At 35.9% G+C, this 72,089-nt stretch overlaps 4 protein-coding genes across 5 annotated transcripts in view; 2 read left to right on the top strand and 2 right to left on the bottom strand.

Moving 5' to 3' along the window:
* The window catches only part of LOC133790664 (histone-lysine N-methyltransferase SUVR4), an 8,244-nt gene extending 6,007 nt beyond the window's left edge, over window positions 1-2,237 (bottom strand). The window contains exons 1-3 of one of the 2 annotated variants that reach the window (XM_062228375.1): window positions 1,806-2,237; window positions 1,287-1,542; window positions 151-781 (exon numbers count right to left, since the gene is read on the bottom strand). In XM_062228375.1, coding sequence (XP_062084359.1) covers window positions 151-781; window positions 1,287-1,463 — 808 coding nt within the window. In that variant the 5' untranslated portion in view covers window positions 1,464-1,542; window positions 1,806-2,237. The remainder of the gene's footprint in view (window positions 1-150; window positions 782-1,286; window positions 1,543-1,805) is intronic. The other variant, XM_062228373.1, reaches the window with a different exon arrangement.
* A 54,775-nt stretch (window positions 2,238-57,012) lies between these two features.
* LOC133790662 (polygalacturonase At1g48100-like) lies at window positions 57,013-59,332 on the top strand. Its single transcript, XM_062228371.1, has 6 exons — window positions 57,013-57,590; window positions 57,704-57,871; window positions 58,041-58,085; window positions 58,181-58,388; window positions 58,487-58,568; window positions 58,670-59,332. Exons 1-6 carry the CDS (start codon window positions 57,186-57,188, stop codon window positions 59,169-59,171), a joined length of 1,410 nt encoding a protein of 469 aa, XP_062084355.1. The 5' UTR covers window positions 57,013-57,185; the 3' UTR covers window positions 59,172-59,332.
* Window positions 59,333-59,469: 137 nt separating this feature from the next.
* LOC133790663 (plasmodesmata-located protein 3-like) lies at window positions 59,470-60,885 on the bottom strand. Its single transcript, XM_062228372.1, has 2 exons — window positions 60,046-60,885; window positions 59,470-59,946 (listed from the first exon to the last, which is right to left on the bottom strand). Exons 1-2 carry the CDS (start codon window positions 60,812-60,814, stop codon window positions 59,795-59,797), a joined length of 921 nt encoding a protein of 306 aa, XP_062084356.1. The 5' UTR covers window positions 60,815-60,885; the 3' UTR covers window positions 59,470-59,794.
* Window positions 60,886-62,671: 1,786 nt separating this feature from the next.
* LOC133791372 (uncharacterized) lies at window positions 62,672-63,775 on the top strand. The gene has a single exon (XM_062229301.1). The coding sequence runs from the start codon at window positions 62,672-62,674 to the stop codon at window positions 63,773-63,775; it is 1,104 nt and encodes a 367-aa protein (XP_062085285.1).
* The last annotated feature ends 8,314 nt before the right edge of the window (window positions 63,776-72,089 follow it).

Genomic DNA, 72,089 nt, shown 5'->3' with positions numbered 1-72,089 from the left:
AAAAGGATTGGAGTTCCAACTTCAAAATAATTGAAGCTAAGTGGAGTATCCCAATCGTATACAAGGCTATTGTGTTTCTCGTATTGGAACAATATGAGACTATTTCTAACATACTTGATAACTGAAACATTGTAAAAATAATAGGTGTACCTGGGTGGATCACCGAAATAGGTCTAGCAGAAATTGGCGAGTCATCTAACTGTTTCTCAGTGCTTGGCTTTGGCAGCAAATTCTTTTGAAAATTATTGTTTTCTCTTGAGACATGAGAGCTCGGTTCACCCAATAGCCTATCAAATGATTTTACTGCAGGTGGTGTACTCAAAGAAATATACTTTTTAACTCTAACTCCAGAAGAATCATTAAATGAATTCGAGTTTTCTACTTTGTTTCTGGGATGTGGAGGGACTAGTTGATATTTGGATTCACTTGCACGTGGTTTAGAAGGCTCAATAGAATTCAAGTTTTCTACTTTGTTTCTGGGTTGTGGAGGGACTAATCGATATTTGGATTCACTTGCACATGGTTTAGAAGGTTCAATAGAATTCGAGTTTTCTACTTTGTTTCTCGGTTGTGGAGGGATTATACAACATTTGGATTTACTTGCACATGGTTTAGAAGGTTTAATAAGTTGCAATCTAGAAGATGTTGAAGGTGTTTTACTCTCTTTTGAGATTGACTTTTTACTTGAGTGGTCCAATTTAGGAAAACGACGTTCTTCTTTTCCAGCCAAAAACAATCTTTTAGCTGGTTTACCAGATTCCATACTCATATCCTCTCCTTCCTGTAAGAACAGTAAAACATCCATCAAAATAATTTAACCAAAAAAGTTAAAGAAGTAAAGAGCAAAAATAGTCATAGTGCATACAAAGTCTATATTAACATTAACTAGCAGCACCATTTGAGCCTTTCTATTGAGGAACCTGAAGAAGCTTCCAGCGAAGTTATCTATATAATCTAGGGAGATTGTTAGAAGGGTTGTTGTATGTAACTAACTGTACAGAGCTCTTTTAAACTCAATGAAGTACACTAAGTCATTAATCTGAGATTAATTCATTTCAAGTCTTGCCCGCTCTGTTTTCATGTTCATTCGATCTAATAAAAAAAATTAACTTGCCCGAGTATGAAGGTAAATGAGTTGGAGTAAAACTTTGGCAGCAAACAAATATTGCAACTACAAAATCATCAATGCTTTCACTGAATTTTACAAACAAGTTCCTTATAGAGCATAACTCATCATACACAAATGAGGTAACATCAACAAAATATGAAAAGTAGAGAGTACTAACCTTATTCTCATCCTTCTGCTCAAAAAATGCATCGACAAGAACTTGGTAATTTTCGTCTTCAAGAAGTTCCAAATTATCCTTATAAACTTTCAACAGATTTTGATATAATGGTATCACCTCTTGATCAGGAAGTCCTAAACCTCTTGTCACAGCCAAGGCCTTCTCCAAGTCAGCCATTTCTAGTGGCCAGTGGATACCTATTAGCTTGGAACTTGAGCAGTTCGTGATTCTTAAGATTCCATGACCCTGCAACTGCCTGCATTTACAGGGGCTTGTAAGATCAGTATGGAAATCTCCAGTTTTTTTTTATTCAATTAAATTCAAAATCCAAACATGATGCAAAATAGCCCAACAAAACTCCTTGAAACTCATGTCTTAGAACCCAAAGAATAAACTTAAACAGAAGCCAAGCTCATGTTTGCCATTGGATTTTCCGATTTGAAAACATTACAAAAGAAAACAAGCTCATAAATAAGTGTTTAGTAGCCATTTTTTGGACCCAAAATCTGAAAAACTTACTCAAATACAACTTAAAATTTGAAAACGCAAATTTCACGTTCTCTAACCGTTATTATCTTCTTTACTCCCTCCATAATTCTTTCCTCCAATTCAAAAGACCTTGCCAGCCATCAATTCATTGCTCTCACCAAAGCCGGAGTAGCTCTATTCGTGGATGGCGACTACAGAGGGGTAAGAGACGACTCTCAACACTAGCTCCCACATAGACGACTGGCTTCGGGAGTTCCGAGAGCCGGAGTTTCCGTACTTGGGCCGCCTATAGGTTGCTCACGGCCGGAGAGAGATCGAGTAAACGGGAGGAGTGAGTGAGGTGTTTTTGTGAATTTTATAATTTTCGAGGGTTAAAAACAGGTTTTTAATATTCTAATTTGGCCCCAATATCTTAAAAATCATTCCATCCTAGCCCTGGAGATAAAATAGTATTTTTCTATTCAAATTCTCCGTTTTCAAGTAATTGATTTTTCAATTCCAGTCAAATAGGAGAGAAAATATAACTTCAAAAACAAACCAGTATAACTTTTTTTATTTTAAATATATATTTTCAATCACACTTTTCAGATTCTCAGCCTAAATACATTCTATTCAAATCAATTATTTTTATTACAGATCTTTAAAAACGATTATTTGCTTTAATGGAGTCACATCTGTATAATATTTTCAAACAAAAAAAAATAATCAAAAAATTTCTTAACCTAAATTTCTTCATCGGTTTTCCAAAGAAAAAGAAAAAATCAAACCTAGAACCGTACTAAGGAAGCAACCTTAATGGAAAAGGAAAACACTATTAAAGTCTAATAATGTTTTCATGCAATAAAGAAGAACCAAATAATATTAATATAAAATAAATACTCAGAGCTCGATTAAAGCATAAGAGTAATATTTTAAAATTCATAGCACGAAGGAAAAAAAATGGTCAACCAATCATTGTCACATAACACTAAAATTTTAACTCAGTAGAATGCAAAACCCTGTTTGGCTAGCGAGAAATAACAAATGCATGCCAAGAAACGATCAATATAACGCAAGAAAAACCAAATACAATACAATTTTAACTCAGTAGAATGTAAAACCCCTGTTTGGCTGCCGAGAAAAAACAAATGCATGCCAATAAATGATCAAGAAAAACCAAATACAATACAATGAAAAAAAAAAAGAAGGAAAAACCTAGAAACATCGCAGCATACCAAAAGAAATAATTAATCATCGGGACTAAATTTGTTTGGTTACATAGAAAACGTGGGAAAATAGGATTATTTTCCCTGCATTACATTTTTTCCTCAGTAACCAAAAACCATACGGAAAAAGGACAAAAAAAGGTACAGAGATAGAAAGGAAAAGAGCACACACTTTACTAAAAGTTTGAGCGATGGAGGAGAAGGGGAATGAGGAGGCGGAGGACGACGGTGATTTTCCGTACCAGCGGTTGCAGAGGAGTTTACGCTCGCTGCTCAGTCTCACCAAAATAGTTTGAAAAGGTGCCTCTGTTTTATTTTCATCTCAATTGGGTAGTGAAAAGGTCCCATGGTGTGTGCACCACTCTCGCACACATCTTTGGAATCCACATTCTAATTTAATATTGTCTCCAAATATATGTGTCTCAATTAATATCGTGACACTATATATATTACAAAAAATTTTGTTTTGAATTATTTTTTTTAGTTAATTTTAACTAAATATTACAAGAATTTAATTGAATATACTTGTTAAAAGTTATTAAGAATAGATATTTATTAATTATATTAATAAAAATTTAAATATTATAATAATATTTAATACTTATATTAATATAAATTTAAATGTTATAAAATAACATTACTATAATAATATATAATATTAATTTTTATTAAAAATTTTATCATTTATATTTATAAATAATTTTTTTTATTAATTAATATAACTTAACTCAATATATATTCATATTAAATTATAACAAACATTATAAATACATTATATGGCGTGTGTGTAAAAATAGTATGATTGTGTAACTACATAAGAAATTAGAATAATATCATGAATATTTTATATATTAAATAGTGTAGTTTATAATCTAAAATGTTATCATATATTTATTTTATTTTTTAAAATCATAAACAATGTTTAGGTTTAATTTTTCTTTTAATAAGTTTATGTCATTATTTTATATGTATAATATTGTTTATTTATTTAAAATTTATATGACAATCATAAAATCTTAATAAATATATTTAATAAATTTTTAAAATAAAATTAAGTAAATGTGTATTGCACATTGCTTGCACCTAGTAATTTAAGAAAATAGTGCATTTAACGGTTTTTCTTGGTTTTAATAATTTTTTTTAACTTTAAGAGAATATCCTAAATATTTAAGAGAAAATATATAACTTTTAAAACCAATTAAAAATATATATTTATTAATTATATTAATATAGATTTAAATATTATAATTATTATAATAATATTTAATATAATATTGTGTATGTAATAATCATATTAATATAAATTTAAATTTTATAAAATATAATTATTATAATAATATTTAATACAAAATATTTAATAATCATATTAATATAAATTTAAATATTATAAAATATGATTATAATAAAAATATATGATACATAATCTTAATTTTTATTAAAAAATTATCATTTATATTTAAAAAGAAAACATTTTTTTTTAATTTGATCCAACTTTTATATATATCCATATTGAATAACAATAATTTGTTAAAATATATTATTATATTAATTAGAATTACCAAAAACTATTAATTCTAATTGATTCTGATTAAAGTCATTGAGATTAATTGACATATATTCTAAATATTGTTAGCATTTTAGGTAGTTACTCAATATTGAGTTACCCAATATTTTATATCCTATTGAATATCAAATATTCTGACATTAATTCTGGCAGACACCTTGATGGAATGTCTCACATATATAAATATATGGTTATGGTTCCTAAGCTCATTGCTCATTTTAATACTCCATCGAACGAGTTGGTGAGAGTTTGGAAATACATTACCCTTTCTAATTCTTTTTTGTTTTTCTTTTGCAGATCTAAAGACTTTAGATCGAGATTATCAAATTAATGACTGGAGGTATAATTAATCGATCTTCTTTATTTTTGTAACAATCTATCTAGATAATTTTTAATCTAACATTTGGTATCAAGAGTCATGTTTGTCTTTGCCTTGATATTGTTGCATGCATATATATATATATGTGATTTATATATGTTTTAAATATACACATATTCATTCGTGCATATGATTTGTATATTTGTATTTTTATTGCATTTTGTTGTTAGAAATGCTTCATTTATTAAATTTCTAACAGTTTTTTGCAATAAAACTAAATAATAGGTTTCGTCATATATGTGCAAATTTTGTTGTAATTTCAAATTTATTTTTCCATAAAGAATAGCATTAGAAATCATTTAGTTCATGTTTATAATGATTTTGTGAAAGACAAAATGAGTTTGAAACTTAAGAAAACAAAGCTTTTAAATATTTGCATAATTATTCATGGTCAAAACTTAAGGAAAATTAATGTTTGATTTCTAGTTGTTTCTTTAGCAATATGAGGTTTTAAATCTTCAAGTTCATGATTTTTCAATTAGTTTGTGCATTAAAATCGAGTTTCCCCAAGGCAGAAATTAAAAAAAAAACAAATTAAGAAAAATCCAAAAAATTAAAGGTTGTGTTTGGTAAAATTTTTGTTTTTGAACTTTTAAACATAAAAATAGAAATATAATTTTATTTTTGTTTCTTTATTTTTAAAAAATAAAAATATGTTTGGTAACTATTTTTGTTTTTTATTTTTAAAAACAAAAAATAATAAACGCGTTTAATAACTTTTATTTTTATATTTTGTTTAACAATATGAGGTGTTGATTTGGAGAAGAGAAGAAAAAAAAAGTCGAAAACAGTTTAAAAAAATTTTGAAAGTGAAAAAATTCTATTTTCAAAATTTAATAAATTTTAATTAAAATTTTAAAAAATAATAAATAAAAATAGAGTTACCAAACACATTTTATGTTTAATTGTCAAATTTTTAATTAATTAAATAAAAACCATTTTTTTAAGGGTTACCAAACAACACCAAAGTTTTTAAAATATTTTTGGAATTAATATTTTTCTTGATTTCTACATTAATTTAGGCAATAAATTTAATTTTTTTAATTTTTCTTATTTTAATTAAGCATATAATTTAAGTAATTTATATGTTATTTGGAAATTAATTAAAATATGAAAAAAAAATTATTTGGTATATTTATTGCATGATTTATTTTTATTTATTGAGCATGCAATAATGATAATTGCACTAATTTGAATATGTAATCACATTTAATGTTTTACAATTAAGTTTTAGTACAATTATTTATTAATTTACCAAGTATTGACTAATTGATTTATTGCCTCATTAAGCATTAATTTTTAAATTAATTCTGACATTTAATTATTTATGGAATTATTGCATTTATTTTTATCATACATGTAAATGTATTGGATTGTACTAATTTGGTATGTTTATTTATGTTTCAATTCATGCAATATTTATTATTAGTACAATTAATTTTGAGATGTTATAAGTATGATTTTAGGATTTAAATGCATGATATATATTCTATATTTGTATTTTTATGCTTAAATACTTTTGACATAATGTTATTCATGTTATGTAATTTATTACATTTTATGAGTATAATTAAGTGCATAAAAAAATTAATATAATTTAAATTCAATTATAATTAATTTTTGCTATATAAAATATACTCATAAAATTTCAGAATTTTTTAGCATAAATAAAATGTGTCTAAGTGATTCATATAATTTTATTTAAGTATAGAGTAGCCACAAATTTTTTAGTTAAATAGAATTATATATTATGACAATAAGGATCACATAAATATTTTAGACATTAATCAACTTAAGTGCTAAATAAATTAGATTCGTAAAATTTTAACATACAACTTAGTTAAAAATTAGCACTTTAAGAGTCATAAAATATTCTCTAATTAATTCGAATAATTACTTAGCTATAATAATTAAGTTATGAATAATACATAAACAATTTTGTAATTAACGAAAATCATGAAACTGAGACAATGCTCAATCTATAACGTTTTTTAATGATCTTCGTACGACCACACTAGGAGCACTCTTAGTGATTGTCTATTATGTTGCTGCATAGTTGTTCTTAGGATTTAAGTTGAGCCTAAAATATAATGTCCAGTGAACCATATAATTTTAAATAATAAGGGAGTAGCCACAACATCTCTAATTATATAAAAGTATATATTAAGCTGACTAGGATCACATAATAGACATAAATTGTGATTAATTATATAGATATAATAATTTTACCCCACATAGATTTTATTATGTTTATATAATTAATTAAGATATTATATTAATTAATTTTTCTTAATCTGCCCACAGGAGTTATGATAATTAATTTAATAGTTTTATCATATAGTTTATTTAGATAGAGATATCAAACCTTACGTTTTTCAAATGTTTGATTAAACTATCGTAATGTTGTAGAGTCCAAGAACTTTACTTAGCTAGTTAGATAGTAGTAGTAATAGTAATAGCTAGTAGTAGTTGTAGTATGTTTATGACTGTAGATTTTGGTTCAAGCCAGGACTTAGTTAGAAACTCCTAGCAATAGTTATGGATTTTATAAGTTTAACCTATAGTTTAAGAATATTAATTATAACATAAGGTTTGATTAATATTGCTGGTTATTAATATGATAATTATTATAACATAAGGTTTAGTGATAACTCTACAAAATAGAGTTATTTTACCACTTTTTATGTGCTAATTGTTGCTTAATTCTTGAGTTTTTAAGTAATTTATTAAGTTTTTAAGTAATTTTGAATTTATTAGGTTTATTTTAATTTTTTAGATTTTTGTGTGTTTTTATAGTTATTTTATTGTAAAATATTGTAGTTAATTATTTGAATTATTGTTGTTTAGTTAGTGGTAAAAAAATGTTGTATTATTGAACTTAAATGTAAAATATAAATTAAGTTATAATTAATATTTTCAAAGAATTAAATTGATTTATTTTATAGTTGAAAATATTGTATTATGATTTATTGTATATTTATTTTGTAGGGAATTTATGCTCTCGAAAAGTAAAGAAAATAAAGGAAAAAAAAGTGGCAAATCTGAAAAGAAAGAGTTAAAAGTGCCATTTTTCCAGGCCCAAACCACATTCAGCACTTGCACCCAAAGCCCAGGCCCACGAAAATTCATTCAGCAGCTGCCAACTTCTTTCTCCAGCCGTACACCACACTTCCATCATATAATCAAACCCATTTCGGCCCAACCCCCAGCTGTGTACTCTCCAACCAGCCAGCTGCTTCAATCCCCAGCCAAGAGCCTCTCACCTGCCGAAATGCCACAGACCACGCCTGCCTCAAGCACAAAGCAGCCCCTTTACCACCAATATTTTGAGCCCATAAAAATGTCACTTTTGTCCCCTTGTCCCATTTGCCAAAAATATCATATTTTTACCCCACTTTCTACACATTTTACCCCAAAATATTATTATTACACCCTATAATTTATCCCTATTTTCCATATCATTATTTAGTTAATTAATTTAATCAATTTAATTAATTTAAATTGATTATTTTAATTTACTCATTTTGGCTATAAATAGGGAGTTTTGAAGACCATTTAGGGTGTTTATTTTGAGGAAGGTTACTATACCATAATTTCTACACATTCAAAACCTCTCAATTCTCTTCATCTTCTTCTTCTTTTTGGTTAGTTTCTATGTATTTTTAGAGAAAAAATTTGGGGGTTCATCCTCCAAATTTTCCTATTTATGTTTGTAATTTTTAGTTTGTATTTGCTATTCTAGTTATGTGTTTCTAATCTTTTTAAGATTATTAAGGTAATGATGAAACAATATGTAACTAGATAGTGTTTATTTTGTATATTGATTTCCCATTTTGTGCAACAAAGTTTATGTATTTTTCTTGGTCAAATATCTTGTTTCATCTTAAATATCATGTAATTTAGATTGTTAGCACATATTTACACTTTGTTCTTCATTAGTGCTAAAACATAATATTCTTTGTGTAAGATGTGTCATGCCTTATAAATAATGTTCATTGATTTATTTGTTATTTCATTAGATTGATTTACACTAAATGCTTTGAAATTATAATTTTGAAAAAGTGAAGAAAAATCTTATATTTTTATAAGTAATTTGTGCTTAAAATTATACATCTATTTGGAAAATGATAGTTTGATTTATTTTAACTATTACTAAAACTTGGGAATCAATATACTTATAAATATTATTGAACTTATATTTTGTAGATTCTATTATCTTAATAATCTTTATTTTACCATCTTGTTTACAATTATTAATTTAGTAATATATATTGTATTTAATTTTTATATTATTGTCTTTTATTTTATTTTTATTATTAAAAAATTTCATCAATCTTTGGAACTAGGTTAGAATTTATTAATTTTGATTTAAAATAGTTTTATTTTCGATTTTAGACAACTCCTTTGGGTTCGACCTCGTGCTTACACGAACACTACTCTATAAATACGATTCGTGCGCTTGCGAGTATAAATATTTAAAACATACCCGTTTTGGGTCCATCATTTAGATATAGCTAATAAGAATATGACACTTGTCATGAGCATGGTTATTCCTAAGGTTTAGATAGAGTCAATAGGAATATGACACTTGTCATATGTATGATTATTAAGGAATTATTATTTTAATAATAAAATAAGGGAAATATAAGACTTAGTCTTCACCAGAATTTGTTAGGAGCATGACATTTGTCACAATTTTATTTATTTGAGATTTAGATAATTAAATAGATTTTTTGTAATTTTAGGGTACTGTAACTTCCGACCTATATTTTGACCTAGTTATGTTATGAATTTCGAAAAATAGTATTTCTAAAATGTTGTAGATAATTGAATTAGCTTTCTAACGGTATAAAGAGAGTCTAAATCGAAGTCCTACAGCTCCAGATATCTTGATTTTATTGCAGGTGAGTTTAGAGTTACGAGATTTAGGGAGTTAGAAGTTAGGATTCTATTTGTTTTTATTATTTTTGTTTTAAAAATCAAGTTTTGACTCCTTAAATCTCTCTGAACAATTTGACCAAGTCCTAAGCCTTTGCTGAAGAATATTCAAATCTTTTAAACTAAATTCATTATTTTTATTCAAAGCCATAAATAATATTTTTATTCCTAGAACTCTATAAATAGGAACTAGCACCAAGCCTTTTCATTCATTCTTCAAGCATTGATCAAAGCCTTCCAGGTGCTAGTGAGGCTATAGAGTGATAAACACTTGGGTTGGGGGTTATAAGCTTTATCATTCTAAGCTTATTAGACACTTGGGAAGTAAGGTTCACAGTGTGTATTTCGGTTTCGAGGTGTAGTTCGGTCATAGCAATTTCAAAGGTATTCCTATTCTTAGTTCCTTTCAGTATTGTTTCATTAGTTTTATAGTCCTAACCCAGTCTTCTCTATTCTTGGTTAGGCATCTAAATTCTTCGAACTTGAGGTTTCTTGTCGGTAAGAATATTCTCGGTGGTTTTTAGTTCATTCATCTCTTTCTTTTAGAATACTCACCTCTATATTAATGGTTTTTAGGAGTGTTCCGAAATCCCGACTTTGTTCTCATCATCCCAGTATATTGGTAAGGAAAATAGGATAGTTTTATATGCTTATATGTTATGATAAGTTATGCTATAGTATGTTATGTTATGTTTTCTTATGTTTCATGGTTATGATTTACCCTACCTCAGATATTAGAAAGGGACATAGATGAGTTATCATAAACCTACCATGTGATCTAACTTACCTCAAATATTAGAAAGGGAACGTAGATGGTTTATCACATGTTTTAATGGCCATTAATAGTATAGTCTTATATGATGTACGTCTTTATAGATATATGTTATATGTTTAAAGCTTATAGTTATGTGTATGATTATGTTTCATGCTTGTAGTAGATTTTCCTTGTTGGGCATTAGGCTTATTCCTTTATGTTTTATATGTGCAGGAAAATAGTTATGGCGGCGGAAAGATTCTTGGCAGCTTGGGAATGTGTATTGAGGCAGGATGGAATCGATGGACTGAGGGTTCGATTAGAGGATGAAGCTTTTTTTTAGTCTTTTAGTTATGATTTCTATGTATTATTTTTCCGCACTTAATTTTGTAACCAATTTATTTAAGTTATGTTTTGTTTTATTTTCAAAACAATGGGATCTCATATCCTAAATGAATTTTTATGTATTTAACCTTTACTTTACAGTTTTTAAATAAAATTATGGTTATTTCATATGTATTTTTTCTTAAGATTAGTATAGTAGTTATTAATGGTCCAAGGTCTAGAATAGTTAGGTCGTTACAAATGTACATATAATCTTATTAAATAAAAAATTTAGCCCACGGACAATTTTTATTTAATAAGATTTCATCTTCAGCATATTTGTACATTGGTAAAAACATGAATTCGTTTAAACCTCAAAGAAATGTATGCCTATAAACTTGTAATCCTATTCATACAACATCACGACCCAATTTATTCTAATGTCTTAAAAGAACTTCCGCCATCACCAGTAGAAATATCCGACATCACCACTAGAACTCTAATTTCATATGTATGTTATGAATCTAATATTGTTAATGTTAATATTAACACATGGTGGATTGATTATGGATCAACAATCCATATTTCATATTTCATTCAAGGTTTACAAAACCTAATGAAGTCATTAGGAAGTAAGCAAAGCATCTTATCCGGAAACAAGATGGACTCACATGTGGAAGCTATAAGAACATGCGCTTTAGTTTTAAGTAGTAGTTTTGTTTTAAAAGTTAGAAAAGACCCTTATGTTCCAAGTTTTTCTAGAAACTTGATTTCAGCTTCAAGACTTCCTTTTGGATATTCTTTACATTTTCAGACAAATATTTTAACATATTGTATCAATCTGAATGTGTTGAGAATGGTACAATGTATGATGGTCTTTACTACATTAATCTGCAAAATTATACCACTCATAATGTTTTGCTTGTTTAAACTGACATTAAGAGATGTGTTATGAATGAGGATTCATCTACATTGTGACCCCAGAGATTGAGACATATCTCCATTGATAAGATTAAGAGGTCAGTAAAGGAAGAGGTACTTAATACCTTAGATTTTATTGACTTTCATACTTGTGTGGATTGCATTAAGGGAAAACATACTAACAAGTCTTAGAAAAGTGGTATCCATAGGAGTTCTAAATTATTAGAAATCCTACATATAGATATATGTAGTCCAGATATGGAATCATATAGTCAGAAATATTTCATCTCCTTTATAGATGACTACTCACGTTACATGTATCTCTACTTACTTCATAACAAAAGGAAAGCATTGGATGTCTTTAAGACATTTAAAGCTGAAGTAGAAAAATGATGCAATAGGCAAATTAAGATAGTGAGATCAGATAGAGGTGGAAAATATTATGGTAGATACACTAAGGATGGATAAGCACCTGGTCCGTTTGCGAGGTTTCCTGAAGAAAAATGAGATCATTGCTCAATACACCATGCCCAGTGCACCAGAGCAAAATAGTGTTGCAGAAAGAAGAAACCGAACAATATTGGACATGGTGCAGAGTATACTTAGCAGCAACTTCAAACTTCCTAAATCCTTGTGGACTAAAACTAAAAATGGTGTGTACATATTAAACCATGTTCCAACCAAGGCTGTCTCAAAAAACGTCTTTTGAATTATAGAAAGGTTGGAAATCGAGTTTGTAACATGTACACGTTTGGGGATGCCCGTCTGAAGTTAGGGTGTCTAATCCACAAGAAACGAAACTGGACCCTAGAACCATTAGTAGGTATTTCATTAGAAATACTAAAAGGTTCAAATGTTATAGATTCTACTGTCCATCTTATAGCACTGGGAATGTGGAATCAAGAAGTGCAAAATTTATTGAAAATAACTTGATTAGTGGAAGTGATCAATCAAATGAATTGAATTCTTTTTTTTAAACAATATTAAAAATATTAAACACAATAGTACAAGACAAAGAACCGAGAATACAATATAGAAATAGATGAGAATTACAGCACAAAACTTGAAAATACAAGTGAACATACACAGAGAAGAAAATTGTAAGATAAAAATGGCTTTAACAAGTCTCTAATAATTTTGTCCATAATAAGTTATTTTTATACTTGTTATACCCAGATTTCGAGCCATAGTAAGTATGGCCTCGAAAGCTGAGTTCGCATTAAATGATCTCGTGAAGGTTAGGGTGAGCTCTAGGATGGTAAATCAAGCATGCAAAGTATGATATATGATCTCGAATGCGATGACCTCGAAATGATATTGATCTCGAAAGGTAGCTCCGAGAACACCTTCATCTTCAGGAACTTCGGAGCATGGGTCTTGAGCTCGGTGTACTACCTCGAAAGCAATGTTAGCTCGGGAGATGTCGGTGGCTCGCACCATGACATGAAACCTGAGATGCTGAAGCCTTGGAGATACGCTATAACCAAGTATTTTAGACATGAGATGTAATCCTCATTTATTGATGTAAATCCCCAAGAATCATGGGATATTATTTAGTCAGTTATGCGTCCCCTGGTCTACAGGGACGTTTCCTTTTTTATCTGATTAAAGGCATTTAAAGCCATTTATTTTTATTCACAAAAGAGTAACTACCCAAAATATGTGGGATAGTATTCTGCATCCTTCTTTATAAATAGAGAAGCCATGCACTATTGTAAAGACCAAAATTCTGATCCTTGAGAGAAAACTCTGGAGAATTCATGCTAAAGAATTGTTCAGAGATAATCTTAAGATTAATAACAGAGACTCGTGGACTAGGCAGAATTAACTGCTGAACCACGTAAAAAATCGTGTGTTTGATTTGTTTGTTCCGTTTGGCCATCGTCATCCATTGTTTTTGTGCTCTTCTTTTATTTGTTGACGAAAAACGGCGTCAACAGTTTGGTGCTTTCATTGAGAGCCTTAAGCATTCATCCCTGAGAGATTCATGGTTGCAAACAATCAGAACACTCCTGAAGAAAATTACCCAAGACGTCCTGGAAAACAACCAATGGAGAACCCGGAGTCTGATGAAAGAAGTGGGTCCTCTGATTCCCGGGGACCACCTCCACAACCAAGGGATGAGGACATGTACTACAATCCTGAGCGTTATGTCCCTATTGTAGAATTGGAGAATCGGCAGCTGAAACAGTTGTTGGCAGAAGCCAACAAACGTAATGAGTAGTTGACTAGGATAGCCGCGGAGGCGCAGGTGGCTCAGCCCCCGCCTTCGCGCGAAAACCAAGTCCCTCCTCCAAGGGACGTGCATGTTCCTCCCCGGAGGCCCCGTGGACGACCACGAAAAGATGCTGCCACGAGGAGGCCGACTCAACCTCCGGCACCAGCAGAGCCATCCGCTCCTCCTAGGCCCCAGAGGAGTACCCGAGCTCGGGTCCCGCCTAATCCACCTGCGGAAGCACCTGCAGGAACTGAGAATAACCGAGCTCCTACCGAGGCTCGGACTCAGGTTCCTGGTAGCGCACAGAACGCGACTGGCCCATCTCGGGCAAATTCTGGACCCTCTAGGCCGAAGCAAGGGAGGCAGCCACCGTCACCTATACGGTTCCCTCCATCTCCCGTAAGATATCCTTCACCTCCCCGCAGAAACGCTCAACCTGTTCAAAATCAGGATCAAGGGCGTACGGGGGATAGGCAAGGACACAGGGAGACTTTCCAGGAGCGGAGAGGCGCATAATCTGAGAGAAGTCAGACGTCCCGGTCTCGCACCGCGGAGACAAGGTGAAATGGGAAGAACCCATCTCGAAACGATCAATCAATAAGTTTCACCAGTGACGAGTCCGGAGAAACCAGGTCCGTCAGTAAACGCTACCGAGGTCGTAAAAATACTGGAAGCCGCAAGACTCGTCCCGACCTGCGGAATCATCTGAATCAGAGCAGGGGGAAGGGAGATCAGACGAATCCGGACCTAAGGAATCACCTAAATGGGCGTAGAGATCCCTCACGGAGACATGAGCCTGGCATCACAATCAATGACTGGCAATTCCAGGCACCGCCTAAGGACCCAGTCCAAGAGAGGATTGATCAGCTCGAAAAAGCCTTTAGGCTTTTAAAGAATGAACGAGGGAACGGTCGATATGAGGACTCTGATGAGGAGCTCGAGCCGTTTGCTCCCAATATTTCTAACACTCAGTTTCCCCAAGGGTTCCGGATCCCTCACGTCCCAGCGTTTGAGGGAAAAACCGACCCATGTAGCCACCTGAGTACATTCAACACTATTATGAGAGCTAGTAACGTGGGTTACGAGCTCAGGTGCATGTTGTTTCCAACATCATTGGCCGGACCTGCCAAGAGTTGGTTCGAGAAGTACAAGAGAGACACTCGATAACCTCATGGGATCAGTTGTCTAAGGACTTCAAGAAGCAGTTCCGGGCTATGATGGGAGTCAGACCAGAGGCATCCACTTTGACCAACGTCCGACAACAGCCGGGCGAAACACTGAAAAGCTATCTGACAAGATTTAATCTTGAGGTTGCCCGGCTCGAGATGTGGATGACAGTGGGCACCTAATGGCTATCCGAGCTGGTGTTTTACCCGGGAGTGCCCTTTGGGATGACATGCAAGGGAAACCGGTAAGGTCGATAACCGAGTTTAACAGACGGGCGCAGAGATTTGTCAATGTAGAGGAGGCGAGGTCAACGCTCAAGGCGACCTCGCAGACCAAAACTACAACGATAAACATTAACTCCGCCTCAACCTCGGCTGACCCAGCAGCTCCACAGCCTACCTCGAAGAATCCCTCCAAGAGGAAAAAGAGCGAGGGAAATAACCCCGAGGTTGATGGAGGAAAAAAGAAGAAAGGAGAAAGGTATTTCTCCGTATATAAAGTGCACACCGAGCTCAACGAGTCTCGGGAAAACATATACCTGGCTAATGAAAACCAGGTCCCCTTCAGACGTCCGGACCCAATGAGGAATCAAAAGTCCAAGAGGGATTCCAGTAAGTATTGCCGGTTTCATAGAGATACCGGACACACAACTGATGAGTGCCGACAGCTGAAGGACGAGATTGAAGGGTTGATCTCGAGAGGCTATTTCAGGCAGTATGTCAAAAACCAGAATATTGGACAGACCACTGCAAGCCAGAGAATAGCCGCGCCTCCGGCGGCACAGAATAATAACTCCCGGTCTCGGGAAGATGACAGGCCCCCACCGATTGATGGAGAGGATGTAATAACCATCTCGGGAGGGCCTCATCTCGCAGGAGGCGGTAGAAATGCTCAAAAGCGATACGTGAATGAGTTGAAGACGGGGGACGGGTCTCCTTATGAACCCGAACCAAGGGCACCAAAAAGCCAAAGGGTTGAAACTCAACCTATAACCTTCACCGAGGAAGATGCCTCCCATGTCTAGTTCCCTCATCACGATCCACTAGTCATCACTCTGCAGCTTGCCAACAAAATAGTGCGCCGAGTTCTCATAGACAATGGGAGCTCGGTTAACATTCTTTATAAAGCAACACTAGAGAAAATGGGACTCTCCCTTCGTGACCTGAAGGCTTGTGCAACCACTTTGTACGGCTTTTCTGGAGAAGGAACCGCCTGTATGGGGTCCATCGAACTCCCTGTGACCTTGGGAGACTATCCAGTCTCGGTGACCAAGATGATGGAGTTCGTGGTAGTAGAGATACCATCTGCCTACAATGTACTGCTCGGGAGACCCGCCCTGGTCGGGCTGGGGGCAGTTTCATCTGTAAGGCACCTAGCCCTTAAGTTCCCAACTCCGAGCGGGGTTGGAACATTGAAAGGAGATCAATTGGCAGGGAGAGAGTGTTACAATATCTCTTTGAGGGGAAAGAAACAAACGAGCGCTCAAGCACTCGTTATCATACAAAATAAGGATGGGACGGTATTAGAAATTGACGAGGAAATCGATCCAAGGATCGAGGAGAAGGTTGACCTCGAACCATTAGAAGAGCTCGAAGAAGTTCAGCTCGACGATGCTGAACCCTCAAAGAAGGTAAAGGTCGGAAAACACCTCCAAGATGAAGCAAAATAGCAATTAATTTGCTTCCTCAAGAAAAACCAGGATGTCTTCGCATGGTCACATCCGACATGGTGGGGATAAGCCCAAATGTTGCGAGCCACGCATTGAATATAGATAAAAGCTTTCCCCTGAAGCAACAAAAGCGAAGACAGCTGGACGAGGATAGAAAGAAAGCACTAAAGGAGGAAGTTGACAGGCTGAAAGCAAACAATTTCATCAGGGACGCTTTTTACCCTGACTGGGTAGCCAATCCAGTGTTGGTCCCGAAGCCCAATGGGACGTGGAGAACCTGCATTGACTACTCGGACCTCAACAAGGCCTGCCCGAAAGACTGTTTTCCACTGCCAAGAATTGACCAGCTCGTGGATGCCACGGCGGGGCATGACCTGATGTCGTTCATGGATGCCTACTCTGGATATAACCAGATTCCCATGCACGCCCCCGACCAAGAGCATACGAGCTTCATCACAGATAAAGGACTCTACTGCTACAATGTCATGCCATTCGGACTCAAGAATGCCGGAGCCACGTACCAGCGGCTCGTAAACATGATGTTCTCAGAGCAAATAGGGAACAACATGGAAGTCTATGTTGATGACATGCTTGTAAAGTCTCAACTTAACAAGAACCATGTTGATGACCTCGAAGAGTGCTTTGGCGTGCTCAGAAAGTACAACATGAAGTTGAATCCTCAGAAGTGCACTTTTGGGGTGTCTTCAGGAAAATTTCTGGGTTTCATTGTCAACTCTCGTGGGATCGAGGCTAATCCCGACAAAATACAGGCCCTGATTGATATGCCTTCGCCTCGGAAGCATAAAGATGTTCAAAGCTTGACTGGCAGGATGGCAGCTCTGAGCAAGTTCATCTCGAAGTCAACGGACCGCGGTCTCCCATTCTTCAACTTATTGAAAGGAAGTAAGAAGTTTGAATGGACAGGCGAGTGCGAGCTAGCCTTTCAGGAGCTCAAAAAGCACTTAGCCGAACCGCCCATCCTATCGAAGCCTGAGACGGGAGAAGTACTATTCCTATACCTCTCAACTACCGAACACGCGATAAGCGCGGTGCTCGTTCGAGAAGAAGAGAGAGTACAGAAACCCGTCTACTATATCAGTAAAAGATTACTGGGGGCAGAGTCAAGATATCCACTGATGGAGAAGCTCGCCCTCAGTTTAATCCACTCATCTCGCAAGCTCCGCCCTTACTTTCAGGCACATCCTATCCATGTACTAACAGATCAACCACTAAGGCAAGTCTTGTATAAACCAGAGGCGTCTGGTCGACTCCTTAAATGGGCTGTTGAGCTCGGACAGTTCGAGATCACCTACCATCCGAGAATGACCATTAAGGCACAAGCCTTGGCAGACTTTATAGTGGAGTGCACTGGTATAGCCGACGACGAGGTAATAACCACGGCCCACGAGCTGTGGAAACTCTACGTCGGCGGCTCGTCAAATGAAAATGGAGCGGGGGCAGGAGTTATTCTGATCACTCCTACAGGGAGAAAATTTCACTCTGCTTTAAGATTTGGCTTCAAGGCATCTAATAATGAAGTTGAGTATGAGGCTCTACTCGCGGGACTACGAATAGCAAAAGAGCTCAAGGCCAAAGCTATACATTGCTACAGCGACTCCCAGCTCGTGGTTAATCAAATCTTGGGAGAATACCAGGCTCGTGGCACAAAAATGGCAGCTTATCTGGAGAAGGCAAAATCCGCATTGGAATATTTCGAGTTTTATGCAATCGAGCAGGTTCCCCGAGAACAAAACTCAAATGCAGATGCCTTAGCTCGGCTCGCCACTTCCGCCGAAAATGAAGAGCTGAATGTGATACCCGTAGAACACCTATCAGCACCCAGCATTACTGAGCCAGACGAGGAAGATGTGTGTATGATTGAAACAGAACCAACCTGGATGAGTCCGATAGTCGATTATCTCGAAAATGGGATTCTACCGAGAGATCGAAATCAAGCTCGAAGGTTGATGTATCAACTTCCTCGTTACACCATTCTGGATGGAAAGTTATACAGAAGAGGGTACTCCATGCCGCTGCTTAGATGTGTAACTCCTCCCGAGGCTAAGAAGATCATAGAAGAAATTCATGAAGGGTTCTGCGGAGACCATACCGGGGGGCATAGCCTATCCAAGAAAATTATACGCCACGGATATTTCTGGCCAACCATTAAAACGGACTCCTTCGAGTACGTGAAAAAGTGCGACAAATGCCAGAGATTCGCCACGATCCCCCGAGCTCCACCTTCCGAACTGACCATGATGACATCCCCATGGCCTTTCGCGGTATGGGGCATCGACCTCATAGGATCACTCCCAACTGGCAAAGGCGGAGTTAAATATGCTGTGGTCGCCGTTGATTACTTCACAAAATGGACGGAGGCTGAACCATTGGCGACCATAACTTCGAAAAAGATCCTTGATTTCGTGGTAAAGAACATCGTATGCCGATATGGAGTACCAAGAAAGATCGTATCTGATAACGGAACCCAGTTCGATTGCGACTTATTCACCAACTTTTGTAACAAGAACGGTATAATAAAGAGTTTTTCGTCAGTGGCTCACCCTTAGGCGAATGGTCAGGTCGAGGCCGTTAACAAAACTCTCAAAAGTTCTCTAAAGAAAAAGTTGGAGGAGGCAAAGGGACGATGGCCCGAGGAATTACCCCAAGTCCTTTGGGGATATAGAACTACAGCTCGGACATCGACAGGACATACTCCGTTCTCTCTAGCGTACGGCTGCGAGGCGATGTTTCCCATCGAGGTCGAAATTCCGACGATCCGAACTCAGATTTACGATCAAAGTTCCAATCATACTCAGCTCGAGGAAACCCTAGACTTGATCGAAGAAAAAAGAGAAGAGGCTCAGCTGAGAAATGCTGCTTACCAGCAACGAACCACGAGATATTTCAATAAGAGGGTTCGAGATCGAAAGTTCGGAGTGGGAGACCTGATTTTGAGACGAGTATTCTTGGCAACCCGAGATCCAGCAGCTGGGGTGCTCGGGCCGAACTGGGAAGGACCATACCAGATAGAATCAGTCATCCGACCTGGCGTATACAAACTTGCGAGATTAGATGGGAGCCTGATACCTCGAGCATGGAATGGCGAACACCTTAGACCATATTATCAATAGTGTAAAAAGTGTCGCCTGTAACCATGATCTTCTATCTGTATTTAGTTTATTTTTGAATTTCATCAAATGAAAGGTCTACTTTGTTTCACATGTAATTTATTTTTATTTTTGCAATCTCTCTTAATTTAATAACCTATGGTCACACTCGTAGGATATTAAGGGGGCATCATTGGTATACACACCACCAGCTTAAAAAAAATATATATATACAAAGTATTTGGACACTAACCAAATACGCGAGCTTAGATAGTTCGGACTTAACCGAGCGAGGTTAGATAGTTCGGACTTAACTGAGTTATCAAAAACATTAAGTATTTGGAACTAACCAAATACGCGAGCTTAGATAGTTCGGACTTAACCGAGCGAGCTTAGATAGTTCGGACTTAACCGAGTTATCAAAAACATTAAGTATTTGGAAGTAACCAAGTACGCGGGCTTAGATAGTTCGGACAAAACCGAATTACCAAAAACCTAAAACGTTTGGAGTTAACCAGATGTGCAAGCTTAACAGGTTTGGAACAAACCAGCCAAATTAATCGATCGACGATAAATGGGAGCCTAAACCTATTACGAGATAAGTCAAAGTCGAGGCTGGAATATCTTAGAAAAATAATTTCGAACTCTTAACCTCGGAGGCAAAATACTGAGGATGAGGAAAAGTGACTAAAGAGAGCCAAATCATTCATATTACATACCATATAAGTACTTTTCAGTTCATGGTCAAAGTAATATCCGACCTTGACAAATAACGAGGTCGGAAGCGGATAATTCGAATAAACTATGCATGAATGCATCGAATTTCGAGCCTAAATCCAAATTGTGTTTGTATGAATTAAATAAACATAACTAGCTCATCAATATAAGAATATGCAAAATATTTCGAGCCAAGAGATGTAAAGCATATAAAAGGAAAGAAATTGTGTCAACCCCGTGGGCACAAATTTAAATAGTTACAGAAATAAGGGGACGCAGCCCCGACAACTGATTTCTTCCCGATGACTGATTTCTCCGAGATCGGATTTAAGGAAGAGGAGTATCCTTGGCCTTCTCAGCATCAGTATCACCAGACCCTTCAGGACGAATAGCATGGCTATCCTGCTGGGCCGCCTCTCGAGCAGCTACACTTGCCTCGAGACGGGCATTCCACCGCTCAACATATGTGGCTTCGAGAGGACCCAAGAAGCTGGTGTCGAGGTCGGCATTGTCGGCCCAAAGTTTGTACATGGCCTGGTCGACCGCTTTCTCCTTCTGCTCCTTAGACTCGTTCAGGAGGCGGACCTTCTCGCTCTCCATGAGGTCGAGGGTAGCAGATTTCTCCTCTTCGAGCTTGGCATTGGCCTTCTCGAGCTCAGCATTTGACTTTTCCAGCTCTTCGAGACGGGTCTTCAGTTTTTCAAGTTCAGACTTCGAGTCTTTGAGCTCGTCATTCAACTTAAGCTCGAGATCCTTCGACTTCTGGGCCAGGGACAAGCTCGTTTGCACCTCGTTGGTCAGTTTATAGTTGAGCTGTGCTGAAACAATAAGGGCCTGAAACACAAAGAACGAATCAGAATTGCGAATTAAGGCATAAATATTTAAAATAGAGTTGAAAAGGCTACCGCGGCGGTGAGTTCGATACTCTTCTCATAAAGAGTGTTGCAGTCCGAAGCCTTGCGCACGAGATCCTAGTGGTCGGCGCCGAAGCCAGAAAAACTCTGACCTACCCGAGAAAGGACGTCCGAGCTGAGTAAAGCCCCTTCTGTCCCAGCGGCACCATCAAGTACATACTCCTCAATGTGGGTTCGGGCCGTTGGCAGCTGAACCGTTGAGGTAGAAGGTTTCTTCGGGGGCCGAACAACTGTTAACCGGGTGTCGGTGGGAAGCAGCGAGATGGATGCAGTCGGGCCTGACCCATCAATCTGGGCAGTCGCTTCCTTGGAGGTGTTCGCAGTGGTCTGGGCTGTGGGAGTCATCTCGCGGTGTTTAGGTACCTTGGACGGTCGGTCGGGTCTCTTGGGTATCCTCGGGCGCTTACTCTTTTGGGCGCCAGCTCCCCCATCGCTAAAAAGCACGGCGTCGAGGTCGGAATTCATGGCACCTGCACAATGACAGTGAGTTAAACAATAATAATAACTTTGAAAAAAGATGGAAACCAGTTGAAGAAAAAACCTAACTGGAACTCTCCCCCGAGCTCGAGCTTGGGGACCATGAAATTCCCCCGTCTTCAGAAGAGGCGGGGGGAGTGCCTTCCCTATAAGTAGGGGATAACCTCGAGAGGTCCCTATAGTCATTGGTCCCGTACTGCACCGCTATCCCATTACACACCTCGTCTGTGGTGTACATGGTATCGTATTTCCCGAGCCCACTATCAAACCTATGGACACAGTCGTCTACCCAACTCCATATGTAGAAGTGGTATCTATCCTGTGGGCACGAGACTAGTCTATTGGGCCTGTGTTTTAATAAAGTGGGGGACCACATTCGCGAAGTAGGAAGGGTTTTACCTCCATCTGAGTCCGAACTCGAGGCTTCGTCATTGGCCTCGTTCCCCGACCGCGGACTTCTCGAGCGAATTGGGAGAGGTACCCTCCTTTCTCTCCTCGGAGGAAGGGTGCCAGTGGGCAGTGGCACTTCCTCCCAGCGTTCATATTTTTTACTGGACCAGTCAGAGGTTGACTGGCCCTGTCCCAACAACCCACAAGCTCGTAACTTGTCCTCATGTAGTAGAAATGAGAGAGATCTCCTGCCGTAAGGGAGCCGGAGCAAGGTCTCTCTGTGCCCCTTCATTGTCTCGTCAGGGGTGGGACGCTGGAAGTTAGCTGAAAGGCGAAATACACTTCAACTAAATATGGATTTAAGGGCTAAAGTTCCGAGCTCAAAAATGAAAAGTAACGAGAATACTTACGAATCCGCCTGAACGAACGATGTCGAGACGGGGACAGACCGTCTGTCCAGAAAAAAGCCTTCTTGAAGTCAGGAGGGTGGTTCGGAAGATCTTCAAAGATCTTCGTCTCTTTGGGGTAGCTCTAAAGATAGTAAAAACCATCTCCTCCCCGAGCTCGGGAGGGATTACTCTTCAAACAAAAGAGATATAAAATCTCTTGGGGTGAAGGCCCTGTCCACTCCAGCTCGTGGAACAAGGACCTCAGGGCAGACATCACCCTGTATGAATTGGTGTTGAGTTGGAATGGAGCCAACCCAACGAAATCAATGAAGTCTCTGAAAAAGGATTTCAGGGGCAGTAAAGCTCCTGCCCTTATATGCTCCTGGCTCCAGGCCGCGTATTTTACACTGGAATCGCGGCCCCCAGGGGCGAAACAGCTCCGCTCATGCCTAGTCGGAGCTCAACACTTCAGTGTGTCCAACGAACTAAGGCCATGGAAAGCCAAGATATCAGTTATTTGGTCGCTGGTGGTAACCGAGCTCTGGTAGAACTCGGCTTCAAACATATCCCTCCTAGGCTGCGAAGACGAAGGCTCCGCCATTAAGGAAAACTGGAGTTCCCCTGGTTGGTATGCAACCGTGACTTTTAACGCAGGGTCGAGGGGAACTGGCCTAGGTTCTGGGTTGGGCTCCGGGTAGATGGCTTCCCGAAGAACTCTTCTCTTCTTTTCAATAACCTCGTCTATCTGGCGACGGTAGTGGGCTCGAATGTCTTCTTGCTCGCGTGCGATCTCATATTCTTTAATCCGACGTTGGTTCCGGGCAAAGATCGATTCCAGGCTCGGAGATTTGGGCTCGTAAGGGATTGCTCGTAGTGACCCCCACCGTCTTTCCAGATTCTGTGACATCTAACGAGAAAGAAAAAATGGTGAGGGCCATGCATGCAAGAATCACGAGCTCGATGGGATGAACTCGGAGATTTAAGGATAAGAAACTAAGTATTAAGACCCTTACTAAAGAGTCACAACGTGTGTTCCACAGGAAAGAAAAGGAGCGTGGATGATTTTTTGAAAATCCCGAAATTCAAGGGAAAGAAAGGTGGCGGTTAGCCAGGAAAGGGCATTTTTGGGTTTCCTGCAATTGTCAAGAACAAGGGTTTTTACCCGAAAACTTAGTATACAAGAAACATGGCCTAAAATTTTCAAAACCCATAAATTTGAGACTTCATTCAAACGACAAAACTGGGTACAAACCAGAGACGAACATTTAAAATGAAAATCTAGGAGGCATAAAAACCCATTGGTTCAAAACTTCCTATCGTATCATTCTAAGAACGTAAACTAGCATACACAACAAGAACAGTATGGGTAAAAAGCTGAAAACAAAAATGGCATACTTACACAGTGATGGTGATTGCAGCGAAATCGTCGATCGGAGGAGAGGTTGCAAGAAAGAGCTCACTGACTCGAACAGACCAGGATTTCTTTGTTTCTTGGGTCGAGAAAACATGCACGGGACGGAAGCTTCTTGATAAAGTCTCTGGTTTTCTTGTTTTTCTTTTTCTTTCTGGTTTACGATGAACAAGCGTAAAGAAGAAGACGAAGAGGGGGTCTTGTATATATAGGTGGGAAAATGGAATTAATCAGGAGCGTCGAATGGAATTTTCACTAGATCAAACGGATGGGGATCAATGACAAGATGGCGCCGAAAAGTTGTCAGACGGACGATCGTGGGCGTGTTCCCAAGGTACTCAAGTACCTAAAGTAAGCAATACCCATCTGGCACGTGTCCGTTTTCAAGAGCGTATGACGGTACGGTTCCCAGAGAAAGTAGTTCAAAAGTTTCCTTCTCTTAGGATTCGAACAAATACTTTTGAGGGGGCAAGATGTTATACCCAGATTTCGAGCCATTGTAAGTATGGCCTCGAAAGCTGAGTTCGCATTAAATGATCTCGTGAAGGTTAGGGTGAGCTCTAGGATGGTAAATCAAGCATGCAAAGTATGATATATGATCTCGAATGCGATGACCTCGAAGTGATATTGATCTCGAAAGGTAGCTCCGAGAACACCTTCATCTTCAGGAACTTCGGAGCATGGGTCTTGAGCTCGGTGTACTACCTCGAAAGCAATGTTAGCTCGGGAGATGTCGGTGGCTCGCACCATGACATGAAACCTGAGATGCTGAAGCCTTGGAGATACGCTATAACCAAGTATTTTAGACATGAGATGTAATCCTCATTTATTGATGTAAATCCCCAAGAATCATGGGATATTATTTAGTCAGTTATGCGTTCCCTGGTCTACAGGGACGTTTCCTTTTTTATCTGATTAAAGGCATTTAAAGCCATTTATTTTTATTCACAAAAGAGTAACTACCCAAAATATGTGGGATAGTATTCTGCATCCTTCTCTATAAATAGAGAAGCCATGCACCATTGTAAAGACCGAAATTCTGATCCTTGAGAGAAAACTCTGGAGAATTCATGCTAAAGAATTGTTCAGAGATAATCTTAAGATTAATAACAGAGACTCGTGGACTAGGCAGAATTAACTGCTGAACCACGTAAAAAATCGTGTGTTTGATTTGTTTGTTCCGTTTGGCCATCGTCATCCATTGTTTTTGTGCTCTTCTTTTATTTGTTGACGAAAAACGGCGTCAACAATACTCACTATAACTCTTTAGGTATCTTTTAACGAAATGCGCTTTGAGATTTATCAAGCTTAGTCATGAGCATACAACTCAAAAACATAATAATAATGAGAATGTTAAAGTGTCTCATATGAACAAAATGTCTTTTGAATTTAAAATTATCCACCAATTCCCTAGTTGTACTGATAGATATGAATGAGTTATAGGTATATGAACAATTTTATACATGTAGGCATAATTAATATATAGATCGAATATATACGAAGAGGTAATCAAAAATGTGTACCTCCAATCATTGCTCTTTAGATCTACAAAAGAAAAGAAAAGAAAAGAAAAGAAATTAGAATGTGTACACGGGCTTCCAAACTCTCACTAACTCTTTTAGATGGAGAACTGAAAGTCAGAATGAGCAGTGAGCTTAGGGATCGATACCCTGAATTTATAGAGTGAGACATTTCATCAAATTATGTGCCACAGTTACAGAGGTTGAGATATATTCTCAACATAATTGAGATATTTCCTCAATTTAATTAGGAAATTAAAATTGGGTAACAAATTAATGTTGACCATTTAATATTAAATATTTTGTGACTTTGATGTACATTAATCATTTAATTCTAACTTAATTGTTTTATACATATGTGTAAATTAAAAATATTCTAACAGTTACAAGAACATTATTGAGGGAGTTTATGAACATAAAATGGGACTTAAAAGTTAGTAGGTGAATTAGCCACATCCCATACGTTGCAAACAATTAAGTGTAAATAGTTGGGTGACATGTTGCCTGTAATGCCCCGGATTCCCTATTATGGTTTAATGGCTGGATTAGTAGGTCGAGAGGGCCATAACTGTTTAATTATGCTATTAAATGTATTTATGCATGTTTATGATAATTATATTATAATATGATGTTAAATGCATGCATGTGAGTCCACATTTGTTTACAGGGGTGTTTTGGTAATTTGGCCCGTTGAGGGTATAATTGAATATTTGTTTGCGTGTTAATGATATATTGTGAGACCACATTATAATGTGGATTGGTTCGAGTATTTCGACATGAGACGATCTTTAAACATGATTTATCGGTTTGGTCATAACAGGTTTGAGCTCGGGGCTCGGGGTGAGTCTCGGGGTGATATTAATGATTATAGCGTTACTGGGGATTTTAGGGTAACGGGATATGAATTATTGGTGTTTGAGGATATTGAGATTAGCGGGAATTGGGAAGCATTAATTATGATTAACGGGATAAGCGGAAAGTACCAATTTTACCCTTGAAGTGGTTTTAGAGGCTTTAGGTGGCTTAAGGGTATTTTGGTCATTTGAGGGGATTAATATTACCCTTTAGTTGGCTATAGAAGGATAGAGATTAAACAGAACAAAAACAAGGGTTGTCTTCTCCCTTCCCGTACATCACCCTTCTCTATATTTCTCTTTGGTGTTCTTGAGCTCAAGGTGGGGTTTTAAGCTAGGAAACTCAAAGGCTGGGTTGGAGGACTTGGTTTAACCACTGAAGGAGGTCCAAATCTGAATTTGAGGTGAGTTTTAGTCACTGGTTTCAGGTGTTACTCTGTTTTCCTTTTAGTTTTCAATTCATGGTTTTTGATGTGGAAAGTGGGAATCAAAGGGAGTTTTTGTGTTGGCTTGATTGGGATTTGATGAGGGTAAGCTATGGGTGTTGTCTAGAGGTTAAATTGAGTGTTTGGATGAGGTTTGGAGTTGGTTCGAAGGGTTGGTTCCAAGGGAAAACGCAGGGGAGAGTTGGCTGGTGCGTGCTAGTTTCTTGGCTGGTTTGCGAAATGAGCCGCGGCCTGTGTTGGCTTTAAAGGTGAAAATGGCTCTGTCAGGAGGGTGAGCCGCGGCATGGCTCTGGTGAGTCGCGACCCATCAGGGCAAATGTAGCCAAAAACATGTTTTTAGCTTGGGGATTCAAACCTTAGGCCTCGGGGTTGAACCTAGTACCTAGTTGAGTTATGTTTGATGTCCCGGAGGCTAGATCTTGGTTTGGGAACCCTCAGTTATCATTTTTATTGATGAATCCTATATTTTGGTTATGACCAGGTGACCGTCAAGGAATTTAAAGGTTGATCGTTCTCAGGAGTCGTTCATATAATAATTCTCACTCGAACCAGAGGTAAGAAAACAGTGTATGAATACAGTTGCACCCTGTATAGGTATATGACATGCATGGTTTGATATTGAGGCATGTAGGTTGATTTATGTGGACATGGATTGCATATTAAATGCTATTGAACGCTGATTACCTGTTTGAGACACTGACTAGTCAGGGACCGACTCTAAAGTTGATGGCATTAATGCGGGACCGACCCTAAGGTCGAAGAACTTATAAGTGCTTGTCTGGTCTACGACCAGATGACTATAGCCAAGGTATATGACCCCAGTGACCGTTTGTCACATGGCTAGGGGACGTTGATCATAGTTTCGACTCTAGAGTCGTGAGGAAGGTTATGTTGGTGACCAATCACCATGCACCTGTCCTGAACAAACCTATGAAAGAATCACTTATCAGTTAAGCCCTGGTGACCCTATCGTCACATGGCTGGAGGGAGCAATGCTCATTATTGTGACTTTTGGCTATTGTCACCTATTTGTTGGACTGATAGTCCTGAATGGTTATTATGATCGTTGTTGATATTATATCATGCTTTATTGTGTTTTCTTGCTGGGTCTTGGCTCATGGGTGCTATGTGATGTAGGTAAAGGGAAGGAAAAACTTAACCAACCCTGAGTGGAGAGCTTGGGCGATGTGGTGTACATATTGGGTCGCTTGACCGCCACGGTCAAGGAGTTCTCAGAGGGACTAGGGGTTTACCCTATTTTTGCCGCTTAGGCCAACGGGGACTGTAAATTTGAAACAGTAGCGACTCTTTTGTATTACAAACTACTTGTAAATATTTTGAAAGGCTCATAAGCAGTTTATTTACGTAATGAAGTATATCCTTTCCTTTTTACTGGTTTTTCACCTTAACCTGATAATAGCACTTAGATCACGTTTTTAACCAAAGGACTCGGGTAGCGAGTCAAATTTCCGGTTCACTGTTGTAACGTCCCTAAGGTAGGGTACGTCTGCCACATACTCGTAATTCTAGGGTTTACGAGTATGTAAGGCACTTGACCAAAAGAATTAAATAAAATGATACGAAGAAGTATAGAAAAATTTAAAACTTTTATATAAACTTATTAGTAGAAATTATTACACGTATGAATACTTTAAATTTAAGGTAGCCATATGAAAACTCTAAACCATTATTGCATTGCTACTGAGTCCGTGCTCCACAAGTTGCTCAACAGCTAAAGCCACACCTGGAAAAATGTTGGAAAATAACATAATGAGCTAACGCTCAGTAAGCAAATCTCATGCATACACATACATATGAATGTCGTGAGTTTGTAGTGCACATATACTAATATGCTGACTTATATACTTATGCATTTCATTTATTGCTCAAGCACTTTCAAACTTTACTTTTATGCTCTTTCTTTTAGTTTCACATTTTTATGGGCCCAATATCACTTGTGCACACTGTTTGATTCAGCCAATGCCTGCAGGGCTTGTTACACATATCATATAGAATCCCATGGGTTCTCCTCCGGCTAGCCATCATCTCAGCTAGGCTCATCATAACACTCATTTCATCGTTGCCATAGCTGCCATACTTATTACACATATGGAGGAGAAAGACGGAAACATGGCAAACATATCTGAATGGTCAACTCTGACCTAGCCCACACTAGTGGGCAGCCACTATAAGTCTTATAGACTTCCGTCTTCTTTACTGAACTTACTTGATTGCTTCATCAAAACAGTGGCACCCCTTTTTAAACATCTTATTATCATTTTGCTTAAGCCTTGTGTCATTAAAATGTTTAACTTTACATAAGACTTTTCAAGGCATTTCATAACTTTTCTCATATTCATATGCATGGTCTTATATCACATAATAATGTATCACATAACTGTACATGCCATGCATATATGCTGATGCTGAAATGCCAATGTTCATGTTCATGATTCGTGTTGATGGTATTCAATCAAGGTATTGTATCACATCTCATATAACTCAAAACATCTTTAGTCATAATACATGAAGCTTTGGGTTGGTGGTGTTGTTATACCTTAACGTAGAGCTATGGCTCAGGTCTAAGGTTTCCAGTCTAAAAACTTAAACGCTTCATATATCATAACATATAACAAATCATGAACATAGAGTAATCCACATATCCATCAACATAAGAACACATACTTGCACATAATTCATATCATTCTTAACCAAGTAAGACATCTTTCACATATCACAGAATTCATCAATTACATATCACACAACACCCTTATGGTGTTCATATAACCATTTTTCACATACTTATCATATGCATCATCATCATACCATACTTAACTCATCAGATGTACACAATCAATGTAGTCATGCATCTTACATTTAAGCACAAAAGGTGAGATTTACTTACCTTAGGTCCTTAGCTGATTTTAAAATTCCTCACCAAGAGTCAATCAATCAAATCCATACAAATCCTATTCAAGGCACATCATTTATTAAATTATATCAAAATCATAAATATACACTATTGATAGTGTATATTAACAATACCAGAAACTATATAAATGATAATAATAATTATTATCAACGTAATGCAAATAACTCTTCATATAAAACAATGCTTTAAACCTTGCTCATAAGATAATGTACTCTTATGATAATAATAATAATAATCCCAACAAAAATAATAATTATCGTCTATAATTAAACTTATTTTGATATTAATAACAAAATACTTCAATAGCAATACGTATATGGATGTATATATTCAAATAGTCATTTTATAAAAGAAATCATATTTTTAACATAAAGTTGTAATAATCAATATAATGATAATAATATAAATATAAATATTTATATTATTATTAATTAGTCATAATATCAATTCCAGTGATATAATAAATATACTTTCTCCAAAATTCACTGGTCTTACAAATATCAATAACTGTAAGAAACTAATATTTGATATTATTTTAATATTCAAATATTAATAAAATATTAATATACAATAATAATGGTTAGATAATAGGTTTACTATAAATCATACTTTTCATATATATATATATATATGAATCTGTATTCTTGATTTACTTAACAAAATAATAACAATAATAATTAAAATTACTTAATCATAATAATTTCCATATTAATATAAAATCAATTAAATATGTATTTTTATACTTTATTTAATATCTAATATTTTCTAGAAAATTGGACAGCACAACGGCTATAAAGTGGACAATTCCAAAATCAAAACCTGTATCAAAAATATATATAATCCCAGACAGCCAGTAAATTACAGAAAATATTCCATATATCAATAATATATAATTATATACTATAAATACACACAATAACAATTACTCTAATCAATCACAATTAAATCACAATATATAGGTTAAAGAAATTATACCAAAATGATCGGGTTCCACAACAAGTCAAACGATGATTTTCTGAAACTCAAAACGTACTTCGAAACCTCGAACACTAAGTTTCGACCGTCGGTCTACGGTGGATCGCGGTGGGCCCACCACCCAACTATGGTAGATGTAGGAACAAGTTATTGGGTTTTGAAGCCCACAACACGAGGAGCACGATGGTGGTGACGGATCGGCAAACGGATGCCCGAGGTGGCCAAATCGCAACTTTGAAGTCGCGGGGTGGCCGAACTTAAATCGAGTGGTTGAGGCGTTTAATCGGCGAGTGAGCTCTAGATTCCCGCGTGGGTCGATAGTTCGGAGGCCTCTGAATCCAACGGTCCGGCGCGTGGCTAAAAGTGGTGGCCGGAAAGTACTCCTGCGTCGTCGGCAACAGTAACACGCAGAGAGAGAGAGAAGAGAGAGAGAGAGAGAGAGAGAGAGAGAGAGAGAGAGAGAGGGAGGGAGAGAGAGGGAGAGAGTTTCTGAGGAGAGAGAGAGAGGGGCTCGGGTAAAAAGAAAGGCTGAAGCCTTTTATTTTATTTTATTTATTTATTTTTTAATTTATTTTTAAAAATTACACTTGGACCCAAAATACTAAAATTCTTTTCAAATAAGCCCTTTAGCCAAACTTTCTTAATTTTATAAAAATCCCCAATTAAAATTACATGACATTTGGGTCCAATACTTGACTACTCAAGTTTCTCTTTCTTTAATCTCATTAAAAACATAAAATCATATTTTAAACACTATTTTTCCATTACTATTTCTTAAATTTGTAAAGTTGTACATTTTATGTATTAAAACTTTGATTTATAATAAATAAATGTATTATGAAAATGTTGGATATTACAACTGTTCACCGTAACTGTTCTGGGGTAACCAAGGCATTACATTGCCTATATCAGTTGTGGAACCATGCATGTGGTAGAGGGTGCCATGGCCACCAAATATTTGAAAAAAATTATATTTATACAATGAAAAAATTATTTAAAAATTATGTTTTTGCCTTCAATATATAATATTTCTTTACTTTTCCCCCTTACAAAAGTGGCTTGCTTCCGCCACAGGCTTATATAGCTGCAATGACTAGGGGTGCACATTTGGACTCGAAAACCCGGCAACTCGCACCCGAGACACCCGAAAAAATGTTAAAACCCGCACATTCGAGTCGGGCTCAAATTGAGGCTTCATCGGGTTGGGTTTCGGGTGGCTAAATAAATGAATCTCACTCGAACCTGCCCGAATTGTTTCCGTTTTTTTTTTTTTTTTTACTTTTTTTAGTTTTAGGTTAAATAAAAAATGGCTTATACATTTTTGGACCCTGTGTTTTGTCCCATTACCTGTTTGGACCTTGTGTTTTGACAAATTACTTTTTGGACCCTATGTTTTGTAAAATGGTTAAAATAGAACCCTAAACCCGATTTTGGTCAATGTTTTCTCAACTAAAATCACAAATAATTTACTAAACTAAGAATTCAGAACAAAAATAAAATCATTCTGCTTAAAAACTGTGTTGTTATATTCAATTTTTTCTTCATCAAAATTGAGTTTAGGGTTGTATTTTAACCATTTTACAAAACATAGGGTCCAAAAAGTAATTTGTCAAAATACAGGGTCCAAAAAGGTATAAACCCAATAAAAAAACTAACCTAAAGCTAAGCCCCAAACGAAGCCCCCCCCCCCCCCCCTACCCGACCCCCTCATCTCCCTCCCTAGTCCCTTCGACGGTGCCTCATCACCCCACCACCATGATAACTCTACAAAATAGAGTTATTTTACCACTTTTTATGTGCTAATTGTTGCTTAATTCTTGAGTTTTTAAGTAATTTATTAAGTTTTTAAGTAATTTTGAATTTATTAGTCTTATCATGATTTTATATACTTTTGTGTGTTTTTATAGTTATTTTGTTGTAAAATGTTGTAGTTTAATTATTTGAATTATTGTTGTGTTTAGTGGTAAAAAAAATGTTGTATTATTGAACTTAAATGTGAAATATAAATTAAGTTATAATTAATATTTTCAAAGAATTAAATTGATTTATTTTATAGTTGAAAATATTTTATTATGATTTATTTTATATTTATTTTGTAGGGAAATTTATGACACTTTTACTCTTGAAAAGAAAGAAAAATAAAGGAAAGTTGGCATTTTTAAAGTAAAGAAATAAAGAAAAAATGGCATTCTTGAAATGCCATAACCAAGGCCCAGCTCCAGGCCCAATTTCAATCCAGTGCTCCATTCCACATGCCAGCATCTCCTTGCATATATGAAGCTCCCTGATGCACCCAGCCGGCCGTACACCACGTTCAGCACATCACACTCCCTGCCTCAACATCAATGAAGCCTTCAGCAAGCATTTTTCACAGCCTGGGCCCTCTTCAGTTCAATCCCCCAGGCCCACGAAAATTCCTCCAGTAGCTCACCAAGCCCGCCTGGCCCAATCCGAAGACCTGCCACATCCAGCTGCCATCACAGCCACCCATATGCATGCCATTTTTTCCTTGACCCAACAAAGGTTCACTTTTGTACCATTGTTCCCTTTGCCAAAAATACCACATTTTTACCCCACTTTCTACACATTTTACCCCAAAATATCATTATTACACCCTATAATTTACCCCTATTTGCCATTTTATAATTAATTATATTAATTTAATCAATTTAATTATTTTAATTCCCATTTTTTGGCTATAAATAAGGGAGTTTGGGGTCCATTTTGAGATAAGAGGTTACCATACCATAATTTCTACACATTCAAAACCTCTCAATTATCTTCTTCTTATTAGTTATTTTCTATGTATTTTTAGAGGAAAAATTTGGGGGGTTCCTCCTCCAAATTTTCCTATTTATGTTTGTAATTTTTAGTTTGTATTTGCTATTCTAGTTATGAGTTTCTAATCTTTTTAAGATTATTAAGGTGATGATGAAACAATTTGTAACTAGATAGTGTTTATTTTGTATGTTGATTTCCCATTTTGTGCAACAAAGTTTATGGAATTTTCTTCTTCAAATATCTTCTTTCATCTTAAATATCATGTATATTGGATTGTTAGCATATATTTACACTTTGTTCTTCATTAGTGCTGAAACATAATATTCTTTGTGTAAGATGTGCCATTAAATTGTACACATCCATGCTTAGAACAAAAATATTATGTTTTGCCTTATAAATAATGTTCATTGGTTTATTTTTTATTTCATTAGATTGATTTACACTAAATGCTTTGAAATTATAATTTTGAAAAGTGAAGAAAAATCATATATTTTTAGAAGTAATTTGTGCTTAAAATTATAAATCTATTTAGAAAATGATAGTTTAAATTATTTTAACTATCACTAAAACTTGGGAATCAATATACTAATAAATATTATTAAACTTACATTTTGTGGATTCTAGTATCTTAATAATCTTTTCTTTTAATACTTATTTTCAACTCATTATTGCTTTATTTTTATTCTCTTAAATAGTTTTATTTTTCAATCTTTTATTTTATGTTCATAATATTAAAACTCATCAATCTTTGGAGCTAGGTTAGAATTTATTAATTTTGGTTTAAAATATTTTTCTTTTCAATTTTAGACAACTCATTTGGGTTCGATCTCGTGCTTACACGAACACTATATTCCATATACGATTCGTGCGCTTGCGAGTATAAATATTTAAAACATACCCGTTTTGGATCCATCACACCACCAAGCCCCAACCCAACACCGACGCTGACGGTGCTCAGTGCCCACCCAGACCAAACGTCGCTTCGCCCCGCCTCTCCTCCCTCTCTCCCTTGCTCTTTCCCTCTCGTCTCCGTGGGTTCGATCGGCGTTGTCCTCCTCTCCGTGGTTCAGTCGGCGGCGTCACAGGCGGCAGTGTCCTCCTCCTTACCAGTGCCAACTTTCCAAGCCAAGGTTAGTTTAGATAGTTATATATATATCTATATATTTAAATTTAATTATATATATTTATATTATATTTTGTGATATGATTGTATAATATATATGTATATGTGATGATTAATTGATTTAGATGAATATAATATAATGTTTGTGTTGGTTTGCATTTGGTGAATTTGTATTTTTAATTTTGATATAGGATTTTGAGTTTTTATTTAATATAAAGTTCTAAACTTAAAATTGTAGAGAGATAAAATTGAAATTGCTATTTGGAATTGAATATTTAGAATTTTCAATTGCTTGATTGTATATGTAAAATTAAAATTGTTATAATTATTAGTTTAATGTATATTTGATATTTTGAATGTTGGATTGTTTTGCTTGATTGTATTTGTTATTTTGTATATATGGTTTGGTTTGGTGTTTGTTATGTTGGATTTTAGTTGTAGTGGATTGGACGAGATTAGTGGATTTTACGTATGCTCTGTTGTTAATCATTATATTATATATGTCTTTATGCTCTATAGATTATGGATATCGATCAAGATCAAGTAGATGAAATTCCACCATCACCTCCACCTACCAATGATGAAACTCCTACAGATCAAGCACACGGTATACCTAAAAGAAGGGGTAAAAAAGGAGAGAAACCTCCTTTGGCTCCAAAAAAAATAAAAGGGTCAAATATTTGGGAGCATTTTGAAAAATTGCCTCCAGTTGATCTTAACGACAAAGAAGAGATACCCAAGTGTATCTGTTGTTATTATGGCAGTGAGTTCTTATGTGATAGTAAAAAGCATGGGACTAGTCATCTGTGGAATCACTTTAGGAATGTTTGTGAGTTTAGTCCATATAAGGTTGATGAGAAAAAGCAAAAGATTTTAAGTTTTGAGTCGGTGGTAGGAGGAAAGGAAGGGGAAATAACTTTAGTTTCGATGGCTTATAACAAAGAGGCATGCAGGCTTGCATTATCAAAGTACATTGTGTTGGATGAGTTACCTTTTAGACATGTTGAGGGGGAGGGTTTTCGACAATTTGTTAGAATCATACAACCTAGGTTTGATATGCCTTCCAGGAGGACGGTTGCTTGGGATGTGTTGAAATTGTATGTTGAAGAGAAAAAGAAATTGAAAAATATTTTAAAGCATGAGAGGGTATCCATCACCACTGATACATGAACTTCTATTCAGAATTTGAACTATATGGTCATCACGATGCATTGGGTTGTCTCTAATTTCAACTATCAGAAAAGAATCATAAATTTTTGTCAAGTGGTAAATCACAAGGGGGAGACTATTGGCAAAGAGATTGAGATTTGTTTAGATAATTGGAGCATTACAAAATTATTTACCGTTACGGTGGACAATGCTTCTTCAAATGATGTTGCTATTCGGTTTTTGAAGAGACGGTTTAGAGAAAAGGAAAATGGTCTCATTTTAGATGGGAAGTTTTACATATGAGGTGTTGTGTTTAACGCCCAAACGTAACTTCCACTTAGCGGTAGTCGTAGTATAGATCGGGCGGTCGATTCTACAAGGAGGCAAATAAATAAAGTTAAGAGATAAATAATATGAGGAAAACAGAACAAGTGATATTTTTGTTGTTTTTGAGATTTAAAGATTAAAAATAAAGATAGACTAAAGTGTGATGTAACAATAGGTAACAAGTAGGAATGATCAAGAGTCACCAATATGCATACTTATTTATTTGAATCTTAGATTCATAAAAATTACACAAATGGGTAGTTCACATCCCACCTATTCATTTGGAAGATTTAACATTGAAGCACAAATATGTTTTACAAAAATGTATTCAAGTGATTACTATTCTTTAGCATGGAAAGATGAGATAAATCTTATGAGAAATCTAAAAATGACATTATACCATTGGCAATAATGCAATAAAAGATTGGACATAAAACCTAACACAAATATTACTTTTACTATTTATAAAATACATAGAAAGAGCATGACTAATTCTATATAGATTTAGCAAAAGTAAATATATATGAATGAGATGGAGACAATGATAAAGATATTATCTATATTATTTTCACTAATTTGATAATACATAGAAAGTGCTTGACAAAATCTATATACCATTAGTAAACATAAATAAAGATAACAAGATGAAGAAATAGAGATGAAAGAAAATAAATCACTCAAATATATAAACTTTAAGCACATGGTGAATCAAAAATATCAAACAAAGTCATAGTGCATATATGATCATCCTAACCTTCCTGAGAATGTTAGTCTATTATGCTAGACATTCTCATGAAATTCTAGAGAGAAAATATGAGAAATGAGACTAAAATTTGGTAGAGTTTTGCTACCTAAAAATTACATAAATAATGTGCCTATTTATAGAGGGAGAAAATGACTAAAAATAAATTAAACAACAAAATAGGGTTTACAAAATAAATCTGAAATATTAATAATAAAATATGATTTTGAAAAATCAAATCTTATTATAAATATTAACTTAGTTATTTTGGTGCATGGTCAATATGTTCTTTTCTAAAATACCACAAAGTATGAACTTTAAAGCTCAAAATAGCAATTTGCAAGGCCCAATACCCACAAACACATGGGTTGAAAGTGGCTGGTGGCAGAGGAGGGTTTTGACCCATTCCCAGCCAATGGGGAGGCGCCATGTAGGCGCTAGCTGGGAGAGGAGAAGGGCCGGATAAGGTTGGGTCCGCTGGGCTTGCTGCGTTGGGCCGCTGGAGGATGCAAGGCCTTCGTTGGTATTCAGCTGCGGGCTGCTGGAGATGGCTTGGACTCGGGCTGGGCCTTCAGGAATGCTGAGAGGTTGAGCTCGGCTGGGCCTTCAGAGCGGCTCAAAGGTGCAAGGGTGCGGACATGTGGCGCAGCAAAGGCTCGCCAGGTGGCGTGCAGGGGGTGAAAGGGTAGATAGGCTGGCCTGGGGTGCTATTGGGCTTACTTCTTGGGCTTGGTTCTTAAAAATACCATTTTTTCAATTCTTTTTCAGCTTAAAATCTTTATTTCTTCTTTCTTTTTATTTATGCCAAAATGCAACTTTAACTCCTACAAAATAACAATAAATTAAATCATAATCAAATATTTTCATTTATAAAATAAATCATATTAATTTCATGAAAATATTAATTAAACTTAATTTATTTTGACCATTAAAATCAATAAATATGCATTTTTTTTATATTATTTCATATAATATAATATTAAATTAAATAATGTGACAAAATGTGATTTGTCACACCTTGTACCATATTATTGAGAGTCACAAAATTGGACACATGTGTGTGCCTAAATGTGACATATTTTGGAGTTACAAAATCAGTTACAAATTTGTAACTCCCAAATATTACCCAATAATGTGTATATTATATGTTACACATTTGAGATTTGATTTCATAAAGCCATATGAGAAATGGCTAATAGAGATGTGATTTTAACTCCCATATTGTGTATGGAAGTTACAAAATCAAGTGGGAATAAATTGGAACGTTTTGGAAAAAACTAAAAAATTGGTTGCTGAAAATGACCAAGGGCCGCGGCCCTAGTGGCTGACAGCTTCATACAAATTCGGTTTTTATCCAATTTTGAACATTTCCAACAGCCAAGTAACCCCCAAATCTCTATTTTAATTCCATAAAACATCAAATTAATCATTGGTAACAGCCATGGGGGTTGGTGGAATTTGAAATTCAAACGGTGTCTCAAAACTCTATAAATAGGAGCCTAATGCTCACTTGTAAGACACATTATTTTCCATCCACAAAGCACTTGGCTGGAAAACACACCTTGATGCTTGATTATTCCAGAAAGCATTTCCAAAAATCTATGAGATATCCCTTAGTGCTTGAGTTAGGGGGAAATAAGCTTTTGGACAAAGGTTTTAAACCTTGTTCAAGTTGGTGATCCCTACTACTCTATACAGATGTAAGTTGGATATCCAATCTTGGGGACAACTTGTCCACGAATGGTTGGGTATTTACACTTGGTCGAGGTACAATTTCTTGAGGTTCCAAGAAATAAACCTGTATATCTCATTCCACTATGGAAGCAAAGTTCATAGCTCTAGCTACTACCGGCAAAGAGGCCGAATGGTTAATGGATCTGTTGATAGAGATTCCCCTAATCAAAGAGAATGTATCTACTATATCGATACATTGTGATAGCCAAACAACATTGGCTAGAGCATACAGCGGAGTGTATAATGGGAAGTCTAGACACATTAGTCTAAGACATGGATATGTAAGAGAATTGATTCAAAGAGGAGTCATCTCAATATCCTATGTGAGAACAAGTGAAAATCTGGCGGATCCTTTCACTAAGCCACTAATGAGGGATTTAGTGGCTGCATCATCTTGAGGGATGGGACTTAAACTCTCTAAAGAGATTCACGATTGATGGTAACCTATCTTAACACTAGTTATTCAACTAGTCTTAGGTTCAATAGGTAATAACAAGTCAATCAAGTGAATATTAGTTGTACTCAAAACAAGTCTCATATGAGATATTGAGTACGTGTGTGTTACCAAGTGGAGGGTTAAAACAGGAAGATTTTTTAATAGAATTCAGTCTTGTAAAGACAAGTATTTTTTGTAACAAAATACTGTAAGAATTCTACCTATATGGACCTAGGGGTGGTGTCGCCTCTCATGAGAATTGGGAGTATTCTCAAGAACGTCCATGAATGGAAAGTGCACATGGCCATTAACGGTGCAAAGCGAGACATAGAGGTCTCAAGTGAACATCGCAAAGGTGTGTGTGTTATCACCGATTTGTTATCATGAAAAGATGGTTCAATGCCTAGTGCAACCAAATTTTCGACAAATTTTGTGATAATTATACTATAGTAAAGTTCAAGTTGAAAAACACTTTGCTTTATGCACTAATGCAATGACTCCTATAAGAGAGAGTTCTTATTTAATCAAGTGGGGGATATGCTATATTTTAAAATATATTATGATTGATTAAACAAGTGTTACAATAGATGACTATTTAATCTAGTGTGAGAATGTTATATTATTTTATAATATAATGTTTTATATTAAATAAATGTGACATAGAGTGTCACATATTGTAACATATAATAGAGAGTTATATTATTTGGATATATGTGAAATATCCAAACATGTAACATATTTGGTGTTACAAATTCATCACAAATTTGTAACTCCTAAATATCACCCATTATTGTCTAGATTTGTTGTTACACAATATTGAGATGAATTTCTTAAAGCCATATGAGAAATGGCTAATAGAGATGTGATTTTAACTCCCATATTGTGTATGGAAGTTACAAAATCAAGTGGGAATAAATTGGAACGTTTTGGAAAAAACTAAAAAATTGGTTGCTGAAAATGACCAAGGGCCGCGGCCCTAGTGGCTGACAGCTTCATACAAATTCGGTTTTTATCCAATTTTGAACGTTTCCAACAGCCAAGTAACTCCCAAATCTCTATTTTAATTCCATAAAACATCAAATTAATCATTGGTAACAGCCATGGGGGTTGGTGGAATTTGAAATTCAAACGGTGTCTCAAAACTCTATAAATAGGAGCCTAATGCTCACTTGTAAGACACATTATTTTCCATCCACAAAGCACTTGGCTGGTGTTATACCCAAAAAATGGAGAATGCATTCTAGAAGAGCTAAGGGGAGTGGTCCTAGGAGACCCCAAGAAGGATGTGGTCCTAGGAGACCCCAAGGAGGATGTGGTCCTAAGAGACCCCAAGGGTGTGTAGGAGGCAAGCCTCCCAAGGTTTCCTAAGTGTTGGCTCGAACGTGTCCAAGGTAAATAGCTAAGGAGGAGGAGTCTCATGCAAGAGGAAGGAGACTTAGATTTTGATAAGGAGAGCCTATACAATGTTCGATCGGACATGTTTGGAAGATGTTAAAGGAGGTTGCCTCAATGTTGTCCAAGGTGAGGTGCTAAGGAGGTTGCCTCAATGTTGTCCAATGTGAGGTGCCAAGGAGGTTGCCTCAATGTTGTCCAAGGTGAGATGCCAAGGAGGTTGCCTCGGACCACCTTGGTCCGAGGAGAAGCCAAGGAGATTGGTTCAAGGAGGAACATGGCATGCTAGAGGAGAGTGCCATGTTAGAGGAGAGAAGTGCATGTCCTACCACCATGCACGTTCAACCTACAAAAACATGTCCTACCACCATGCATGTTCAACCAGCACTTGCATGGGTAGTGAGTAAGAGGTGGACCAACTAGCTAGAGGAGACTAAGTCAAACACAACTCCAACAACATACGCAGGAATCTCTCATTCTTCCCACAAATGGGGGGTTTGTTACATTTCGAATTTTGAATGTTTAAATGTAATAAATATAATAAAATATCCCTATCATAAGGGGATATCAGTTGAGGATCCCAGGCCTATAAATAGAGAGTTTATGGAATGAGAGAGGGGCTTCCTTCTGCTTCTTCTTTCTAGAGAGAGAAAATTGGGTATGTCTATTCTAGAGAGAGAAAGTGCTGAAATAAGAGAGAATTCTTGTATTTTTCACAATCTGTACTGAAGAAACTCAGTTGGCTCAGTCCATCTGATCTTGAGTACGGATCTATAAATCACAACTCTAAGTGGATTAGGCTATTACCGACAATCGGGGCTGAACTACTATAAAAATCTCCTGTGTTATTTATTTTTCTTGTTTATACCGTCTGTGTCGTTTACATTCTCTTGAAGGCTTGTCGTTATTGACGTTCTCACGTCGTTGGCTAAAAACGCAGTCAACAGCTGGAAAACACACCTTGATGCTTGATTATTCCAGAAAGCATTTCCAAAAATCTATGAGATATCCCTTAGTGCTTGAGTTAGGGGAAAATAAGCTTTTGGACAAAGGTTTCAAACCTTGTTCAAGTTGGTGATCCCCAACACTCTTCACTTTGGTTGTGTGAGTGAGAGTTCTTTTTTCATTGTTCTTATTGTTGTTCTTTTATTCTATTGCTTTTCATTTCTTCTATTATTCTATATTTACTCTTGTATATGTATATTTTGTTTTAGAGTTGTAATCTCATCTATATCTTTCATTCTACTACTTCTAGTTTATTTGTATCTTTTTGTCTTAGAGTTGTATCTTCTATTTCTATCATCTTCTACCTCTTTCTCTATATTTACATGTAATTTTTGTCATAGAGTTGTAACACTTTTTAATCAATAATATTTATTTGTAATATTTAGTTTAGAGTTGTAATTATCTTACCTATTTCCATTGAGGCAAATACATATTTTCCTAACATTCAAAAGCTTATCCATTTTTTGTTTCAATGGAAGGGGAGACTATCAAAATCATGAATCAGGACCTAGTGAGGTTGGATAGGTTTGATGGATTCAATTTTACTAGGTGGCTAGACAAGGTGAGGTTTCTTTTAACCACTCTCAAAATCGCCTACATCCTTGAGTCATCCTTGGCACCTCTAGCCGAGCCATCTGACAAAGACACTCCCGAGAAGGTGGAGAAAAGAAGGAAGAGAGAAGAGGACAACCTTCTTTGTAGGGGTCATATCCTTAATGCTCTATCCGATATGCTCTATGACCTCTACACCGAGACCAAATCGGGCAAGGAGATATGGGATGCACTTGAGAAAAAGTTTAAGGCGGAAGAGGAAGGTACCAAAAAGTTTTTGATATCTCAATACTTCGATTTCAAATTTTTTGGTGATAAACCTATTCTTCCTCAAATTCATGAATTGCAAATTATTGTTAACAAATTGAAAGTGTTAAAGATTGAGTTTCCCGAGGCTTTTCAAGTTGGTGTTATAGTGGCTAAATTACCACCAACTTGGAAGAGCTATAGGAAAAGAATCCTTCATAAAAATGAGGATTATTCTTTGGAGGAGATCCAAAAACATATTCGAATCGAAGAGGAATCAATATGTAGAGATAAACTTATGGAGGGGTCTAATGGAGAGACTTCCAAAGCAAATGCGGTGTCACAACCAAAACATCCCAAAAACAAAGGGAAAAAGGGTAATGAGAAACCTTTGGGTCCAAAAACCAACCCAAACAAGTTTAAGGGCGAGAAATGCCCTTGCTTTGTGTGTGGGAAAAATGGTCACTATGCTAGAGAATGTAGGCATAGAAAAGACCAACAAGGACCTAAGGTGAACGCAACTCAAGAGGAAAACATAGTTGCTACCCTTAGTGAGGTGAATGCGGTCCAAAGCAAGGTGAAAGGGTGGTGGTATGATACATGTGCCATCGTCCATATCACCTATGACAAATCATTGTTCAAGACCTTTGAAGAGTCAAAGGGAAACCATGAGATACAAATGGGCAATGAGGGCAAATCCAAGGTACTTGGCAAAGATACTATTGAAGTCTACTTCACCTCCGGCAAGAAAGTTACATTAGTGAATGTTCTTTATGTTCCCGAAATGAGTAGAAACTTGGTAACTGGTGATTTGCTTGGCAAGCCCGGCATTAAAGCCGTTTTTGAGTCCGGTAAACTTATACTTACCAAATCAAATGCATTCTTGGGAAAAGGGTACTCTTGTGAGGGAATGGTTAAATTGTGCACCAATGATGTAACTTTCAATGTTAGCAATAAAAATGCTAATTCCGCCTATATTGTTAAGTATGATTCTTTATTTTTGTGGCATCTTAGACTATCGCATATAGGTTTTTCTACCATGAAAAGAGTAGTAAAATGTGGTATGATTGCATGCAATATTAAAAATTATGGTAAATGTGAAACATGTGTTAAGGAAAAAATGATTAAGAAACCATTTCCTAGTGTAGAAAGATCATCTAATTTACTAGATTTAATCCATAGTGATCTTTGTGAACTAAATGGTGTTTTAACTAAAGGTGGTAAAATGTATTTTCTTACTTTTATAGATGATTTTAGTAGATATACCTATGTGTTTCTTTTAAAGCATAAAGATGAAATTTTTGATGCTTTTAAATTGTATAAATTAATAGTTGAAAATCAACTAAATAAAAAGATTAAGGTGCTAAGAAGTGATAGAGGAGGAGAGTACTTCTCTAATGAATTCAATACATTTTTTGAAGAAAATTGTATAATTCATGAGTGCACTGCACCTTATACACCACAACACAATGGTGTTGCCGAAAGGAAAAATATGACTTATCTAGAGATGATAAATTCTATGTTGGTGTTTTCTAAGTTGAATTTCAACTTATGGGGTGAAGCGCTTTTAACCGCTTGTCACATTCTTAATCAAATACCGATGAAGAAAAATGAGATATCTCCATATGAGTTATGGAAAGGAAGAAAACCCAACATAGGGTACTTCAAAGTGTGGGGGTGTCTTGCATATTGCAAGAAAAATGAACCTAATAGAACAAAGTTAGGTTCAAGAGCCATAAAATGTGCTTTTTTTGGTTATGCCAACAATAGTAAAGCTTATAGGCTATTAGACATATAGTCTAATGTTGTGATTGAATCTAGAGAAGTTTAATTTTTTGAGAATATGTTATGTGACAACAATTCTCAAGCCTCAACATCTCTAAAGGAGAATTTGTTATATGAGAACAATTCTCAAGCTTCTACATCCAAAGTTGATTCTCAAAAGGAGAATTCTCAAAAGGATGTAAAGCAACCCTTTGAACCTAGAAGAATTCAAAGGCTTAAAAATCATAAAAGTCTAGTAGTGGATGAGATAGATTCTCAACGAATTTCATTCTACATGGTAGAAGGAAATAGAGAGGAAGTCATTAGGAAAATTCCTATTGTACTTCTCGTTGATGATGATCCTAAAACTTATAGAGAAGCTATGCAATCGAGAGATAGTGCATTTTGGAAAGAAGCCATCAATGATGAGATGGATTCCATTCTTTCCAATAACACTTGGGAATTGGTAGAACTCCCACTGGGGTCTAAGCCAATTGGGTGTAAGTGGGTATTTAGGAGAAAATACCACACTGACGGCACTATCCAAACCTTTAAAGCTAGATTGGTAGCTAAAGGGTTTAGGAAAAAAGAGGGTATCTATTATTTCGATACCTATGCGCCAGTTACAAGAACAACTTCTATAAGAATTTTGTTCGCTTTAGCTTCTATACACAACTTGTATGTTCATCAAATGGATGTCAAAACGACATTCCTTAATGGTGACATCAATGAGGAGGTCTATATGGAACAACCCGAAGGGTTTGTCCTACCAAAATATGAACATAAAGTCTGTAGACTTGTAAAATCCTTATATGGATTGAAACAAGCTCCTAAGCAATGGCATGAGAAATTTGATCAAGCCATCATATCTAATGGGTTTAGACATAACAATGGAGACAAGTGTTTGTATTCCAAAACTTGTAAGGGATATGTGATCATTGTTTGCTTATATGTGGATGACATGCTTATTCTAAGTAATATCATGAAAGGGATAGAAGAAACGAAGAGGTTTCTATCATCAACCTTCAAGATGAAAGATCTTGGAGAAGTTGATACCATACTCAGTATCAAAGTAAAGAAACATAGTGTGGGTTTTGCGTTAGGGCAAGCCCACTACGTTGAGAAAGTATTGAACAAATTTAACCATCTCAAGGTTAAAGATGCCAATACTTCATTCGATCATAGTGTAAAACTAGAGAAGAATGAAGGAAGAGCGGTGGCTCAATTGGAGTACGCTAGTGCTATAGGGAGTCTAATGTACGCTGCCCAGTGTACTAGACCTGATATAGCATTTGCGGTAAGTAAACTTAGTAGGTTTACAAGTAATCCAAGTGTGGATCACTGGAAGGCAATTGGAAGAGTCCTAGGTTATCTCAAGAAAACCAAAGGACTAAGCCTTCACTACTCCAAATTTCCTTGGATATTAGAAGGATATACAGATGCAAGTTGGATATCCAATCTTGGGGACAACTTGTCCACGAATGGTTGGGTATTTACACTTGGTGGAGGTGCAATTTCTTGAGGTTCCAAGAAACAAACATGTATATCTCATTCCACTATGGAAGCAGAGTTCATAGCTCTAGCTGTTACCGGCAAAGAGGCCGAATGGTTAATGGATCTGTTGATAGAGATTCCCCTAATCAAAGAGAATGTATCTACTATATCGATACATTGTGATAGCCAAACGACATTGGCTAGAGCATACAACGGAGTGTATAATGGGAAGTCTAGACACATTAGTCTAAGACATGGATATGTAATATAATTGATTCAAAGAGGAGTCATCTCAATATCCTATGTGAGAACAAGTGAAAATCTGGCAGATCCTTTCACTAAGCCACTAACGAGGGATTTAGTGGCTGCATCATCTTGAGGGATGGGACTTAAACTCTCTAAAGAGATTCACGATTGATGGTAACCTATCTTAACACTAGTTATTCAACTAGTCTTAGGTTCAATAGGTAATAACAAGTCAATCAAGTGAATATTAGTTGTACTCAAAACAAGTCCCATCTGAGATATTGAGTACCTGTGTGTTACCAAGTGGAGGGTTAAAACCAAAAGGTTTTTTAATAGAATTCAGTCTTGTAAAGACAAGTATTTTTTGTAAAAAAATACTGTAAGAATTCTATCTATATGAACCTAGGGGTGGTGCCACCTCTCATGAGAATTGGGAGTATTCTCAAGAACGTTCATGAATGGAAAGTGCACATGGCCATTAACGGTGCAAAGCGAGACATAGAGGTCTCAAGTGAACATCGCAAAGGTGTGTGTGTTATCACCGATTTGTTATCATGAAAAGATGGTTCAATGCCTAATGCAACCAAATTTTCGACAAATTTTGTGATAATTACACTATAGTAAAAGTTCAAGTTGAAAAATACTTTGCTTTATGCACTAATGCTGTAATGTCCCGAATTCTCCGATGTGGTTTAGTGGCGGTTTAGTAGGCCGGGAGGGCCATACTTGTTTAATTATGCCATTAATTGATAAAATGCATGTATATGTGAATTATATTATAATATGATGTTAAATGCATGCATGTGGGTCCACAATTCATGACAAGGGTATTTTGGTAATTTGGCCCATTGAGGGCGTAATTGTATTTTTGTATGCATGTCGGTGATATATTGTTAAGGCCACATTATAATGTGGATTTGTTCGAGCTATTTGGCATGAGACGATCTTTGAATAATAAGTAGCGGTTTAGTCATAACGGGATTAAGCTCGAGGCTCGGGATGAGTCTCGGGGAGTTTTAATGATTTGAGCGTTACCAGGAGTTAAAGGGTAACGGGATATGAATTATTGGTGTTTGGGATTATCGAGAATAGCGGGAATTGAACAGCGTTAATTATGATTAACGAGATAGGTTGGAAATGTCAAATTTGCCCTTGGGAGCCTTTAGAAATCTTTAATTGACCTAGGGGTATAATGGTCTTTTTACCCCTAGGATAGATATATACTGAGTTAAGCTGTAAAATTGAAGAGAAAACAGAGCAAGTTTGGAGCTTACCCGTACCTTCTCCTTCCTTCATCTCCTTTGTGAATTTTTGTGATCTTGTTGAGGATTTGAGCTTGGGAAGTAGGCCTTGGAACTTTGGGAGAGTGTTCCACCATTGAAGAGCACCACAACCTGAACTTGAGGTAAGATTTTAGCCACTAGTTTCCATGTGTGCTCTGTTTTGGTTGTTAGTTTCAGCTCTTGATTTTGATGAGGATAGTTGGAATCAATGGGAGTTTTTGTGTAAGATTGATTGGGTTTTGATGAGGGAGTGATGTAGGTGAGGATTAGGGGCTGAATTGGATGTTTTGGTAAGGTTTGGGATTGGTTTGGAAAGTTGGTTTCAAGAGGAATCGCAAGGAGTGAAACTAGTGGAGCTGCTGGTCTAAAGCTGGCGCCCCAACGCTAGTCCTAGCGCCCCAGCACTATGCAGGGCAGAGAGCAGCCCTCTCTGTTTCTGGGGCAGCGCCCCAGCGCTTGTGGGCAGCGCCTAGGCGCTAGGTCAGTTTCAGGGGAAGTTATTTTTAGGGCTTGGGATGGTTTTTAAGGCTCGGGGGTTGGTTCCTTTGCTCCTTTTGAGTAGTTTGAGAGTCCCGAGAGTGAGGGATTGAACCCGGGAGTGTAGTTTAGATTGTGAACCATTCATTGATTCATTTTATTGATGGTTTCTAATTGGTTATGATTAGGTAACCGCTAAGGAATCTAAAGGTTGATCGTTCTCAAGGGTCATTCTTATATTATTTCTAGCTCGAATCAGAGGTAAGAAAACTGCACCCCATATGTGACATGCATGATTATTCTTGAGGCATGTTGGTTGAATAAATGTGGACATGGATTGAATATTGAATGCTTAGCAAATGTTGCTCACTTGTGCATGGTACTGACTCATTAGTCAGATTTGGCAAAGGTGCTAGTATCAACTGTGAAGCTGTGACTTATTAGTCAGGTTCGGCAGTGGTACTGGGCACTGGTCATAGAGCGCTGACTCATTAGTCAGGACGGCCTTAGCATGTTTCACGCAAGCCAATAAAGATTAGATCTAATCGACTTTCTGCATTGGATGACTCAAAGAGCATTAATGCCGGACCGACCTCAAGTTCGATGAATATTATAAGCGCTTGTGTGGCTTACCCACCAGTCACTCATTTGTTAAAGTAGAGACTTACCCATCAGTCTCTCATTTGTTGAAGGCTAGTGGCTTACCCAGCAACCACTCTTCCATTTGAATTAGTGACCTGCTTGTCAGTCACTCAGTATGGTTTACCAAAACCTTAAGTGATATTCACTCATCTGTTTGAAAGCTATGAGCTCTGTGTGATTATAATGATAATCCTTTGATATTGTTTATATATAACACTGTGTTTTCTTGCTGGGCTTTGGCTCATGGGTGCTATGTGGTGCAGGTAAAGGGAAAGAAAAACTCACCCAGCCTTGAGTGGAGAGCTTAGGTGGTGATGTGTACATATGCGGCCGCATGACCACCACGGCTAAGGAGTTCTCAGAGGAACTAGGGGGTTTACCTTATTTTTGTCGCTTAGGTTGGCGGGTTTGTAATTTTGGAACAGTAATGACCTTTTGAGTTGTAAATAACTTGTAAATGTTCTTGTGGGCCCATGAACAGTTTTATGTATCAAATAAAACTTATCCTTTTTATTTTTTTTTCACCTTAGCCTGCTAATAACACTTAGAACACGTTTTTAACCAAAGGACTCAAGCAATGAGTCAAATTTCCGGTTCACCGTAACTGTTCTGGGGTAGCCAAGGCGTTACAAATGCAATGACTCTTATAAGAGAGAGTTCTTATTTAATCAAGTGGGGGATATGTTATATTTTAAAATATAATAATTGATTAAATAAGTGTTACAATAGATGACTATTTAATCTAGTGAGTGAATGTTATATTATTTTATAATATAATGTAATATTATATTATTTTATAATATAATGTTTTAGATTAAATAAATGTGACATAGAGTGTCACATATTGTAACATATAATAGAGAGTTACATTATTTGGATATATGTGAAATATCCAAACATGTAACATATTTGGTGTTACAAATTCATCACAAATTTGTAACTCCTAAATATCACCCATTATTGTGTAGATTTGTTGTTACACAATATTGAGATGAATTTCTTAAAGCCATATGAGAAATAGCTAATAGAGATGTGATTTTAACTCCCATATTGTGTATGGAAGTTGCAAAATCAAGTGGGAATAAATTGGAACGTTTTGGAAAAAACTAAAAAATTGGTTGCTGAAAATGACCAAGGGCCGCGGCGCTTGGCTGACAGCTTCATACAAATTCAGTTTTTATCCAATTTTGAACGTTTCCAACAGCCAAGTAACTCCCAAATCTCTATTTTAATTCCATAAAACATACAATTAATCATTGGTAACAGCCATGGGGGTTGGTGGAATTTGAAATTCAAATGGTGTCTCAAAACTCTATAAATAGGAGCATAATGCTCACTTGTAAGACAAAACATTTCTATCCATTAGAGCACTTTGCTAGAAACACCTTGAGGCTTGATTATTCCAGAAAGCATTTCCAATATCTGTGAGAGATCCCTTAGTGCTTGAGTTAGGGGGAAATAAGCTTTTGGACAAAGGTTTCAAACCTTGTTCAAGTTGGTGATCTCCAACACTCTTCACTCTGGTTATGTGAGTGAGAGTTCTTAGTTCATTGTTCTTATTGTTGTTCTTTTATTCTATTTCATTTCATTTCTTCTATTATTCTATATTTACTCTTTTATATGTATATTTTGTTTTAGAGTTGTAATCTCATCTATATCTTTCATTCTACTACTTCTAGTTTATTTGTATCTTTTTGTCTTAGAGTTGTATCTTCTATTTCTATCATCTTCTATCTTTTTCTCCATATTTACATGTAATTTTTGTCATAGAGTTGTAACACTTTTTAATCAATAATATTTATTTGTAATATTTAGTTTAGAGTTGTAATTATCTTACCTATTTCCATTGAGGCAATTACATATTTTCCTAACACAAACTACATAAATTTATCCATCTTATAAGTTTAATCTAACTAAAAGTTTGAAGTCGTATTGTAAATGAGAGAGAATAAGGAGATTATATGTGTGTTTTTAGTGTTTTCTCATCTAATTAGGTGTAGAAGTGTATAGGGGAAAATCAACAGTTAGCCAATAATGTATTAAAAGAAATATAAATAATTAAATAATTTTTAATATATGTTATATGTAATTGGATTGAATTAGCACCATTCGATCCAATCTAATTAAAATTCAATACATTCCAATTATAATTGGATATCTAATTTTTTGTAATTGGATTGGATTGGATTGGTTCTTGTAATTAGATTAGTTTATATGTTGCCCACCCCTACTTTGAAATATCAAAACATTCCAAATCTTATATAATATAATTATTATCATTTTTTTAAAATCATAACTCTTATTATTTATACACTATAGATAGTATATTAAGTTGAATAACAAATAAACACCATAAGTTACAAATCTTTCAAATTCAAAGGTAATGTGTAACTCCTATATACATTAAGATCGTAAGTTACAAATCTTGTAACCTTAAATTATAAATCTTACAAATCTTGTAACCTTAAATTACAAATTTTGTAACCTTAAATTACCAGATTTGTAACTCCTCTAAATATTTTACAAATACTTTTGTAACATCTAAACTCCTTTTTTGGTTTATTTAATCAAGTAGTGTAATAGAACACAATAGCTATATTTTTTTTAGAATTAAGTAACATATTTTTCTTTTTATTGAAATTCATTTATTAGAAATTACCCATTTTTACTCGTTAACTCGTCTCACCCACTTAGCCACTTCACATGTGGTTGGGTGTGTGTAAAGAAGGCAGATGTTCAATTTCATATTGTATTAAAAAAAAAACTCATTTAATCCACTTACCATTTTTATTATTAACCAGAATAATTTATCCTTATTTAATAAGATTTTTGGTCGGCAACCAATATCCCTTTAAGATTAAATTTATGATGCATTGGTAAAATATATCACACTATTAAAATATAAAAATTTATCCAATAGTGTGCTAAATGATGTGCTAAATTTGGCATGTGCTAAAAGTTTATTCAAATTTGAATCAAAATATAACATGATCCAAATTTAAATCACCAATAAATATTCATTTTTTTATTTATTTTTTACCATTTATTATTATTTTATTAGATTTTTTTATATCTTATTTATTGTTGGCATTAAATGTTTATTTTTTATTACTTTTTTTTTCATTACTTATTATTTTTGGTATCTTATTTATTATTACATTAAATATAGATTTTTTTTACATCACTTTTACATTTATGTGCATTAGAGCACAATTGTAAAAGTTGTATCAAATATATTATTTATTAACTATTTGTGTTAAATTTAGCACTATTTTTGTATCTACCATTGGTGATATTACCATTCAATGACTATGAAAAAAAAGAGCAAAATTTAATTTCCAAAATTTTATAATTATTTTTGGACATAAATTAGGTACTCCAAATATCTTAATACTAATTTACTTTTTTTTAAGACACAACTGATATAATTTGGAAATGTTTGAGATTTAACCTGTAAAAAAATGACTTATAAAACCTAATTGATACAATTTGAAAAGATCGAGGATCTAGCCGAGAAACAATTAACATGGGGTGTTTGGTATGGGATAAAATAAATGTGGAAATGAGAATCTAAAACCCTTTCTATGTTTGATTCAAATTTTTTTTAAGGGGTAAAGTTAATAATTTGTGTAGGCCCCACATGTATTTTAAGGGTAAAGTGAACTCTTTTGTACACAAGAGTTTAATATTCTCTCTATCCTAAGTCCCTATACACTTTCTAAGACAACTCAACTATTCAAAACAAACACCCCTAAGGACTTAATAACTTATGGGTAATTGTGTAATAAAATTAAGATGAGGGGAGTTTTGTAATTATCTATAATAGACAAATGAATAGGGAAAGCGACAAAGCGTGATCTGATTCTGTTATGTGTGTGAGAGATGAGTGAAGAGTCATTCTTCATCACGTTGAGTTGATCCAGTGCGGCACAGTTTCTGGTAATCCTATAAACCCTATGATTATTTGCAAATCATTGGCTGGCTTGTTTTTGAAACCATCACAACTAAATGACTTGTCGTTCTGCCATGTTAGCATTGGTGAGCAGAGCACTACTACATGGTAGTGTAAGTGTAGACTGTGTACTGATCGATTAAAAGATTTGTTGGCCATTATTCCATTTTCTTTTCTATTTTTGCATTATTCCTTTTGACATAGCATGCACTTATATACATATGATTATTGTTATTTGGCATTTTACGATGTCCACTACCGCATGAGATAACACCTTATAGTTGATTAAAGGTATCACATAATATTTATTAAATTCAAATATGTGGGACCCAATATTAAATTGCACCAATAGTGATACGCTACTTCTTTGTGCTATTGGTATTCCTTAACAATTCTATATATATATGTGATTTTGTTTTTATTATACTATTATTATGAATCTTGCTTCTCATACATCATTCACCGTTTTAGGTTGAGACTAAATTGGATAAATTTTAAAACAATACAAGTGTGTGATCTTTTTTCTTGGCTTGTATACAAATAAATCAAAAGAATTGCAAGTTACGTTTAAAAAAAATTACTTGCAATAGTTCAAATATGGAGAAATAGTGAGATCTATCTTTGGAAAAAAAAGAAGAAGACGAATGTTAGTATTGTTGTGGGGAATAAATGTGAGGATTTAAACTCTCACTTTAGTCTTACATTATAAGGTTATTAAGTCTTATTAATCATTTAATTGTGTGTACTTAATTTAGTGAATAATGATTAGATAATGAGCTTATGGAATCCATATTCATAAATTAGTCTTAGCATGTATAAAATCAATTTGGGTGTGAACGATACAGTGAATTTGATTGTGTATGCAAACAAAAATTAGGTTTAAGAAATGATCATAATCAAGTTGAAATTTTAAAGAGTGGAAAATAAATTTTTAGTTTTTATTTTTGAAAAAAAGTTGTGGTTAGAGGAAGATGGTCTCTTTTTTCAAATTGATTTTGGCGTTTTCGCCTTGACCATACATAAATTATTAAGTGTTTGATTTCAGTAGTTATGGTGTATCTTGGTTGTGTTTGGTAAAAATTTTATTTTTGAATTTTTTAAACATAAAAATAGAAATGTTATTTTTATTTTTGTTTCTTTATTTTAAAAAAATAAAAATAAGTTTGGTTACTATTTTTGTTTTTTGTTTTTAAAAATAAAAAATAATAAATGTGTTTGGTAATTTTTATTTTTATTTTTTGTTTAACAATATAAAATAAGATGTTTATTTGAATGAGAGAAAAAAACGAAAAGTCGAAAACTGTTTAAAAATTTTGAAAGTGAAAAATTTTTATTTTCAAAATTTAATAAATTTTAATTAATTTTTTTAAAAATAATAAATAAAAATAGAGTTATCAAACACTATTTATATTTAATTTTTAAAATTTTAATTAATTAAATAAAAAATTATTTTTTTAAGTGTTAGCAAACATCCCTATTAAGTTTTCATTTTTGTTTGTCAATTGATTAAAAACCTTATTAATGTTTATTGAATAGACCAATTATATATTTATGTTGATTTATATGTTAAATAGTATCTTACTTTCAAATTTGTAATATTCTGCTACACACACTCAATTTATTTATAATAATCGTATAAATATGAAAAAAAAACCTCAAATTTTAATGTATCAGTAAATTATGAATGTCCTTCTTTGTAGCAATTTTCATCCATATGACATACAAATATATTTTTACTCATGTGCATTCACCATTCAAAAACAAATATTTATGAATTGCTAATTTAACTTAAAAAGACTCAATCAGATGTAATATTATACTTATTCAAATTTTGAAATTTTTTATATTTAAGATTCATGTGCGCCTCCTATTTTACCTAAAGTTTTATCTAAAATTTTAATTTATACCTTAAAAAAATATTTTTTATTATTACTAAGTTAATTTTGGCACTTTAATTTTATTTAATAGTCCTACTAATCACTTTTATCAATATATCATTAATAGATATTAGATACAACTTTCTATACTAAAAATTAATTTCTATCGGCTAGAAAGAAAATTATTGAACCGACTCCCAATCGTAAATTAATATTATTAAATATTTATTTAATAATTTGTTGAGCATCGAAAAACACTACAAATATGGTAATAAAGTGAAAATTAATTGCTTTTGTTTCATTTAAAAAAATACCCCTTTAAAGAAATAATAATATTCACCCCCCTGTGCCACAAGTTTTTAGTACTAATTAATTTTTTATTTTTTTTGGACAAAAGACAAGTACTAATTAATTATTATTATCGAAACTTAATATTAGTAATGATATCAACAAGTACAATGAGAAACCCAAGTACAATGAGGAACCTCGATCCATTTATTCCAAAATGATTCTTCATAAAAGCTTATGACGAAATCACCAAAAAATTTGTTTTAAATAAATAAATAAATACATAAAAAGGAGAGGACATAATTTGTGGTTGGTGGGCTTCTGCCCTATAGGGATGGCTACTATTGTATATTATGTACAAAAGATTGGGTTTCAGAGAAAGAAGTAATATTCAATTTGGATACTTTCTTGATAAAGTTTTTTTTTTAATATGGTTATCGTGTGAATTTTTGTACAAAGTTACAAAATAATATCATGTAATTTTGAGATTTGCATAGAATCTTTTTCATAGTCCTATTATATGTATAAAATTTGAAATGATATATAATTATAGATGTTGTAAAGTTAATCATATGTGATGTTATCTTTATCTACCACAAATCCTTGTCTTTGCCACATATAGTACACTTCAAAAGTTGGTATCCAAATTATTTAATTTACCAAAGCATGTGACATTTTTGCATTTTTTTAATCCAACAACATTATCCACCCCTATTTGCTTCACTACAAAACTTTCCCAATATCCCACTTCAACATTGAAATTTGATGATTCATAAAACCATTCAAAATGAACTACTTTTTATTTATTTATTGATTTCTTTGAAAAACTAGTGGGCATATGACACGTGTCTGTAGTCCATGTAAAGAGAGAAGACCTCAAATCAATAGTACCTACCACCAAGCAAGTGTGATTGGTAACCAAGTAGGTTGAGCTCCTTAAACAAGTTAGTCTCATAAACTAAAAATGTTGATTTTATATTGATTATAGGTAACATATCAATGATTAAGGAATATTATCCAAAAGTGGAGTAAACTCATACCATAATTTAATCCCAACTTGGATCTATAAATGTATTATAGTACTTGATTACTATAACTTACTAATAGCCTAATAGGATACACATCATAGGGAATAAAAAAAACTATTTAATGAGATCATCTCCAATGCAAGATGTAAATTTTGTACCAAAATTGCCAGAAAAAATGAGTCAATGTTATATTTTGCTCAATATTTGTAATTATGCTCTAATGCAGAAGATGCAAATTAACTAAAGAAAAAAAATCAACAATTCGTTTAATATTTATTAATAATATACAAAAAAAATTCTTTTCAGTTTTATTGTAAAAAAAAATAGTAATTAATTGTTAATTAATAAATTAGTGTCAATATAGTAAATAAAAAGTTATATTAATTATTGTGCCAAATTTGACACACTATTTAGAATATTATTAGAGTGATAGTTTTGCTAAAATGTGTTAAATATAACAATACACCACATTTTTTGCACTCCATAAGAGATGCTCCGAGATATTCCTTTTGAGCTATTTTGTAGTTCGAATACCATATACTAATATCACTGAAAATATTGTTAAAATCTTTTTACGAGAAGGTTTTATTGAAAATATGAGGAAACATCAGGAGAACAACAAATACTTTTTGATTTTAACCCTACAACATTAAAGGAATAGGAAAGGGCCATCTAGAATTGTTTTAAATTTAAAACGTATCAGTCGACCTGGTCTACGAATCTATTCTAACTATCAACGAATCCTTAGAATTTTAGACGTAATGGGGATTGTAATTATTTCTACTTCACGGGGTATAATGACAGGCAGAGAGGCTCGACTAGAAGGAATTGGTGGAGAAATTTTGTGCTGCACACCAAGTGTTGGCTTTCCACTAAAGAAAACTGAAGTGGGATTTTCTACGAGACTCTAAAATGGGGCTGTGATGATGGATTGGCCAATACTACAAAATTGGGATAAGTTAAAAAGTTCCAAACTTTCAAAGTGAAACTAATGGGCTTGAACATGGAGAAGTTGAATCAAATACTACCGCATATCTTATACACCAATACTTATACTGTCCATATACATTGCTGAACATATTTAAAAGAAAATATATAATGAAAGAAAGAAAAAGAAAGCCAAACTTGAAATGGGAATGGTCGGTTTTCACTCCATTATGATAATAATGCCAGGCGTGGACCGACCTTTATAAAGTTTGTTTCCACTAGTAAATCCAAGTCTTCTTTTTCTAAAAATAAAATTAAATAAGAGACTTCACTAACTGATTCTCTAATATTTTTGCAACTTGTTTTAGTGGTTAAAGTGGTCACATAAAAAAAAATAACTTAACAAAAGTCTCCTACTTGTTATGTATGTATTTACTTCCCAAGGACGTGGGTGCCTTGCTCTATAGTGTCTATATAAACCCTATTTGCTCTATAGCTAATGAAAGGTGACAATTTTGTGTCACAAGTTTCAAATCAAATTCTTTCAATATCCAAAGCGTGGTGAACTAAATCCTACACTCTAATCTAGTCTTGTCTAGAGAAGCTTTGTTTCTATAAGTAGCCTAACATTTTGCATTTCATTTGGTCTCTCATTTCAAACAAGAAGAAGAAAAATGGTATCATTTTCTTTGGTTCTCATTTGGGTTTTCTTTCTTTTTTTCATTCCAATACATGGTAGGCTACTTAGTTATAATACTAAACCTCACCATTTGCTAGCAGTATCTAGAATTTCACTGCCACCTTCCCTTGCACCTGAGGCTGCTGTTAGCCCAAGTTACAATGCAGATTCTACTAAAAATAAAGTCGCTACTGTTTTCAATGTACTGTCTTTTGGTGCTGTTGGGGATGGTGTTAGTGATGATACTCAAGCATTTAAGATGGCTTGGGACACAGCTTGCGAGGCTGAACAAGAAGAAGAAGAAGAAACCATTGTTGTTCTTGTTCCTAGAAGCCATAGTTTCATGATACAATCTACAATATTCACAGGGCCTTGTAAATCATCAAATCTCACTTTTAAGGTAAATAATAGTAAAGTTCATGTTACATTCATTTTATTAGTATTTTTCTTTTGTATATATAAAACAAAAAGAATAACACTTCCAACTTTTTTTGGTTTGGCTTTTGAAAAAAGGTTGAGGGGACACTGATGCCACCAGATGGGCCTGATTCCTGGCCAAGAAACAAATCAAAGAGACAATGGCTGGTTTTCTATAGAGTCAATGGAATGGCACTGTTGGGTGGTGGTCTTATAGATGGGAGAGGACAGAAATGGTGGGATCTTCCTTGCAAGCCTCACAAGGTGAGTTTAATTTTTACTCTAACATCACTTTTTTCAGTGTTTGGATAATTCTATACATCTTGTTTGGATGCCATTTTGCAAAAAATAATCAAAAGAAGTGATATTTTTACCAATTACTCTAAATCGAAACTTATGAACTGACATTATTATCATAATACCAATGGAACAGGGAGTCCATGGAGGTACAGCACCTGGTCCTTGTGATAGCCCAGTTGTAAGTCACCAAAAAGAGAAAGAAGGGTTAACATTCACTAAACTTATGTACTATCTACTACTGTACTAATGGTGCTTATTATCTTTCTTTTGCAGGCTATAAGGTTCTTCATGAGCTCCAATTTGACAGTAGAAGGACTAAAAGTCAAGAACAGTCCTCAGTTCCATTTTCGATTCGACGGTTGCCAAAACGTCCATGTGGAATCGCTTTCGATAAAATCACCTTCTCTGAGTCCCAACACTGATGGAATTCATATAGAGAACACTAACAATGTGAGAATACACAATTCACTCATATCCAATGGTAATTACTTCAAGCTCTCACTAAGTCATTTTTTCTCTTCTTCTTCTTCTCCATATTTCACTCTCAAAGTGCTCATTATTTATTTTGTTTTTCCATAGGAGATGACTGTGTATCAATTGGAGCTGGTTGTTACAATGTAGACATAAAAAACCTTACTTGTGGCCCAAGTCATGGAATTAGGTAACATTCCCATATTTCAAAACAGAGTTAGTAGCAGCAGAGTATTTGCTACAAAACTTTTCAACTCAAACAATGTTTTTTCTTTCATTCTTTCTCTGCAGCATTGGTAGCCTGGGCATGCGCAATTCGAGAGCCTGTGTTTCGAACATTACAGTGAGCGATTCGATCATCAAGCACTCGGACAATGGAGTTCGAATCAAAACATGGCAAGGGGGATCAGGGACAGTTTCTGGAGTAAAATTCATCAACATTCGCATGGACACAGTTCGAAATCCGATTATTGTAGACCAGTACTATTGTTCCACCAAGAGCTGCCTCAACCAAACTTCTGCAGTACAAGTTTCAGACATTGTTTACTCAAACATAAAAGGAACTTATGACATAAGAAGCCCTGCCATACACTTTTCTTGCAGTGACTCAATTCCTTGCACAAATCTGACTCTTTCAGAAATAGAACTTTTTCCAGCCAAAGGAGAGTTTATGTCAAACCCAATCTGCTGGAATGCTTATGGAATTATGCAGACACTTTCTATACCACCAGCATTTTGTCTCTTGGATGGAACTCCACTAGGTATGCAGGATAGGGATGTTGGCCAGTGTTGACCATAGATACAAAATAGCCTGTTTCTATAGTTGTGTTAGTGAATTAGAAGTTTAAATATGTCATTACTTAGTTATAGTAAAATAGCTTGATGTTGTGTTGGTGTGTACTTGTATTTGTATATCCTCAAAATCTTGAAGAGAAGCCACTGTATTTTGTTGTTTTCCTTCTTGTTTTTTTCCTTTTCTTCCACCATAATAATTGCAGGACTAAACTCTAGAGATGTGTCCAAAAATGATCATATGGGGATATGAAAGTGACACTCAAGTAATGGGCAACTCAAGTAATGGGCAAGACAATAGATTCTAAGTTATGTAATTTACAGTAGCTAGGGGACCAAGTATGTCAAAATGACATCACTGCAAGGTATTCTTCTAGAATAAATAAGTAAAAATATAACCACCTTCTTGGTTTTGGCATTATTTTGAAAATTTTGTTTCTATAGAGATTTTACAAGCCTTTGTCCCCAATACAAGATTCTTAAAATTGATAGCCAACATTATCATTTTGTATAATTGTGTCAAATACAGTAGATTAAACTTACCTAAGTCTACCTGCTTTACACCAATCTCAACAACAATTTCTTTCAAGGAAAACAAAATAGTGCCAAAAAAGATTAAATAATCTACATCAAATCATCATCATCTTTCTTTGTTTGCGATTTGATGAACAATAGAAAAATAAAGCCAAATCCCAAGGCAGCTGCTCCTCCAACAACAATGGCCCTTATTTTCCTGTTGTTACTACTGTTATTGGTTCCCCTGTTTTCTCCATCCTCTGTTTCAAAACAGAGCAATTCCATTCATAAAAAAAGTGATAGATTAATCAAACTTATAAATTAACGACTAAAAAGAGGTGTTTTTGAACCAACCATACCCGTTATGCCTTGGGGATAATAAGAATAGCTCAGAAAGCACTTGTCCAAGTAAATTTCAGCTGAAACAGATTTACCACATTCCTCTTGAGCCATCTCAACAGCCTTGTTCACACACACACCACACTCACAAGCTTCCATTTCCCCCTCACACTGCGCCATTGCCTGCACCAGTTCAAAGTTGGCCTTACAAAACCCGCCTTTTTCGACAACAGAATCTTCCAAAGCCAAGAGCGCAGCGTCCCTCATCGCCTCAAACCCCGCGACATGGCTTGATTCCGGGCCACAAGCCTTGTGCAGCAGTACTAGTTGGTCTTGGGTGGAGGAGTGCATGTCCAACACAAACTCCTCTGGCTCATAACGGATATAGCACTGCCGAAGCTGAACCCGGGCTGATGGCGCAGCATGGCACATGTTGGTGGCTGTTTTGGGTAGAGTTTTGACACAGCTCAGGCACTCCTCATTAGTGATATCTTCTCTGCATTGGAAGAGGCCAGTAACGGCTGTTTGATCATCCAAGACACTTAATTGGGTTGTTTTGAAAAACTTGGACTTGGAGGATTGAGAGACTAGCTCCTGGAAAAGGGATGAGAGGGCTTGTGGTTGAGATTGGTATGTAGAAGTAGTGAGGGTTTTTGTTTTTGGGTTTGAACAAGTTTTGAATACTAAGTTATTATCTGAAATGGGGTTTGCATAAGGGAAAGAATGAAGTGTTAGAAAGAAGAATATAATTTGAAAAATGATTGGTTTTGAATCATATGTACGATCCATACCTGTAGTATACTAGTATTGGGTGCTTTGTTCGTATTGATTGAAGTTTTTGAGCATTTAAGTTTAATATTTCGACCAATATAAAGTGGTCTTTTATTCGAGTAAGTTCTTCTCTTTTTTGGGTTGCTTAGAAAAATTAAGGCTTGGAGTTATTTTTCAAGTCTACCTCTATCTAACTTTGAAGTAATTAATATATCCATATAAATATACACACATATATATATATATATATATGCCAACTATAGCTTTAATTTTTTTAAAACTTTTTTTTAAGAAGAAACCCTGAAGACAAATTATAGGAAATTACTCAATATAAAGGCATCAAGAAGCTAATTTCTTTATTTTTAAAATTGTAAAGAAATGATCATTTTACATTGTTGATTATCTAAATTGTCATTTTTATAATTTATTTATTTATTTAGGACTGTATGACTTTAATATAGTGGTATATGTATATTAGTTTTGTTTAATTAGTTTTTATTTTAAAGTTATATTGATTTTTTAAGTTTTTTATAGGTTGTTGGTATATTATTTTCCAATTAGTGTATATGTTTTTTGTGGTATAGTATATAATTTTTTTTGGTGATATTTAGTTTTTATTTTATTGCACATAATAGTAGTATATAATTTTGTATCATGCTATATATACTTTAATGGTAGTATATAATTTTGTTAGTATAGTATATACATTTTTTAATAATAATTCGGTAAGTTTTGATGATATATTATTTTTCAACTCAGTATATATATTTTGTGGTATAGTATATTATTAATAATTTATAAAAAAAGAAAAAAATTAAAATAATTTTAAAATAAAAACTAATTAAACAAAACTAATATACATATAATATAATATAATATTTAAATATTTAAAATAAAATAATAATTTATTAAATGATATATTTAGTAATATGTAATATTAAAGAGATAATGATGCTATTTTACTGTAAACATTCCATTAATGATCATATTACATCACGACAAATTTATAAATTTTGTATTTTCTTTTAAATAACTCACATATTTTAAATTTGTTTACAAACTACTCAAAATTCATATTTTCAATAAAATAAAAGAAATTGTCCCTCCGTCACTTCACTAGGCCTCTCTCTCTCAATTTTTGTTTTTTTTTTAAATCCCAGAATTGAAAAGAAAAAAAATATATTATCCAAGTTTTCTTTTTTAAAAAATAGAAAAATATAAATAGTTCTCCTTATTACAACTTTTGTCTGTCCTTATCAATATCTTGAGCTTTTAACTTTTTTACCCCAACAAAAAATGTAAAGTCAAACATTAATGTGTAGTTATTATTAGTGATATATACAGTAGTTAAAACGAATTGCCACTCTGATATACCTCTAATTTAGTTTTGATTTTAACTTTTAATATGGCTAATTAATTAGAAAACGTGTTTTACTTAACCAAACAAAACTCAACAATTATATCATTCAGTTTTAACTGTCAAGGCTTAGAAAACGTGTTATAATTAAAGAACCAAATTGGTTACATACATATCTATATGTCTCGTCAGATAGGGTTATCAGCCTTGTAACAAAAATAATCAAATTTATAACGTTAATTAACTTCCATGTTTTAACTGTGTAACTATATATATTTATTCAACAAATCAAAATAAACAAATAACATGTAATAACAAATTACGTACGGCTCTAAAAGCTTCATGACTAACTAACTTTCCTTAAAATTAACTAACCTCTCACAACCTTAAATAATTAACTCTCTAATCACCTCTCGAAAAGATCTCTAATTTTCTCTATTCAAACTCTCAAAAACCAAAACGAAAATACTCATAATAATATTAGGTACAAAAAAAAAACATATATTTATGCTGGAGATATGCCCGGAGGACACGTGGCATCCGCACAGATCCTAGAGGTGAATATCATATCGGCAAATGAGTTAGCTCCGGTGGCCAAGTTCATGAAGACATTCGTCGTTGCATGGGTTCAACTCGACCGGAAAGTGAGAACCCGGGTCGACTCGATCGGACATTCTAACCCTTCATGGAACGAGAAGCTCGTCTTCCGGATCGACTACGACTCTCTCATCCTCAACGACGCCGCCGCCTCTCTCACCGTCGAGATCTACTCCACCTCGTCGCGTGGCGTCGACACGCTCGTCGGAAGCGTCGTCGTTCCCATCAGAAGTCTCTTCCCTCCTTCGTCCATCGCCTCACATTCCAAGATGCAGTTCGTGACTCTCCAGGTACTCCGGCCGTCGGGTCGGCCTCAGGGGGTTCTCAACGTCGGAGTGTCTCTATTGGAAGGAACCAGGCGAAGCTTCGATCTCAGCTCCGTCGCGCAATCGGATCTGTTACCCGACCCGAAAACTCGCTGCAACAACAACAACAACAATAAAAACCAGTTCGCGAAAAGCTCAACGGCGGCGCCGAAAAATCAGTTACGGCACTCGAAAAGCGAGCGGTCGATAATGAGCGGAGCTCCGGCGGGGGAGAAAAAGGGTTCGATGTGTTCGGACGTGGGACCGTCGCCGTCGGTGGTGGCGGCAGCGATAGCGATGGGATTGTATCCGAGAGGAGCGCCGACGGCGACGACGATGACGGAGGATGATCAGACGGCGCCGAGAGGCTCGATCGTGTTGAATAACTGGATTGAGGATGATAGTGTGGAAGGGCTAAAGACGAAGATCGAGAGGTGGCGATCGGAGATTCATCCGATTTACGAGAGGAGGCAGCAGGTGAATATAAACTACGGGCGGTCGAGTCATCGGAGGAACAACACTGAGCCGGCGAAGAGGTCTGAGCACAGACGGGCCGGGTCGGGTGGCGGGTTGTTCTCGTGTTTCGGGACGGCTTATGGGTGCGAGTTCTCGATATCTTGTGGTGGCGGTAGCCGTAGGAATAGTAAGAAGTTTGATAATAATGGGGACAAAACTCACCTTAGCCTATCTGAATTTTCATACGACGATCCATATGTATAGCTTTAATTTAATTAATTATGTTTGCTATAGAGTTTTTTTTGTTTTTAATATCATATGTATATAAAACATTTGATCATGATACTAATTCAACTCAATATATTATGCATGCATGCAATGTAGTACGTAGTGGTAGAATATGGAGACTTTTGGCTCGTTATTACATTAACTTTTTAAAAAAGTTAGTGAATTATAATTATTATAATTTAGACTTGTTATTCGATATCTAGTGAATCCAACAGGTGAATTTCTATAGTTGTTTAGAGATATTTAATAATATTTTTTATTATTAAATTATAATATATGAGACCTGCTATTAAATTTACTAATAATAATTTACCATGTCATATGGTATTGACATCATTGCTCCTTAGCAAATTTTTTAATTGTGAGATCACTAAGATGTGGTGAATAAAATAAGTAGTACAATATAATGCTGGTTAATATTAATTATCAAGGTATGGAAAGAAATTGTAGAGAGATTTAATTTATTTTATTTTAGTGTGATATATATTTTTGGGCACTGTAACGTCCAAATTCCTAATGTGGCATAGTGCCTTGGTTAGGGGGTCAGGAGGGCAATAATTGGTTAATTGTGTCAATATGTGATTATATGCATGATTATGTGAGTTATATTATTATATGATTGTATTTGCATGCATGTAGATTTGTTTCTTATTGGAATGACATTTTCGTAATTTTGGTCGTTGATGACATATTTGTATATTTGTGCATATATGTGATATATGTTTGAGACTACGTTATTATGTAGATATATTTGAATTACTCGGCACGAGGCGATCTTAGGGAGCAAGTTAGTGGTTTAGTCATAACGGGGTCAAATGTCGGGCTCGAGGTGAGCCTAGGGGTGAATTGGTACTTAGTACATTACCGGGATTGAGCAGGTAATGGGAAATTATTTTGTAATTATTTGAGGATATTGGAAGTAACGAGAATTGTAAGGCATTAATTGTGATTAGTGGAGTGTGAGACAAATGACCACTATGCCCTTGAGGGCATTAGAGGACCTAGGTTTGACTAAGGGGCATAATTGACATTTCCTAGCCTAAGGGAGGATATACTCAGAACTTGGTGGAATGAAACACTCAGAATTCTCAGATGTTCACTCTCTCTCGATCATTATTTCCATTTCTCTCTCTTGGCTTGATTTTGGGGCAAGGCTAGAGGAATTCTTAAGATTTAAAGCTTGAGGTTTAACATTTAACTGCTGCAGCTAAGAGGCTTCAATTCACATTTGAGGTATGGATTGTAAACCTGTTTTTAAATATATTTTCGTTTTGGTTTTAGTTGTTCTTGAACTTGAAAGTTCAAGGCTGTAGATTGAGTTTTTGGTAGTGTTTTGAGTGTGTTAGAGCTTGGGTTTTGCTGCTGGATTAGTGCTAATGTTGTGCTGGTATTGAGGTGTAATGTTTGGGAAGATTTGGTATTGATTTTTGGTGAGTTTTGGGCTGAGGAAAATAAGGATGGTTGGGTTCGCAGGGTCGTGTCGCGCCCCATGCAAACCCTAGGGCCTAGGTGGGGGCTCTGTCTCGGTGGCACGTCGTGGCCCTTAAGGGCATGTCGCGACATGTGCCCTAGACCGAGTCAAGGGGACACGTGTATCGAGAGATGTTCGCAGGATAGAGTTGCAAATGGTAACTGATGCTCAGGCCCACTCGGGTGATAATGTCACCAAATAGGGCGTTGCCCAAAGTGAGGATAGGGATTTAGATCTTCGCTTTGGGGGTTTTGAGGAAGAAGTTGGACCCATCGAGGACCTTGAAGAGGTCCAACTCGATGAAGAAAATCCGACCAGGGTTGTGAAAGTCGGTAAAAACTTAGAGACAACAACAAAACGAACACTGGTGGAATTTTTAAAGAGGAACCAGGAAGTCTTTGCCTGGTCGCACAAAGACATGGTCGGGATGATCCTGCAGTCATCAGCCATGTCCTAAACATCGACAAGAGTTTTCCACCAGTGCAACAAAAAAGAAGGCTGCTCGACAAAGATAGATCAAAAGTCTTAAAAGAAGAAGTCGAGAAGCTGAAGGAGAATGGGTTCATCAGGGTGGCGTTTTATCCATCGTGGGTCTCTAATACTGTGCTAGTTCCCAAGCCAAATGGCAAGTGGCATACGTGCGTGGATTTTACAGACTTAAATAAAGCCTGCCCCAAAGATTGTTTCCCATTCCCAAGAATCGACCAGCTGGTCGATGCCACTGTAGGACATGAGATCCTCACTTTCATGGATGTGTACTCCGGTTATAATCAGATTAGTATGCATCCCCCTGATGAGGATCGCACTAGCTTTCGGACTGATACAGGGCTCTACTGTTACAAAGTGATGCCCTTCGGTTTGAAAAACGCTGGTGCGACTTACCAGCAACTCGTCAACCACATGTTTAAAGAATTGATCGGCACAAACATGGAGGTCTACGTTGACGACATGCTGGTCAAGTCAAAGAAAGCAGAAAGGCGTGTAAAGGATTTGCAGGAGTGCTTCAACGTCTTGAACAAATATCAGATGAAGCTAAATCCCCTTAAATGCTCTTTTGGTGTAGGATCAGGGAGGTTCTTGGGATTTATAGTTAACTCAAGAGGAATTGAAGCCAATCCCGAGAAAATTAAGCCCTGATCGACATGAAATCGCCAGCAAAGATTAAGGATGTTCAAAGCTTGACCGGAAGAATTGCTACTCTTAGTAGATTCATTTCAAAGTCAACAGATAAGTGCGTCCCATTCTTTAATCTAATTAGAGGCAATAAAAAGTTTGAATGGACGGAGGAATACGAACAGGCTTTTCAAGCACTAAAAACTCATATAGCGCAACCACCCATCCTGTCAAAGTCGGTCGATAAAGAAACTTTGTTAATCTACTTGGCGATCACGGAATATGCTGCTAGTGCCGTTTTAGTAAGGGAGGAAGAAGGCGTGCAGAATGCTGTTTACTATGTAAGAAAAAGGCTAATTGGAGCAGAACAGCGGTACCCGCCCATCGAGAAGCTAGCCTATTGCCTAGTTTTGGCCTCCAGGAAGCTACGGCCTTACTTTCAAGCTCATCCAATTACAGTTTTGACCAACCAGCCTCCACGACAAGTCCTGCAAAAACCAGAGGCTGCAGGTAGATTGTTAAAATGGGCAGTCGAACTTGGGCAGTTCGATATATCTTACTGGCCGCGAGCAGTGATAAAAGGACAAGCCCTGGCTGACTTCATTGCAGAATTCACTAAACTTACGGATGGCGAGTAGATTAAAGAGCCTAATGAGCCTGAATGTCAAAACCAAGCTCCCAAGTGGAAATTATTTACAGATGGTTCTTCTAACGAGTGCCACGCTAGGGCAGGAGTGATATTGATAATGCCGGAGGGGCATCGATTTCACCGCGCAATCAGGTTTGACTTCACTGCTTCTAACAATGAGGACGAGTATGAAGCACTACTCGCTGGATTGCGGTTAGCCAGGGACATGAATATAAAAGTGCTTGACATCTACTGTGATTCTCAACTGGTGGTGAATCAAGTCATGGGAGAATACCAGGCGCGAGGTTTAAAGATGGTTACCTATCTGAACAAAACAAAAGATCTATTGGCTCAGTTCGACAAATACAATCTCCAGCAAGTACCTCGCGACTAAAATTCCAATGCTGATGCTTTGGCCAAATTAGCAAGTGCGAAGGATACTGATACTCTGAATATAGTGCCGATTGAGTGGCTAACAATGGCAAGCATCCAAGTAGAGGAGACCGCTATGGTGATCCAGATGACGGATGCATGGATGAAACCATATATAGAGTATCTAACGCAAGGCGTATTACCAACAGACAGAAACAAAGCCAGGACCCTTCAGCGACAGGCTGCTAGGTATATCCTGGTCGATGGAATCTTGTACCGAAGGGGATATTCAATGCCACTTCTCAGGTGTATTTCAAAAGAGAAGGCCAAAGAGTTGATGAAAGAGGTACACGAAGGCTTTTGTGGAGACCACGCTGGGGGGCAAAGCTTGTCAAAAAAGATGCTGAGGCAAGGATACTTTTGGCTCACGATGAATGAAGATTCGATAGATTTTGTACGGAGGTGCAACAAGTGCTAGAGGTTCTCTAAAATCCCGCGAGCAGCCCCTAATGAGCTTAAACAGATGCAAAGTCTGTGGCCGCTTGCAGTTTGGGGCATAGATTTGATTGGATCTTTGCCCATAGGGAAGGGCGGCGTCAAGTATGTCGTGGTTGTCGTCGACTATATCACTAAATGGGCCAAAGCCGAGCCACTCGCAACCATAACGACCAAGAAGGTCCTGGATTTTGTGATCAAAAACATCATTTGTCGCTATGGATTGCCAAGGAAGATCGTCTCGGATAACGACACACAGTTCGATAGTGATTTATTCACGAATTTTTGCGAACGGCATGGCATTATCAAGAGCTTTTCTTCAGTCGCTCATCCCCAAGCAAATGGACAAGTTGAAGCAGTCAACAAAACGTTGAAGGATACACTGAAGAAAATACTAGAAGAAGCTAAGGGGGCATGGCCAGAACAATTGCCTGAAGTACTTTGGTCATACAGAACTTCCCACCGAACAGCAACGGGTCATACTCCATTCTCTTTGGCTTATGGATATGAGGCTATGTTGCTTGTTGAGTTAGATCCGCCTTTGCATCGCAGAATAACGTACGACCAAGGCTCGAATAGCCAACTATTAATGGAATCCCTCGACTTGATTGATGAGAAACGTGAGCAAGCCCAACTCCGAGTAGCTGCGTACCAGAAAAAAGTCGCCCGGTATTTCAACTTTAAAGTGCGAGAAAGAAAGTTCAGCGTTGGAGATCTTGTACTCTGAAGAGTTTTTCTAAACACTCGTGACCAAGCTGCTGGAGTACTCAGACCTAATTGGGAAGGGTCATACCAGATTGAAGAAGTCCTTCACCCAGGCACCTATAAACTTGCTCGCTTAAACGGAGATCTCGTTCCTCGCTATTGGAATGGAGAACACTTGTGCAAGTACTATCAATAAACAATTCTTCTTAAAGAATTGGCTTATATTAATTTTACTTTTTACAAGTTTTGAAAAAAGGTTGGTCATTTTATGTGACTGATCGCTTATAAGTGTAAGATCTTATCAATCACTCGTACATACATGTTTCCTCCATTTATTACGAGAAATAAAAGGGACTGTGTGCAGCCAGTCATTTCTTGCCAATTATTGTATTTATTACAAGTATTTGCTCATTACGTGTGTTGTTTTGTTGTATTACAATTTCAATTATTTTGCTCCAAGCAGTATTGTTCAAATAGGTTTTGGTCAAGGCAAGTGACCAAGGACCTAAAGCTCCTCGATCACTTGGGGGGCATATAAGGTACAAGTAAGCAAAGCATATCATCAAAAGGTATGTAAACACATGAGAAAAATAAGTGAAAGCATGCTAGGGTACTTAGAGTATTTTTCAAAAAAATTTATTTTGTTAAATCAAACCAAAGTGCAATGCTAAGTTCAGTCATGCGAACAGATGTTATAATAAAATGAAAATATATTATAATATCAAAAACGAATTACTTTACACTGCGAGCAGTATTGCTCGGATGTAATTGTTTGATTAAAAGGAAAATAGCTGCCCACGCAGCAATAAAAAATTAATGTCTTTACATCACGACCCGTAGGTCATGTAATTAAAAGATTAAAAGATAGAAAGAGAAAAGACTAAGAGGCTTGAGGGTCTTGAGGAGTGTCCTGGTCGACAGCTGCGCTAGCTTCATTATCTGCACCATCTATCCCTGTTGCCAGAGAGATCTCTGGGGAAGCAGGAACATTAGCCCTCTCTTCTTCCTCTAGGCGAATGACACATTGAGACATTAGAGTCCGCCTCAGGCGTTCTGACAGATAGTTGAAGTTAGCCTCCCGGTTGTGCTTCCAAAACTCGTAGAAGCAAAGATGAGTGGCTTCCTTGTACTTTTCCAAGTTCCTGGCCTCGAGTTCCTTAAGCTCCTTCACGCGCTTTTCCAGCTCCTCCATCTCCTGCCTGCTCGCAATCAAATCAAGCTCTAGCTTTTTGCATTGTTGGTAGTCGAGTTTGGCGCTTTCCCTGAATGTTTCTTTGTCTTCATTGGATTTCTTTAGGGCGTCCCGAACCTCCAGCAGCTCCTCGGTCAGAGTGGCTTTTTGCTCGAGCAGTTCCTCTTTCTGCTTACACATCTCCGCACTCTCAAACAACTCGTCGTTCTGCTTAGTTAGCTCATTGTTCTTCTCGAGCAAGTCGGCATTTTTCCCTTCAAGCGTTTTCTTAGCCTCAGCAAGCCTGGTGTCAAAGTTTTTAGTCTTGGACATTGTTGACCCTGATTTTGGTCAACGACACGGAGTCTAGAAAACAACAGAAAAGTAATATAGAGCTTGAGAAAATGATCTAATGGAAAAATAAAGAACATAGAGAATTATAGTGGTTTGGCCCCAGTGATTGGTAATAACCTACGTCCACTTGACACTATTATTAGTATTGAGCTTCAAAGGTGTGATCAAAGAACTAGGGTTCTTGAGTTTCATAGACCTTAGAAGAAGAAAACAATACAACGATAGATAATAGTAATATAATTCCAAAAGAAAAAGATCGATCCCCTTCCTTGAGCTATTTCTTGTGTATTTATAGGCTCAGGAAGAGTTACATGAATTAGGAAATAATATATATCCTTAATAAACGGATCTGCAGGTCATAATGAAGAGATATTCTCGGATATCATCACAACTGTACAGATCTTTACATAAATGATCGGAGTATACGATTAGTCTGGTCCTATATAAAACTTGATCTTTTCATGTGGAAATAATCCTGGTCGATAGGCGAGCAATATCTCTGCTACGTGTCCGCCACGTGTCGAAAATCCTTGCCACATCATCAGCAGCTATTTTATGGATAAACATTTGCCCCCCAAGTTTATTTATTGCAACCAGCAATAAGTAAACTTAGAAAACTAACTTTTCGTATGCCCCATGAAATCTGTCAGAGCCGCTCGTGCGTTCTTGAAAATTGTGACTTAATCACGTCCAATCATGCCTTTTCAGTTTCCAAGTAACCTTTCCGATGGCTGTTACACTCCCCCATGCCTTGAAAAAGGTAATTCATGATTACCCCCTTTTCAACACATCTTAGCTTCTATAAATAATCCTCACATTCTTCTTTTAACTCTTTACACACCATCTCTTTGCCAAGAACTCTATTTCATAACCCGAAACTTCAAAGGTCTTCAGTCGCTTTGCTAAGGGTCCTTTGCTTGCAAACCCAAAGTCATTCCTTTTCAGAATCTCCAATCTTTATCCAGGTAAATTTCTTCGACGTTTAAACCCTTTGAGATGCCATGCATACTGTTTCTGTGCTTTGAAATTTTTTGTGTTCTTGGGTAGAAATTTGTGAAGATTTTGTATATACCGTTTGATGCTTGATAGGGTAGTGTAGTTTTGCTCTGTAGAAGTTAGAAATCAATTTAATAGTCAGGATCATGGGTTTAGGGCGTAAAATCGAAGTAAAAATTCGATTGTTAGGCTAGCTGAAAAATTGGGTTTTTCCCGCCCCCTTGGAGTTGAAAAAGATTTTTCTAGAAAAACTTTTTACTTTCACTTTTTGATCTGTTTTTCAAACTGTTCGCATAAAACTTAGTGTTTCGGTTAGAATGCTGCTAGTCGTAGACGCGAGCAACGTTATTCCAACTTTTAACATAAGCTCCCAGGTTGTGCGTCTTATCTCCTCCTTTGTCTGTTTGCAGTTTACATGCAAGACCCGTGGGGAGGAGAAAGACCCATCGACGATGATCTGCTAGCTCAACTGCTCAAGGACGAAGAACAACCCTCGTCATTGATACCTGAAATTCCCTTTTCTCGTATTAATCCAAACACTTCCCCAGTCTTGACCCAAAATATGGCTCGCACCAAAACCAAGGCCCAGAAAAGGAAAACCTTCAACCCTTCTCATCAGCATGCTGCTTCGGCTGATGCTCCCTTGACCAGTGGTCGAGATGAAAATGCTCCTGACCCAAACATCTAAAGACATGTCGTTCAGCCGGATGTTGAGTGGTATGTAGTCTCTGAAAGTAGGGTGACGATCAGAATGATCGCCAACTACTTAAGGAAATATGGTCTCCCAGGGGTGACCCTAGTCAAACCCAACCCAGACCAAAGGGCAAATCTGCCTGGAGGCGCCTGGTCGCGGTTTCATATTGAGGCAGGGGCCACCTTGCCTCTTCACTCATTCTTTCAGGGGGTGGCCAACTATTTTGGAGTTGCCCTCTTTCAAATAACCCCAAATGGATATAGAATGCTTGATGCACTCTATATTGTGTAC

Source organism: Humulus lupulus, chromosome 7 (assembly GCF_963169125.1).
Source record: "Humulus lupulus chromosome 7, drHumLupu1.1, whole genome shotgun sequence".
Classification (NCBI taxonomy): Eukaryota; Viridiplantae; Streptophyta; class Magnoliopsida; order Rosales; family Cannabaceae; genus Humulus; species Humulus lupulus.
The sequence above is the reverse complement of the archived record's forward strand: the minus strand, read 5'-3'. Positions and strand labels throughout refer to the sequence as shown.

What these genes read in the sequence shown, in the direction of transcription:
- LOC133790663 (XM_062228372.1), bottom strand. Translation starts at nt 60,814, where the DNA reads ATGGATCGTACATATGATTCAAAACCAATCATTTTTCAAATTATATTC. An exon ending in TTATCCCCAAGGCATAACGG is followed by an intron (nt 59,947 to 60,045) that starts GTATGGTTGGTT and finishes GTTTTGAAACAG; the next exon opens with AGGATGGAGAAAACAGGGGA.
- LOC133790662 (XM_062228371.1), top strand. Translation starts at nt 57,186, where the DNA reads ATGGTATCATTTTCTTTGGTTCTCATTTGGGTTTTCTTTCTTTTTTTC. An exon ending in CATCAAATCTCACTTTTAAG is followed by an intron (nt 57,591 to 57,703) that starts GTAAATAATAGT and finishes TTTTGAAAAAAG; the next exon opens with GTTGAGGGGACACTGATGCC. An exon ending in GTCCTTGTGATAGCCCAGTT is followed by an intron (nt 58,086 to 58,180) that starts GTAAGTCACCAA and finishes TTTCTTTTGCAG; the next exon opens with GCTATAAGGTTCTTCATGAG.
- LOC133791372 (XM_062229301.1), top strand. Translation starts at nt 62,672, where the DNA reads ATGCCCGGAGGACACGTGGCATCCGCACAGATCCTAGAGGTGAATATC.